Below are 71,700 nucleotides of genomic sequence, written 5' to 3' on the forward strand. Positions count from 1 at the left end.
CCTAGCCTCCTAGCTGGTCTCCTAGCTTCTGTCCTTAACTCTATTATGGTTCATTCCCCTCACTGTATCCCAAATGATCCTTTTAGAATATGTCATCCCAAATTCATACCCTCTAGTAGCTTCCCATTTCACCCAAAGTAGGAGTCAAACTCCCACTAATAAAAGACAAACACTCAACTTCCTTGTTTACTCCCCTATTACTCCTTCTGACTAGTCACACCACTTTCCTTGAGATTCCTAGCGTAGTACCTCTGCACTTCCATGTTCCCTTTGCTTGGGATGGACCTTCCTCAAATATTCTCTTGTTTTTTCCCCCACACTCTTTTCAAGTCCTTGGCAAAATGTACTTTCCCTGACCCCTCAATTTAAAATTGGAACAACCTCCCCCCCCCAGATCACAATCTCTATCTTGGCTTTCCTTATTTTTCTTCATAGCACCTACACAATCTGATATACCACATATTTTATTTATGTATTTGTCCCCCATCCAGCAAGCTCCACAAAAGCAGAGAATTTTTTTCTTTCATTCACTGCAGTTTTCAGGGCCTTGAGCAAAGCCTGGTATGTGATAGGTAACCAATAAATACTTCTGGAATTTACTGCATGAAGAAGATTATGATAGAGGGTAGAGAGACACCTGCTTTTAAAAGAGCTTAGTGGCAAGCAAAAAAAAAAAAAGTTCACCTTGTCTATAATGAGGTCCACTGCAGCATTTCATCAGAGAAGTGACTGGGATTGGATCTATACAATGAAAGATCACTCTAGCTGTTGGGTGAAGCAAAGACTTGAGGGGGTAGGATTGGAGGTTGAGGGAAGAGTTGAGGGGTTGTTGGCAGAAATTCAAACAGGAAAAATTGAGAGCCTGAGCAAAGACAGTGTCTGTGAACAAAAAGAAAAGGAAGCAAATTTGGGTTCTATAGGGGTGACCAATGTGATACATGGGGTTGGAGCCCATCAGAAGACACCTCTCTGCTCTCCTCGGATTTCATCCCCCAGGACTCCTTGACTAGGCCATCGTGGATCACCTCTATCGATCTCTGGCTATCTTTTGAAAGCCTGGAGATAGAATTCTCATCTCAGATCATATCTTGATCTAATCCCTGGTAAGGTCTCTCTTGTCCAATAATGTCCAGCTCCTGAACCATCAAAAACATAGGGGACTGAGCTTTAGGAGGAACTCCTGACTCTTTATTCCCCATTTTCACACCCTCTTTGTCCTATTAAGAGGCCTCAAGAAAGTAAGAATGAATAAGAAACTTAATACCATGTTTACCTTTTCCTTCATCCTGACCTGCCCTAATCCAACTTGTTCTCCCACTATTGAAACAAATACTTTTAACAGAGAGATAAGGGCCAGGGGATCCCCAGTCAGGTGTCTGCCCCCAAGGCCCAGCTCAGGGAAGCAGATTCTACAGCAGGCAATTGTCCATTTGATATTAGGATTATAGCAACCAAAATTCCCTTCTTGGCACACTTCTTCAGGAGGTGCTGACTCTCTAGGATGTCCAGGTCTAACCTTTGCAGCCTGCAGATGTTTAACCAAAGTAGAAAGCTGTAGTCCTCTAGAATCCATTCTCCAAACCCAGCCTGTATCCTTGTCAAGCCTGACGCCAGGCTTTGGTAAGTTACACAGGGCTGGTGACCAATGTAGAGAGGGTAATGTCACTCAGGTTTCAAGTCTTGACATTCACACTGCAAGCTGTTTCATATTGACTAAAGATAATTCTGGACCCCCCATGTGAAAAGGATCCCAAGGAAAGCCTGACTATTCTTTTTTTTTTTTTAAGAGGGTGGGGAGGGGGAAAGGGAGAAAGAGAATCTTTTTTTTTTTTTTTAAGATTTTATTTATTTATCTGACAGAGACAGAGATAGCCAGAGAGGCCACACAAGCAAGGTAAGTGTGAAAGGGAGAAGCAGGCTTCCAGCTAAGCAGGGAGCCCAGTGCAGAGCTGCATCAGGACCCTGGGAGCACGACCTGAGTCGAAGGCAGATGTTTAATGGCAGAGCCACCCAGGCGCCCCAAGAGAGAGAATCTTAAGCAGATCCCATGCCCAGCACAGAGCCTGACACGGAGCTCAATGTCACAACCCTGAGATCATGACCTGAGCCGAAATCAAGAGTGGGACACTTAACCAACTGAGTCACCCAGGTACTCCTAACTGTTCTTTTAATGTCAGTGTACAGGAAAGACATGTAGCCAAGTGTAGCAGTGAAGAAACTCCAGTCCTTGTACACAGGAAGCAATGGTCTCAGTAAAGGTAGGCGTGGGTATATAACCAGCAGAAAGATTCTTTTTGACCCTGAAAAAATCAGACTCTGGCCCAGTGGCTGACTCCTTACCATGAGGGATGGTCTCCAGGCTCTAAAGATGGCAAAAGTCCAAGGGGGAGGGATGGAGCACAAAGCTCTGCTGAACAGTGGTCCCTGAGAGTCAACCCTCTTGAAATCATGCTTTGAGAAGCACTTAAAGTACATACAGCCCTTTGTCAGGATTCTTCAGTAGGGACCCCTTGCAACTGGATATGATTTTGCGTTTGTATGATGATCAAGTGTACATTTTCTTTCTTTTTTTTTTTTAAGATTTTATTTATTTGACAGAGAGAAATCACAAGTAGGCAGAGAGGCAGGCAGAGAGAGAGGGGGGAGAAAGCAGGTTCCCTGCGGAGCAGAGAGCCGGACGTGGGGCTCGATCCCAGAACCCTGGGATCATGACCTGAGCCGAAGGCAGAGGCTTTAACCCACTGAGCCACCCAAGCGCTCCAAGTGTACATTTTCTAGAGAGATGGTCTTTATCTTTCATCAAATTTTCTGAGACTCAAAAAGAGACTGGATCTATACAACCTTAACCCAGCTCTCTAATCTGGTACATTAGCTACATTTCAAGTGTCCAATAGCCTCATGTCTTAGTGGCTGTTGTATTAGACAATGCAGATACGTAACAGTTTTTCATCACAGAAAAGTGCTGTGGATGGTGTGGACTTAAAGGAATGGTCTTTTCCTTGTGACTGTTCCACAAGAAGGCCTGGATGTCAAACACTGGCGTTCAAATTTCTTCCTGGTGCTGTGGAATACTAGAGAGTCTTAGAAGCCGCATATCTGAATGTGCTGACTGCCAACCGGGGGCTAGTAACCAAAGGAGGTTTTTCTTTAGCTGCTAGGCACTCTACCAGCACAAATTCTTCTCAAGGAATAGACAGTAGGTGACATGAATTATTTAGGGATTTTGGTATATCTGAGTGATCACTATATTTGGGAAGGCTTCAGAAAAGCATGGAAAGAAAGTAGAAAGGGCTGGGTTAAATTACTGGTGTTCATCAATGACTGACAAAGACCCAGTTTCTCTCTTTTTTCTTTTTACACGAGGCTAGTAGAATCCCCCATAAGGTCTGCAAGGCCGGAGGATTCCATGGTGATACACGGAACTGAATGAGTTCTTTCTTCTTTATGAATGTTAAATTTCTATTCCTATAACTGTAGAAAGAGTTCTCCCTGAATGAACCATCAACTACTCTTAGGAGGACAGCAAAAGGGACTTGACTCACTAGTCCTGTCCATGATCACAGAGAGAGGCAGCACTGCCGATGAGTGGAGGTTGGGTCCATACTTTTCCACTATAAGCCATATAATTGTGAATATTCTGTTTAGCTTCTACAAGCCTCTATTCTATCATCTGGAAAATACGGAAATTACCTCTTAAGGCAACAGCAAAGAGGACAATGCAATGACCCCAATAAGCACACAGTACAGTGCTTGACTTGTCCCCAGCTCCGAACAAGCAGGAGCTATCCTATCGTTTTCTTTTATAGTCTTTGTGTCTCCTAATTCCTTCCTGGGAATGCCGTCTGTTTGGGATACCCTAGGTTTTTTATTACTGTTTCCTTATGACTGCTTTCAGCCCAAACTTTCTGAAAGTTCTTCTGAACTAATCTATGAGTCACAAAATAAAGAGGCTAAGGTCTGTGTTATTACCTGCAAGGAAAGAGGCGGGGCAGCTACTTGTACAGAGAATTATGCTAAGTGTTTCATTAATCATTAAGGTCGCATATTTACCACAGTGTTCTATGTCACAGGGAAACTGGGAACAATCTCGGTGTCTGACGAGTAAGCACTAGAACGTTGGCATACGACAAATCCTTTCAAAGTAATGTTTTCCATAAATATTTGTTAACATGGGTAAATGCTTATTACATAGTATGAGGTGAAAAATATCAAAGCCAAACACCCCCCATGTCTTAGCATCCCCTAGAGACACTTGTGTAAATGTGTGCCCAGAGATAGGTCAAGAATATTTAACCACAGCTCCAAACTACAAACACTTCAGATGTCAGTTAATAAGACTGTGGACAAATTGTGGTATATTCACGATATGTTTCAAGGATAACCAGAACAAATTAAAAAGCCTCTATAACTATATGTAGCATCATGATGAGTTTTACAAGGATAATACGAAACCAAAAAAGCAAAAATCAAAAAAGCACATGTGCTATGATTCTACTTACATAAAGCTCAAATTGGGGAAATTTTAATTGTCTTGATTAAGATGACCAGACTGCAGAGGGCTCCCGGCTGGCTCAGTTGGTGGAGCGTACAACTCTTGATCTAGGGCTTGTAAGTTTGAGCCCCACGGTGGATGCAGAGATTACTTAAAAACAAAAAAAATTTTTTTTTTAAGATTTTATTTATTTATTTGACAGAGAGAGATCACAAGTAGGCAGACAGGCAGGCAGAGAAGGGGGGGGGGGAAGCAGGCTCCCTGCCAAGCAGAGAGCCTGATGCGGGGCTTGATCCCAGGACCCTGAGATCATGACCTGAGCTGAAGGCAGAGGTTTAACACACTGAGCCACCCAGGCACCCCCCAAAATAAAAAAATTTAAAAAAAAAGATGACAAAGCATAAGAAAAAGCAATGAACCACTTATCATGACAGCGATCACCTCTGAGTAACAAGGGCAGGAGGAGGTTGTGGGAGGGGAGGGATACGGTCAAACAGCTCTGATAATGAATGTCCTGGTTTCTTTTTTTAAGAGGCAGTTCCTTTATGTTACTTGTTACATTGTACCTTCCTGCCCTTATTCTAATTTTGTAATTCCAGATGTTTTAAAATAAAGACAAAGGGAAAACAAGTATAAATCTTTGTTTTCCAGGGTGTTCTCAATAATACAGATTTCTGCATGTCTGGGGAAAAAAGATCAAGAGTGATTTTCTCTGGGCAGCAAAATCTAAAGGGATTTATATTGTCTTCCTTACACATTTTGTAGTTTCCAAATTTTTAACGAACAAGTATTCACTTTTTTTTTTTTTAAAGATTTTATTTATTTGTCAGAGACAGAGGGAGAGCGAGCGAGCGAGCACAGGCAGATAAAGAGGCAGGCAGAGTCAGAGGGAGAAGCAGGCTCCCTGCCGAGCAAGGAGCCGGATGTGGGACTCGATCCCAGAACCCTGGGATCCTGACCTGAGCCGAAGGCAGCTGCTTAACCAACTGAGCCACCCAGGCGTCCCACGTATTCACTTTTATAAAAAGAATAAAAGCAAAAAAAAAAAAAAAAAGAATAAAAGCAGAACCACCAACTGCTCGGTTCTGGCTCTTCAATGTACAGCATGGAGTCAGTTTGAGGAAATCTGTCTCTTCTTCCTGCTGGGGAGTGATTGGGAGAGTGGGAGGGCCACACAGTTGAAATCCCACCACTATAGGTCTGGTCATTTGTGCCAGTGTTGAAGCCTGAGGAGGCTCAGCTGAGGGAAACCAGGAAAGATGCTTTCTAGATTATCCTAGAACTCCTACAGCTCTGCCTGCTCTCTCTTTCAAACCTAGAAAGTGGGCCAGCGAGTGAGCAAGAAGAAAGAGGTACTATGATTAACTATCACTCTTTCTCAACATTTATTTTTTTATGTCAGTGATAGCGCAGCGGGGAGGAGCAGAGGAAAAGGGTAAGAGAAACCCAAGCAGACTTTCTGCTGAGCGGGGAGCTGGACTTGGGATGCATCTGACCCTGAGGTCAGACCTGAGCTGAAACCAAGAGCTGAAATGTCTAACCGACTGCGCCTCCCAGGCGGTTCTTAACTGCCACTTTTTAATTCATTATTGTCATAATATTGTATTAGGGGTATGACATGCATTAATCCTGCCCTAACATTCACAAGAATTTTATAAAGTAGGTATATATTTTACAGTGACAGTCCGGGGCTCGGAGAGGTAGGAAGGACTTGCTTGCCCAGATGTCTGAATGCAAAGTCAGTGGCTTTTACACTTGGCTGCAATTTACATTTACTTGAGGATTCTCCTCTGTTGTTTACACTCACAACGATCATGTGAAGTAGCTCAGAATAGTTGTGTGATATGCCAAAGGCCACGCAGCTAGTAAGAAGCTACAAGTTTTAATGACTTGTTTCTTTTATTCTTGTGGAGGTAATTATGTTTCTTGCACTAAATGCCAATAGATTTTTGCCCTCCCATACATTTAGTTATTTCATGTAGCTAATTATCTAGTTAAAATCTGTAAGAAGGGTCGAAGATTTTAAACAGGACACAGAGGCCAAAAAAAAAAATCACGTTATCTCCCTAAATCCAGTGGCGTGAGCAGGCAGGTACAATTCAGAAATAGCATTCAGCTTTTCTCTTTTTTGCAACAGAGATAAGATTAAGGGAAGAACAAGGCTTAAGATCTTGTGGGTATTTGGTTTGTAATTGTCTCTGATTTCCCTATCGACCTCATCTCCCAGGTCTCCTCCTTCTTTTACTGCCCTGTCCTAAGGGAGTTAACCTTTTCAGCTGCCTTCCAGGAGCCTACCTTCCAGCATCAGCTCCCGTCTAGGAGAGGACGCTTCCTCCTTTGCTTCTCCCGGTGTGCCGGGAACAGACTCTCCCAGCGCCTGAGTCTCTCCGTATTGAAGCTGCTAATACCAAGGCTACTCGGGAGTGAGCGCTTTCTCAACACCGTCTTGGAAGGTGGGTCACTCTGGCACAAGGGAGAAGGCAGTGGAATTTGTTCTGAGTAAGGATGGTTATGCAAAATGCAAGGAGGAAGAGGAAGCCGATAGGGGAGTTGGTGAGTCAGAGGAGAAAAGCACAACTTGGCTAGCAGTGAGCCTCCCTCAAGGAGTGGAGAAGTCTAAGCTATTATCAAGGTAAGAAGAGAGTTTTCTCTATACACCACTCTGCAGCGGGGCCATTGTCCCAGGGCTCCTGGGACGGAGTATCAGAAAACCTCCCCCAGCTGAGCTAAGGATTTTAAAGGCAATGGAGGAGAAGGGGGGCTGAGGAGGACGGCTAAATCAGAGTCACCTGGAGAATCTTCCTGAAAAAGCACAAGCTGCTTGCCAGTAGCTCCCTCGTCCCCACCCAGCACCATCTCTCACAGGATCTGGAAAAGCAGAGAATGCCAGTAGGGCTATCCTGATAGATGTTCTGTAGATGGTCTCCTGGTGCATCTAACTTAACTCCGATCCCGGCTTCTGAGTTCAAGTTTCTATACTTCCTGGAGCTTCTCTGCTCGGGTGCTAGAGAATGGCAGACGGGAGGGAGCTGTAGGTTTTCTTTAGCTCAGGCAGGGTGTGATGGGATCATTGAATGCTCTCATCCCTGACACTCAGCGGACCTGGGGTCTGACTCAGGTAGGGCTATTGCCACCGCTGAGTCCATCACTTAGGGTTCAGTTTACTCTGAAAAACGAGTGTGTGGATTATCCGTGTCATGATCAGCTGTTGTGGTTGTGGCTGAACAGGCTTTCAAAGTTGCGGAGCGTTACTCGGACGTGAAAGATTAAGTTACGAGGCAGACACATCAGCTGAAGTAGAAGAGACTTTTGTCCCGTCGGGCCTCAGACCAGTCTAGGGCTTCTAATTGGAAGTGAAATACATTTATATGCGCAAAATAAAACTATCTTGCCTACCTTCCTCACCCGCAGCACGCTCAAGCACTAAAAACTGCTCTGCAGATGATGTTACTTGGTCATCATTCGGTTAATGCTGCAGGCGCTGTTTCTGGCACCCTGGAGACAGTGGGGACTGGAGATGGAGCAGTGGTGGTGGCCCGGGGCCAACCCTCCTGGCGCTTTCGGTCTAGTCAGCGTTTGTGACCACAGGGTCACCTTTACCCAGGTGCTTATCCCTGTGGTTTTTCTGGGTCTGTAGGTGTTACGTCTGGATTTCAGTTTCTCCAATCCAACTCTGAATTCTCGGTTTGTGAAAATATCTTCTGCCATCTGTAATTTGGGGTTATGGGAGCACAATCTCCCTGGGGGATCTAAGTTAGGAATGTGCCAGGGGCTGGAATCCAGGGCTCTTTAAATTGCTGCCTGTTATTTTTCCCCTCAGAATTCCTCGTTTTCTTTCTTTCTTTCTCTCTGTCGCAGGGAGAGTGTCAGGCAGGGGGAGAGGGAGAAGAAGGCTCCCTGCTCCCTCCCAATGTGGGACTCGATCCCAGGACCCTGAGATCATGACCTGAGCTGAAGGCAGAGGCTCAAACGACTGAGTCACCCAGGCGCACCCTCCCGCCCCCGCTCACTTTGTTTCTAAAAGAACTACACAGCACCCATTTGGGGGTCATCCAGGCTCCCGGGTGAGGTCATGTTGATGATAGTGTTTTTTAAGAATATACCACTCACCCCTCATTGGCACAACCTGTTTTTAAAATATTGGCTGGGGGGGCAATGATGACAGGATGTGGTGAGGTTTTTCTCTGTTGTTTTTTTTTTTCTTTTCCTGACTTAGCTAGTTAGACAAGAGAAGTAGTCTGTCTGAGTGGTCTTGTGCCTTGCAATACGCTTTTATTTCTTTTCTTTTTTCTTTTTTAAGATTTAGTTCTTTTTAAAGATTAATTAATTATTTAGGAAGAGGGTGAGAGAGGGAGAGAAGCAGACTCCCCGCTGAGCAGGGCTGATTTCACAACCCTGTGATCACAACCTGAGCCGAAATCAAGGGTCAGATGCTCAACCGACTGAGCACCCAGATGGCCTGCTTCTGTTTCTTATTAGTTTTAAAAAAAATAGTGTTCATGGCCTTTTATTTGTAGCTTTCCTTAATACATACTCACTGTAGAATGCCCCCCCCCTTTTTTTGGAGTAAGGTTAGCTGTGCCATACCATCAAATCTCTGCCTTTAACTTTAATATTTCTCTCCACTTGAGATAGTTTTGGTCAATATTCAACAGAATCACCTAAATTTTAGTAACTGATACTACAGAGACACACATGTGCATTTTTAAAAGTTTCCGCTTCTCAAAGGATCTCATTCAGTTATCTGCTTTCCAGCCATTATTCCTCTTCCCCCTGTTCAACTACTGATTTAGTCAACAAGTATTTAAAGAGCCTTAATCACTTACAAGATAAGACATAGTATTTTCCCTTAAGTTACAGCAGCCCAGAGGTAGAAATAAATTCTTCTATGGCTATTTACTATAGAATGAGAGATGGATGCTACTCGAAAGTTTAGAGAACTCAATCTTGGGAGGAAGGGCTTCTAAATAACAGGAAAGAACTGAAAGTCAAGTCTGGCGCCTAAAGTGCTGAAAAGCAGGGGACTGACAGGGGATCAAAGTCCAGACCATGAAGGCCCCAGGCTATAAGTCTTGGGGATTTTGATTTAATCCTGTGTGTGCTGGAAAGTTACGGAAGGATGTCAAGGAGGGGACTGATAGACTTGTGCTTTAGAAAAGACAGATTTTGGCAGCAGAGGTTGATGGGGAATTTGAGAGACAGAAGAAAAAGGCTACTTACTGTCAAAGGCCAGGCCAGAGATGAGCACAGTGGGGATTCTGACAGCAGGGAGGGAGGGGTTCAGGCTTGCAATGCAACATCCAGGAAAGAACACCTGGGAAGGTGGACCAGGGACTCGGAAATGGAGTCGTGACACACACTTCTCACAAACGCTTACCAACTCCAAGGACTATAGAGGAGGTTAGTGCAGGACAAGGGGAGAGGTGGAAGTTAGATTAGAGGAGACTGCCATAAAAAACCCAATTTGCCCTTTCTTCATGGAGCCACATTTGCTCGCTTCTCCCAGGTCCTCAAGAATATCCATCTCTACGGCTGATTACAATCTCTGCAGACATGAGCTTTGCCTGTGGTATTTCTTGGCTGTCCTGGCTAGCCCCATCATGGGTTGCCTAGATCCAGGAAGTACCTAGATCCCAGTGACAAGAGATGGGACTCACTTTTCAAAAGCATATTTTCTTCCTGGCCAGGGTGAATGCTCATGGTAAGAATAAGCAGAGAAAGAAATCAAAGGGTTTCCATGGGAATTCCTGAGAACTGTGAACAACTAAAGCCTGAGGATAACTGGGGACAGGGTCAAGAGGCGTGGCTCCAGCTCTGGGAGAGAACAGGCCTGAAGCCAGGAGCTACTTGTAGGCAGGGAGGACTTACAGCCATTAATCCTGCTCAGGACACTGAGCCAGGATTAGGGAGAGAGTATAATTCTGAAAGATCTATATTCCTAATCCTTAAGAAATGTTAGTTTCTTTGTGAGTTGATTACAGGCCCTGCATATAAAATTCTACCATGCTTTCCTTATAAATGTGCACAGGTCAAGTCCTTCTCTTCTTTACTTTTCTCTCTCTCTTGCTCTGTTGTTTCCTATCTTTGTTCCAAAATTTTCCAGATGATCACAGTACCTTTGGGAGAGGATCTCTTGCTAAAGTCATTTCCTAAGTCTTTGGGAGGTAGGGGTAGAGGAGGCCAGTCTTGGGCTGTTATTAATAATGTCCTGGTTTCTAATCATTTCCTCTTGGGCTTGAGTCTGAAAGACCTAAGAGCATATCTTAGCTTCTCCTGTTCTAACCTTCAGGGCAAAGGAAGGAATTACCACTCACTGACATTTCCCTGGCATATAGCAAAGTAATCTTGGCAATGAAGGAGAGATGACCCTCACTGGATCCTTTTGGCGATAAGGAGGAAATACACTGTTGTAATGAATGCAAGAGAAGAGTTTCTATGGCACAAGGTTTGGCTTGGGTCAGTACATACTTCCCAGAAGGTTCAGGGGACTTCCAAGGGAAGCATGTTGCATCTCTTCAGGAAGCAACCTATAAACTTGCTTTTATATTTATATATTCCTCCTTGAAAATCTACACCCTAGAATTTCTGCAGCTCTGGATATAATGAATGGTTTGTGACAAGTATGAAGACCACCTGGGTGACAGATAGCAAAGCTACACGCAGGTGTATTTTTTGACTTGGCAATTCCCCTTCTGGGGATTTAGTTTACATAAATGTGTAATGATGTATAAGCATCAGGTCATTACCGACGTTTCTGAATGGCCAAAGAGCTGGAAATAAGCCAGAAGCCAAGCAGTGAGGCAACTAAATAAACTGTGGTGTATCTGCATGATAGAACTCTATGTGGTGGTAAAATGGAGTGAGGAAGTGCTTTATGTGCTAGCATGGAAAGCTCGCCAAGACACATTATAAAGTTAAAAAAAAGCAAGGTGTGTATAGCTTGCTACGTTTTCTGTTATAAAGAGGGGGAAAATTAAGACTGCACGTACATTTGAATTTTCTTGGGTGTGTATAAAGCAAATGAAAAGACACATAAAAAAACCCAGTTGTACCTGGGGGCAAGGTGGGAAACGGACAGATGGGGGACATGGACTGGAGTAGACTTTCTCTGTACAGTAACGACCAAACACCAGCGAGCAGATTCATCCTAGCTGTGAGTACAGTGGAGGTTACTGATTCAACAACTGGCAAAATTCTTAGGTGTTCTTTCCCCCAGAAAAATACTGTGACCCGTCATTAAGGTATGTCATTAACCCTGTTTACAAACAGCTCTAGAAGTTTTCTAATTTACAGCTATAATCTTCATCCACAGACATAACTGCTTGTCATAGTACTCCACCCTCCGCAGCCCGCCGACACCTGTTAAAGACTTGCAGTATGACAGGCTAGAGACTCAGGCTGGTACGTGCTCCTGTTAGGTCGGTCCTGCATGCAGGCAGGATTGTAGGAAGCCTTACTTTATTTTTTAAAAAGATTTTATTTATTTGACACAGAGAGAGAACACAAGCAGGGGGAGTGGCAGGCAGAGGGAGAGGGAGAAGCAGGATTACTAAGCCCAAGGCAGATATGTTTAACTGACTGAGCTGCCCAGGCACCCCTAATGTATTTTGTTTTTTAAAGCTGGAAGGAAGAGTATCTTGGGTGTATAAGAATTAGCACCCTGTGGGTGCCTGGCTGGCTCAGTCGTGGACGTCAGAGTACAGGACTTTTGATTGCAGGATTGTGAGTTTGAGGCCCATATTTGGTATGCAGATTATGTAAAAATAAGATGTTTTTTAAAAAAACTAGCACCTTGCTACTATTAATATTTTATACTGTGTGAAAAAGCTATTCTATTCTATCTCTCAGTAGTTGTTTGTGCTACAAAGTCATCCAAAATGATCCAGATTCATCTTAACCCTTAAAGAACCCTTAACCTTAAACCATTAAAAAAAAGCCCTCAGAATAACATTCTAGCATGGCACTGGGAACCATGGTCTTTTCAGCCTTGATTATAAAGGGAGTAAGTTGAGGGCTGCCACCAGTCTGTATTGAGTCTTGGTGTGAATTATTAAGTAGAATTCATTTCTCTAGATATATTTTTTAAAGATTTTATGTATTTATATGTTTATTTATTTAATTGATTTATTTCGAGGGAATGCACAAGCAGCGGGGAGAGGGAGAGAGAGAATCCCAAGCAGACTCCCTACTGAGCATGGAACCCAACATGGGGCTCAATGAAGAGTTGACCGCTTAACTGACTAAGCACCGAGGCGCCCGTCTCTAGATGTTTAACATCTAACAACTGGAAAATCATCCTAATGTTCTTATTATGTTGGACCAAAATACTTTACTGTCTCCTACGAGAACATTTTTTAATAAGAAATATCTTAAAATTTTGAGGAGATGGCATTCTCTAGGGTTGTGCAGTACATAACCTGGCCATCTGTACTGAGATGCCCTGATTGGATTGCGTCAAGCAGTTAAGCATTCCCCCAAGCAGCGGCACAGTGGCTAACAGGTCGCAGGTAACTGTAGCTCTTAGCTTGGCTTGCCACACTGCCACCGAGTCAGCTATTGAGGAGACAACAATTCAAGCTAAATAGATTCAGACAGTTTCCGAGCTATGCAGATGTCAGCACTGGGCCGGTTCCTCCTGTTCCTAAACCCACAGGATGATGCCAAACCAGAGGGGACCAGAGGACAGGTGCCATGGGCAATTGGCTCTGCCACTGAGGAGACAGCTCCAAACTCGAGCCAAACAGTTTTACAGCCTGCAACCATATCCTTCAGGGGACTGAAGCCTGTGCTTGGTTGAGATGAAGGAAGGTAATGAGAAATGGCCTATGGCAATCTCCCTCAAGACAGGAGAGGTAGGTGAACGGTGGCCGTGAGGTCAGTCCTCTCAAGTCAGCTTATCTCCCTTCGTTTCAGAAGGAATCACAGAGCATTCAGCCAAAATTTGGTCAGACTGTGGTTAAGCTTTGCCTAAGTGGCCTGTGTAGAGGCAAGCATGTCACCGAGCTCTCAGAATGGAGCTATTCCTCTAGGTCGATGAAATATGGCTACGTTCAGGCACTTTTGGTAGCTCACTGGACAAGAAAGACCAGGAGAAAGGGAGTAAAGAGCCTAAAATAAATAGAACTTATTGACACACTAACTGCAAGGGATGGGAATTGATTCAAAGGATTTGCATAGTTGGCTGCCAGAAGTTTCCAGCGCTCTAGGTTGCTCCTTGCTGGGGGCCGGGGGGGACAAAATGGCTTTGTCATTTGAAAGGGACATGGAAGGGAATGGAAGAAAGGGAATGAAAGAAGAAAGGGAATGGAAGGCAGACACCAAAATGGAAGCCTAACACAGCCCTTCTGCTTGTTCCTTAAAGCTCTTCCACTTCACCATGATGATACCGCCCAAAAAAATGAGGCCACTGCTGTTTCTGATTTCCCAGATGGCCATCTTTGCCCTGTTGTTCCATCTGTATGGCCACAAACTCAACTCCCTGTCCACGAAGGAGGAGCCCAAGCCCATGCATGTGCTGGTCCTGTCTTCCTGGCGCTCTGGCTCTTCTTTTGTGGGACAGCTTTTTGCACAGCACCCGGATGTCTTCTACCTGATGGAGCCCGCCTGGCACATCTGGATGACCTTCACACACAGCACCGCCTGGAGGCTGCAAATGGCAGTGAGGGACCTGATCCGTGCTGTATTTCTGTGTGACATGAGTGTCTTTGATGCCTACATGAAACCCGGTCCTCGAAGACAGTCCAGCCTCTTCCAGTGGGAGAACAGCAGGGCCCTGTGCTCCCCGCCCGCCTGCAACGTCTTCTCCCGGGATATGATCATCCCCCAGGCTCACTGCAAGCTTCTGTGCAGTCAGCAGCCTTTTGAGGTGGTAGAGAAGGCCTGTCGCTCCTACAGTCACGTGGTGCTCAAGGAGGTACGCTTCTTCAACCTGAAGGTGCTCTACCCACTGCTGAGAGACCCCTCCCTCAATCTGCACATTGTGCACCTGGTACGGGACCCCCGGGCGGTGTTCCGTTCTCGAGAACGCACCACTGGGGAACTCAGGCTTGACAGCCGCACTGTGTTGGGGGAGCATTGGGAGAAACTCAAGGAGGAGGATCAGCCTTACTCTGTGATGCAGGTCATCTGCCAAAGCCAGCTGGAGATCTATAAGGCTGTGCAGTCCTTGCCCAAAGCCCTGAGGCAACGCTACATGCTCATACGCTATGAGGACCTGGTCCGGGACCCCACTGGCCAGACTGCCCAAATGTATAAATATGTGGGACTGAAATTCTTGCCTCACCTCCAGACCTGGGTGTACAACATCACTAGAGGCAAGGGCATGGGTAGTCACGCCTTCCACACTAATGCCAGGAATGCCCTCAACGTCTCCCAGGCCTGGCGCTGGACGTTGCCTTATAAGAAGGTTTCTCGACTTCAGAAAGTCTGCAATGATACCATGACTTTGCTGGGCTACCACCTTGTCAGATCGGAGCAAGAGCAGAAAAACCTGTCCCTGGACCTTCTGTCTGCATGGACTCCCTCCAAGTAAGTCTACCAAGAGGGCAGAAGAGGCTCTGTTCCCAGCAGGCACCAGCCTCAGGCGAGTTAACTGAAGGTTTCTAAGCCTTAACGACATCTCTGTCGTGTACGTGGAAGCTTGAGTCGCACCCACACGTGCTCAGGCTGAGAAATGTTCGTGTCTCTACTCCGGCCTAGAAGAGATTCGGCAGCATATTCCGCCCCTGACAAAGGAGTATCGCCTTTCTTCTCTTTTTGGCCTTCCTCTCCATGGATACCTCAAAGACCTGGTGGCCTGGAGTCCTATTCGGCACCACACAGATCAGTGGAGTAGATCCATAAACTTTTCTGTCCCCATCTCACCCAGTGGGAAAGGGAAGAGACAGGAAAACCAGGGAAATGGGTCTCCTGCCAAAGAGCCCACCAGCACATTCCACAGGGATGTGAACTCTGAGCCCACGGAACTCCTGGTGGATTCAAAAAGGGGACAGAGAACAGTATTGGCAGCTTACGGCGAGCCAGGCCGTCACAGCTATCCGTTATTGCAAATACAAAATAAGATCCCTGCACAACAGAGCGAGCTCTTAAATTCACGGGGGTGGCTGTGCCTGACGCAGACGTCATTTCCCCTCAGGGTTTGCCTAACCCGTGGAAGAGTTTGACTCATAAAGCTGCCATCCGTTCACGCTAAAATTCCAAACAGGATTCTGTTAGGAGTTCCCCTGGTTATGCTTTCTAATTACTTAGTAGTAAATGCTAACTAATTCTTATAGGATCCTAACCTGATAGCATAAGCATCTTTACAGATTTTTTACACATTTGCTATTAGATATTACCTACACATAAAAAAATTTCTAAGACAATATTTGGTGTTAGCTGTTAGACTGATCAATAACTGACCATCACACTGTGCTTTTAAGAATCTGTAGAAACTAGGCAACTAGCAACTAAGCCCTTTCTAGTGTGAGGTGTGAGTTGTGATAATAACTGTATATATCACCCTAGAGTCTGGGCAAAGGCTTCTTTTTTTTTTAAGATTATTTATTTATTTATTTATTTGTTCGACAGACTGAGATGACAAGTAGGCAGAGAGGCAGGCAGAGAGAGAGAGGAAAGCAGGCTCCCTGCCGAGCAGAGAGCCTGATGCGGGGTTCGATCCCAGGACCCTGGGACCATGACCTGAGCCGAAGGCAGAGGCTTTAACACACTGAGCCACCCAGCTGCCCCGCAAAGGGTTCTTTTAATGTTCTTTTAATGTGCTCCTCAGCCAGAGGACCTCAGGTCTAGTCCGGCTGGCACTGTGCAGCCCTTCCAGGTCACCTCTCCAAATGTCTTTGCAGCATAGGAAGTCTTTGCAGCACTCTAGGTCTAGTGATGCATCTGAATCTACGGTTAGAAATTGATTTTGCCATGCCCCACCTCAAGTCAGCTGGAGTTGGAGTCCGCCAGGGTGGGAGCTGGGCTTCTTTGTATTGATCAGGCGACCCTGGTGATCCTTTCATGGCCAGCCCGGCAATACCACACCCTCCACCGGGAAGCAGCACTGTCTGCCTTGCTTCTCCGAGACAAATGCCTTTTTGGCACATGCCAAGTACCCACGCGGCTGACCCCTGACACTAGCGCTGTCCTCAGGGTAGAAGGAATAGGAAGACAGTCTATATTTGTCTGGAACTCCAGGGACCTTTGAATCCAGGCTCGCCTAATATTTCACTTTGTCCAAACCTGAAGGATACCACCCCTTCCTCTTCCCTTTTGTGCCTACTCCCACTTTGGACGTGGTCCTCACCTCATAAAGTGCCCTCGGTGGCAGAGGGAATGCTCACGCTTGATTCTGCAGAGGAGCTCCTGGGCTCTGGCGCTACCTGAGATGCGTGGGTAGCCCCCTTTGCCAGCTGGATCTAGCAAAGTTCATTTATATGTGGCTCTAAAGGAGTGAATTTATTCTAACATATAAACCTAAGACACTCTAGATGCACCTCAAGAGCCTAGCTGGGATCTCCCAAGCAGTAGGTGATGGTGCAAAAAGGGTGAAGAAGTCCAGTGAGGGGGACAGACAGTGACAGACTCAACTTCTTCCGATTTTCCCTCTGAAATTCTGCCTCCACCTGAATTGTCTTAATGTTAGCAACTTCCTTAGGAAGCATCTCTACAGGATGCTGGAGTGCAGAGCTTCTTGCTTCTCCTTCTCCAAAGGAGTCATTACATGCTCATGAGCCCATGGGCTCCAGAGCCAAGCCTCCTGGGTGACGCTGCTATTACCAGCTGGGTGACCTCCAGCAAGTCCCCTAACATTTCCATGTCTCATTCCCTCAACTGTAGGGTGGGCAGAATGATGGCGGCCCTGACTTCCTGGAGTTACTGGGAGGGCTGATGAGTTAATAAATGGAACACGTGTAGCAAGCCTTTGGCACTAGCACTCACTAAGTGGTAGCTGTGACCATCTTGGTAACAAGGCTGGTTTTAGCGCTCCCGGGGACCATCTTCCATCATTTCTGGTAACATCTTCATCAAGGCGATGTCCAACAGGATCACAAGCCCTTTGTCGCGTTTCTGATCACACTGATAGGATCAGATTTATAGCTTTCTGATAGTCTGTATTATCTATATCAATTGTTCTCAACCCAAAGTGATTTTGTTCCCCAGGAGACATTGGTCAATGGCTAGAGACATTTTTGGTTGTCCCAACCGGTGGGGTGCGTGTTACTGGTGTGTAGCGGGGAGTGGCCTGGGATGCTGCTAACCCTTCTGCGATGTACAGGAAAGCCCCCACCCCGCCCCCAGCCAAAATTCTCTGGTCCAAAATGTCAGTAGCACAGCTGTTAAGAAACCCTACTCTGTGCTGGTCAGATGCTGAATACATGCAAGATGAAGAGCCCGTGATTCAAACGGATTTCTCTTCTCTCCTCATTCAGTCACATCCAGTCTTACTCAAACAGTACACCCCCAGGCCAAGCGTCCTGACTGGGGAGATATGGCAACCCCCAGGGCTCTGCCGGCACTCGCTCAAGTCATCTCAAAGGGAGTAAGTAGTGCTGCGGGTGTTTTAAAAACACAGAGCAGCATCACAGGGGTCTGATGAGAGGAAGTGAGCAAAGCCAGGCTTCCTGGGACCAGTTATGTACTGGCCATAACTGGTCTTGGCTTATATCCTCCCTAATTCCATCAGCTGTGGCCAGAAGACAAGAGCTTAATGGGGGCAAAACATGGTCATTTAGGGTCTGGGGGAAGATGTGCAAGACAATTGAAGCCAGAAGCAGACACTGTGCTAGACAAATGAGCTGTCTGACATGTCTGGGAACAGAAGAATCATTATAAATGTAAAAAATTCCACGGGCACTACAGGACTTAACACCATGGCTCCCCAATCTTTTTTTCATTATCACCCCCGCCAGCAGGCCTACTGTAGACATTTTTGTTCTGATCGTCCTCTACCATGAAATGTTAGTACCACAAATATATTGCATATTTTATACAGTTTTTGTGGCCCTCTAAAAGGCCACAAACCAGTGTAATACCTACATTTGTTGTCCCCCACAAACCACTTTTACCCCATCGGTGGCAACAGCAGCTCCACTGACAATGCACGACCCAGACCACTGTCCCTGACACTTCGCTCCCTCCCCAGCTCCTGTCCATTTTCCTCAACATGTCTTTTGTCACCCCCCTAAACTATGTTCCTTGCTCTCACCAATAAGATTTGTACCTTGCTCAACTGTAATTAAATGTGATGATGCAAAGTAACACCCATGAGAGCAGCTTGTAAGGACCTATGAAAGTGTTGCTGCTGCTTATTAGAATAAAGCTAATTCTACAGCTAACTCGCACTGCCGCCCTCCCTGCCAGCACCAGTCTTAGCTATTCGGGATGGCTGCTGGCCCTGTTTGCCTTGCCACGTTTCAAGATGGCTCTTAGAGTCCTGGAAGAACATACTGTTTGTTTTCAAGTTTATGACAAGAATGGAGAACAAGTGCAGCGGGCACACAGCGCTGCTGTTCATGAAGAATGAGGTGTGTTTCAGGAAAAGTAAGCTATTGTTCCACCCTAAATCAATATGGATTTAAATGGCTAATGACAGATAATGTAAACATGTTGGATGAATGGGATAAAGGCCCCCCAGTAGGGGCGAGGTGAACTCCTGATTAGCTGATGAAATGATGAGATAAACCGAACAGGAGATTTTAACAAATGCCGTACAGGAGCCCAGGTGAGTGCACACGCGCGCACACACACACACAGCATTCCGAGAGCAAATAAGCTTGAAAAAGTTGACAAAACTAAATTTAACCAGGTTTTCAAATGCAAGACCCTCAGAACTTCAAATATGTCCATGTGAATATTAAAAATGGAAAAGGGCATTTAGTGGTTCTCCCAAACTTCTTTGACCAAGGAAGCTTCTTTCCCCTCAGTATACCTAGTAACACCTTTCAGGGGAATGTTTCGAGAAAGGCCAGTCTGAGAAATGCTGAGCTGTCTTCAGCAACCCTGGCTGACCCCAACACTCTGGCTTCTTTTTGCCTCCTCCCGAGCCCGGGCCGGCAAATGCTGAACAGAGGAGATCACACGGGGTTAATTCACGGGGGCTTTATGATCACCCACATCAGTGTAGGATTGCCTCAACACTCACAACTCTTTCCCCCTCAACGTTAAGAACTTTTCCTAGTCCTATCCTGGCTGCATACCTCCCCCTCCTCCCCAGAGAAAAGAAAAGCCATCTGATACCCGACTTCTCCACTCCTCACTGTGAATGTCTGAAGCTCCCTAACATTCTGTCTCGCTCCTGATACTGTGTTACAAGATGGAGACTATTCTGTCTCCTGTGGAAGGCTAGCCTCCCCACTACCAGAGCTTTGGATTCTATCTCCTCACCTTTTCAAGCACTGTGTATTTTCAGTATTCACTCCCTCTCGACTCAACTTCTCCTCAACTGAATCCTCCTCTTTTTACCTCTGTACATACTCACATCTTGAAAAAAAATTTCTGTCCTTCCCATATCCGTACCCACCTACAGAACTTCTTCCATTTACACTGGGGTTAAACCCATCCTAGATCAAAACTATCCCAAGTCAAAAATGCAAGTAATACCCTTAACTGAGTATCACAGCTTAGCCTGGCCTACCTTAAACATTCTCAGAACATGTACATTAGCCTACAGTTGGGCAAATCATCTCCCAGAAAACCCATTTTATAATAAAGAATTGAGTATCTCCTGCTATTCATTTAACACTGTATTAGAGTGAAAACTGGGACAGTTGTATGGATACAGAATGGCTGTCTGTGTATTAGCTCTTGACGCCCGTGACGGTGTGGCTGACTAGGAGCCGCAGCTCGCCCCCCATCCAAGCTCACGACAGAACTGAACCACTTATCCCCAGCTTGGGAAATGGTAAGAATTCAAACTCTGATGTACGGTTTCTAGTGTATGCATATTGTTTTCACACCATGATAAAGTCATAAAGTCTTTAGCCTGAGCCATCAGAAGTCGGTGAGTCACCAGGCTACTAGCCTCTCCTTACCTCACAGCCAGACTGCTTTGACTAGTTGTCTATAATCAGTGGCTTTTTATTTTCTCATCTTTTACTTCCTCCTCTACCCACTTCAATCTGGATTTTTCCCCCTTCTCTAAACTGCTCTAGATAGTAAAATTCCGTATTATTCATTCACACAATGGACATTTTCCAATTCTCATTTCACCTGAACTCTCAGCAACATACTTGATCAAGAACTTCCTCCTTCTGGGACGCCTGGGTGGCGCAGTTGGTTGGACGACTGCCTTCGGCTCAGGGCGTGATCCTGGAGTCCTGGGATCGAGTCCCACATCAGGCTCCCAGCTCCATGGGGAGTCTGCTTCGCTCTCTGACTTTCTCCTCTCTCGTGCTCTCTCTCAAATAAATAAATAAAATCTTTAAAAAAAAAAAAAAAAAAACTTCCTCCTTCTTGAGACACTGTATCCTAGTTTTCCTCCTATTTCTCTAGCCACTTCTCAATTTTTTATAGAATTATTCTCTTCTACCCTGCTATTAAATGTTGGCATTACTTAAGGCACAACATAGATCCTCTTCTTTTCCCACTCTATGCTTTCTCTCTAGACTATCTCATTTATGCCCATAAATGTTTTCAAAATCACCTACATGTAGATGATCCACAAATCTGTATTTTTTTTTAAGATTTTATTTATTTATTTGACAGAGACACAGCAAGAGAGGGAACACAAGCAGGGGGAGTGTGAGAGGGAAAAGCAGGCTTCCCGCTAAGCAGGAAGCCAGATGCAGGGCTCAATCCCAGGACCCTGGGATCATGACTTGAGCCGAAGGCAGATTCTTAATGACTAAGCCACCCAAGACCCCCCAAAATCTGTATCTTTGATGTATATCTTCTCTGAGCTCCAGATCTGTAAATCCAATCACTGACTGACATCCCTTGAACATCTCAAAAGATATATCAGACTCAATTATGTCCAAACAGCACATCATGATCTTCCCCTCCTCCACCCAAGACCCGCCAAACATCTTCATCCCTCTTGGTCTCTTCCCCAACTTTTCAACCTGTTGCCAAATCAAAACACTGGACTTTGCCCTTGACTTTTCCACCGATCAATCATCAGCAACTGTCGATTCTATCCCATCAACATTTCTTAAGTACGTGTTTTCCCTTTTCCTTGTTCCTCCAAATCTTCACCCTGTTTTGTTCATGCCATCACCTTCTCCTGAAGCATTGACCAGTCTTCCTGCCTCCAAGCTTCCCACTTCAATACAATCTACACTGTACTGAAAATTCAGAAAGTCTAAATTTCTTAATACAGTTTAAAAGATTTTTCCTTATTTATTTGACAGACAGATCACAAGTAGTCAGAGAGGCAGGCAGAGAGAGAGCGGAGGAAGCAGGCTCCCCACTGAGCGGAGAGCTCAATGCGGGGCTCGATCCCAGGACCCTGAGACCATGACCTGAGCCAAAGGCAGAGGCTTTACCCCACTGAGCCACCCAGGCGCCTGCCCCCCAACACAAATTTCTTAATACAGTTTAGATAGCCTTTCATGCTCGGGCTCTCGCATCCTTCCCTTGTCACTCCCTCTTAGACTGTACCTTCCTACCATCTCAAATTTGTGGTTCTGCCAGTGTGCCACATACATGTCTAGATCTTAGATCATCCTATTTCTCCCACCTAGAATATGCTGTTCTGTCCCATCCCCAACTTCTCTGCTCATTTTTTTTTAAATTCCTTCTCAACTAAAACATCTCCTCTGGGAGTTTTTCCCAGCTTGACCCTTAGGCCTCTGTTCAGCGTCACCTGTACTGGCTTTCTACTATCACAGCACTTAATACCATATAACAAAACCATCCAGTGTTTGCATCTTTGAGCTCTTTGAAGGCAGAAACTATCTTGTTCACTGTGTCATAACTGATGTCTGGCACAGTTCCCTGCCTCAGTTCCTGACACTCGTTAAATGTTTAACAAATGAAATCTTGACCTTATTTGTATTATAGGTAAAGAGCTCATTCTTTATGTAATACTTAAAAAAAAAAAAGGCTAATCACAGAACCGTCTACTATGAGAAACACAGTGACATGTTTAAAGATTCAGATAAGGGGCACCTGGGTGGCTCAGTCAGTTAAATGTCTGCATTCAGCTCAGGTCGTGATCCCAGGGTCCTGGGATTCAGCCCTGCACTGGGTTCTCTGCCTATGGAGAGCCTTCTCCTCCTCCTTCTGCCCGCCACTCTGCCTGCTTGTGCTCTCCCTATTTATGCAGATAAAAAAGAATCAACATTTAAAAACTTCCTGTTTGAGAGAAATAAGGGAAGTTGAATCTCAAAGCCAGTAGCTCAGAAGTGCTGGGTCAAGTGGGGTGGCAGATGGGAGGTAGGGGATAAAGCAGAGATTCATAAATTAAGTTGACATATATTTCTAATAGTGATATCACTGTGGCAAGAGGAACTACAAATTATGCTGGTTTCTGAAGAGTTGCATGTGTTCACAGGGTATAGCATATGAACGAATCAAGTGCCACCTGGAAGCGTATGGCAAATACTTGCTTAGTGATTGCCTTCCAACTGGCTTTTAGCCAAATCTCCAAGCAGAAATTATAAAAAATTACAAAAATTATTTTAAAAAAGGAATTATTAAAAAAGAAGCTAAAATTACTAAAATTGAATAAACTATGACAGAATTTAAAAAAAGAAGGGGTACAATTACAGAAAATCAGAGACTTGAAAAATAGGAACCTATCTTTTTTTTCATTTATTTATTTTCAGCATAACATCATTATTTTTTCACCACACCCAGTGCTCCATGCAATCCGTGCCCTCTATAATACCCATCACCTGGTACCCCGACCTCCCCCCCCCCCCCGCCACTTCAAACCCCTCAGATTGTTTTTCAGAGTCCATAGTCTCTAATGATTCACCTCCCCTTCCAATTTCCCCCAACTCCCTTCTCCTCTCCATCTCCCCATGTCCTCCATGCTATTTGTTATGCTCCACAAATAAGTGAAACCATATGATAATTGACCCTCTCTGCTTGACTTATTTCACTCAGCATAATCTCTTCCAGTCCTATCTTGAACAAATATGTGATACTTGAAAATTTAGAGAAAATGGACTTTTCAGTTTATTTAGGTAGGAAGGGGCACAAGGAAAAGGAGAGAAAGAATCTTAAGCAGGCTCCACACCCAGCACAGAGCCCCACGAAGGTTCTCAACCTTGGCATCATGACCTGAGCCAAAAGCAAGAGTTGGACACTTAACCTTCTGAGCCACACAGTTGCCTGAGAAAATGGATATTTTAAAGAAAGATGTAGTTTATTAAATTGACTATGGAAGAAACAGAAAATATAAGTAGGCTTGTAACTTATAACCATGTAAGAAATTGAATCAGTGTCTTAACATCTACCACCCACTGTGGTTTGATTTCTCATGCAGCTTGACTTCTGAAAAAGAATAAATGCTGATTACACTTGCATTACCATTTCCAATCAGTGACAATTCAGTTTTTCATCAGAAATAAATAAAATGACATTCTGATGTCTAAATTGAATAAGAAGCAAAAAATCCTGACTCATGGGAGTTGAATCCCTACTGAGTCCTACAGGTGGTCATGGTTCTCTTTGTGTTTAAGTCTTACATCCTTTATTAAGGGAATTTCCTTAGAAAAAGAAAAAAAAGTTCTTTCAAAAATTTTCCTGAAAGGATGTGCAAAAAAAAAAATTAAAATAAGCTGAACAGATATCTAAGGGAAATGGAAATGAAAAAGAAAATATCAAGGCTTAAACCTTATTGCATTTAAATGTCCTTCTTAAGAAAACCCAGAAATTTGTGAATTTTCAAAAAAAAAAAAGATGCATAGAAGGAAACACCTTGAAAATTTTAAACCTAAGTTCTCATGAAGCTTATTTATCAAAATCTCAATTATAACTGAAGAGTCAAATTAATACATAAAAGAGTGATTTTAAAACCTAAATAGATGGTTCACTTTAATTCCATATGTAAATTAGAAATAACTGGAAAATTTATTAATAATTTTACTATGTGTTAAATTGAACCATATAAAATTGTATACAAACTGATATTTTACCATTTGAAGATACAAAAAAAATGGCAATTCTGTATGACCCAATGTGTTTATTAAAGGAGGGGGAAAAAAGGTGTCCAGACTATGCTGAACTATTTTTAGTTGTTTGGTTAAAATTTATTTGTTACTAATTATTATTTTTATTCTGTTTTAATACTCCCTGCAAATAAGCAAGAATTGGTGGAAATGGTTTATGAGAACAATTCAGGAGACATTTAAAGTGGACAGAATTCTATTTACTGGAATTTGGTTTATTTAAAATTGAGACAAAGATCACCATTACTCAAATCTTGCATTATTCAAATGTTACTCAAGACTGCAGTTGCAGAACACTGTACTGGGCAGGAATGTAGTTTGGTACCCAAAATTAAAGAACATATAATCAAGTAATATGAACTTCTACAAATGTATTAATTTGAAATCAAAGAAATGTCAATAATTAGAACTGGTTTTATGGAAGTAGATGAATTGACATTGGTATTGAAGGTCATCTGAGCTTTGGCAGATAGGTGAAAGCCATTAGCAAACATAAACACAGGCGAATAAATATGGCCAGTTTGAGATCAAAGAGCATCTATCTAAGACAAGTTGCTGGAGAGTATTGACAGAAAAGAGTGACCATGAAAGGAGGGGCCAGGTGGTTTTTTTCCAGTGCCTGACTGTCTAAAGATCTTTAGGAAGGTAATTATACCAAGAAAGTAATGTTTTAGGGAGACTAATCTGGTAATGGCAAGCAGGATAGCTTTCAACAGAAGAAGAGAGGAGCCAGTGAGATCAGTTAGGACAGTCCTGCCATGATCTGCATAAGAAGATAAAAAGTCGGGGCACCTGGGTGGCTCAGTGGGTTAAAGCCTCTGCTTTCGGCTCAGGTCATGATCCCAGGGTCCTGGGATGGAGCCCTGCATCGGGCTCTCTGCTCAGCAGGGAGCCTGCTTTCCTTCCTCTCTCTCTCTGCCTGCCTCTCTGCCTACTTGTGATCTCTGTCTGTCAAATAAATTTTAAAAAAAGATAAAAAGTCCAGGACTAGGGTGATAGATGGTAGTGTAAATAAAGGGGAAAAATGAAGCCAATAGACATTTTGAAAAGAAACCTGGCAGTGTTGGTGGCATAAGGGGTACAAACCAACATTGCAGGTTTCTCCCTTAGCGGATACCTTCACTAAGAAGTGGTATCTAACGTAAACATTTTTTGTTTTTATACAGCGCTATATGTATATTTGGTCCTCAGTACATAAATAAGTTCTCATCTTTATATCAGAGGCCAATCATTTGTGTTTTCAAGGCTTCAATACTTTCAGTACGTTCTATTAATGTCTGTTTTGGAATAAAACCCAAACTAGTCTTTTAAAAACATTAATAAATAAAATAAAATAAATAACTAAAATCGAGAATGAAAGCAGGGATATTACTACTGACTTTACAAAAATAAAAAAGATGATAAAGGAGTGCTATGAACAACTACATGCTAACAAATTAGATAACAGACAAAATGAACAAAATCCTAGAAAGATACAAACTACCAAAAACAACTCAAAAAGAAATAAAGTCTAGAAAGACTGATAACAAGTAAAGAGATTGAATTAGGGGTACCTGGGTGGTTCAGTGGGTTAAGCCTCTGCCTTTAGCTCAGGTCATGATCTCAGGGTCCTGGGTTCAAGCCCCGTATTGGGCTCTCTGCTCAACAGGGAGCCTGCTTCCTTCTCTCTCTCTGCCTGCCTCTCTGCCAACTTGTAATCTCTGTCAAATAAATAAATAAAATCCTTTTTAAAAAAAGAGATTGAATTAATAATTTAAAACTTTCCATAAAGAAAACCCCAAGCCCAAATAGCTTTACTTATAGATTCCACCAAAAATTTAAAGAATGAATATGAATCCTCTTGAACTCTTCCAAAATAAAGAGGAGGAGGAAATACCTCTCAACTTGTTATAGAAGGCCAGTGTTACTCTTGAGACAAAAACCAAAAAACATTTTACAAGAACCCCTATTTAACAATATCTCTTATAAATATAGGTGCAAAAGCCTCAACAAATACTAGTCAACTCAATCCAGCAACATGGTACACCAGAGTAAGTAGGAATTATCCCAGGAATACGAGGTTAACTTTACATCAGAAAATCAAATAATGCAATATATCATACTAATAGAATATAAAAACAAAAACCAGGGCACCTAGGTGGCTTGGCTGGTTAAGCATTTGACTCTTGATTGTGGCTCAGGCCACGATCTCAGGGTTGTAAGACTAAGTCCCAAGTTGGGCTCCATGCTGAGCATGGAACCTGCTTAAGATTTTCTCTCTCCCTTTCCCTCTGCCCCTTCCTGCCAGCTTGTGTGCACACTGGTGCACACTCTCTCTCTAAAAAACCAAAAACACCCACAAAAACCAAAAAAACTTTTGATAATCTCAATAGATGTAAAAAAAAAAAAGTACTTGATAAAATCCAAAAACCTTTCATAATTAAAATACTCAATAAACCAAAAATAGTAGGGAACTCCTCAAACTGGAAAAATGGCATCTGTTAAAAACCCACAGATAACAACATACTTAATGGTAAAAGAATGAATGCTCCCTCCACCCCCAAGATCAAGAACAAAACAAGAAAATTCATTTTCATCCTTTTATTTCGTAAGGTATTAGAGGTTCTATGAAGGTCAAGTGGGCAAGATATAAAAGGTATCCAGATTGGAAAGAAGACATAAAATGATCTCTATTTGCAGACAACATGATCTTATATATAGAAAATCCTAAGGAATCTACTAAAAATATTAGAATAAAGGAGTTTAGCAAGGTGGCAGGATACAAGATCAATAAACAAATACCAATTCTATTTCTGTATACTAGCAAACAATCCAAACCATCATCTGGCTTCTTTGCAGAAATTGACAAGCTGATCCAAAAATACTGTGGGAAAGAAGTCCCAATTTCACAACTTACTACAAAGCTCCAGTAATTAAGACAATATGGATGGCTCAGTCAGTTGAGCATGCAACCCTTTTTTTTTTGTTGTTGTTGTTGTTTTTGTTTTGTTTTGTTTTTAATCATGAAAAAACTGTATTTAGATTTAGCCAGCTGGACTCAGTTTAGATGATCCCAATTTTGTTGGCAACATCCAAAGCATCATAGTCAGGGGCCAGCCGAACGTATGCCTTCTTCTCTCCATCAGGCCTGATTAAGGTGTTGACCTTGGCTACATCAATGTCACAGAGCTTCTTCACAGCCTGTTTGATCTGGTGCTTGTTGGCCTTGACATCCACAATGAACACAAGTGTGTTGTTGTCTTCTATTTTCTTCATGGCTGACTCAGTAGTCAGGGGGAACTTGATGATGGCATAGTGGTCAAGCTTGTTTCTCCTGGGGGCGCTCTTTCGAGGATATTTGGGTTGCCTTCAGAGACGCAGAGTCTTGGGTCGTCGGAAGGTAGGTGATGTGCGGATCTTCTTTTTTTTGTGACTGTGGACGCCTTTCAGCACCGCTTTCTTGGCTTTCAAAGCCTTTGCTTTGGCTTCGGCTTTGGGAGGGGCAGGAGCTTCCTTCTTAGCTTTCGGCGCCATCTTCGTAAAAGGGCAGAGCATGCAACTCTTGATATCAGGGTTGTGAGTTTGAACCCCATGTTGGGTGTAAAGGTTATTTAAAAATAAACTCTTAGAGATGCCTTGGTGGCTCAGTTGGTTAAGCATCCAACTCTCAATTTTGGCGTAGATCATGGTCTCAGGGTCATGAGATTGAGCCCTGTGGAGGGCTTTGCACTGGGCATGGAGCCTGCTTAAGATTCTCTCCCTCTCTCCCTCTGCCCCCCCTCACCACTCCACTCACCCACGTGCACTCTCTCTAAAATAAATAAATAGATAGATAATAAAACCTTAAAAAATGACAATATAGTACTGGTGTAAAGATAAACAGATCAATGGAATAGAATAGAGAGTTCAAAAATGAACCTTTGCATTTATTGTCAAGTAATCTTTGACAATACTTTGACAAATAATCTTTGACAATCCAAGACCACTCAATAGGGAAAGAATAATCTTTTCAACAAATGGCACTGGGACAATTAGATCTCCATATGTACAAAAATGAAGTTAGACCCCCTACCTCACACCATATACAAAAATTAACTCAAATGAATCATAGGCCCATATATAAGAGTTATGTGGTCCATATACACTGTGGAGTATTATGCCTCCATCAGAACGGATGAATACCCAACTTTTGTAGCAACATGGACGGGACTGGCAGAAAGAGTCAATTATCATATGGTTTCACTTATTTATGGAGCATAACAAATAGCATGGAGGACAAGGGGAGTTAGAGAGGAGAAGGGAGTTGGGGGAAATTGGAAGGGGAGGTGAACCATGAGAGACCATGGACTCTGAAAAACAACCTGAGGGTTTTGGGAAGTTTTCAATTAGCAATAATCGCGCCTCGGATAAACCTCATTGGCTACGATACTGCCACTGTGCAAAGCTAACCTGAGGGTTTTGAAGGGGTGGGGGGTGGGAGGTTAGAGGAGCCAGATGGTGGGTATTAAGGAGGGCACATATTGCTTGGAGGTATGGGTGTGGTGCAAAAACAATGAATACTGTTACGCTGAAAATATTTTTTTTTTTAAAAAAGACTATATAGCCTTTAGAAGAAATCATAAATCTTCATGATCTTTGGTTAGGCAGTGGCTTCTTAGATATGACACCAAAAGCATAAGCAACTAAAGGAAAAAGAGATAAGTTGCACTTCATCAAAATGGAAAACTTTTTTGTTTCAAAGGACACCATCAAGAAAGTGAAAAGATAACCCACAGGATGGGAGAAAATATTTGCAAAGCATACAACTGATAAGGAACTTGGGTCTGGAATATACAAAGAACTGTTACACTTCAACAATAAAAAGAAAAATAATCCAATTTAAAAATGGGTAAAGGATGCAAACAGACATATCTCCAAAGAAAATATACAAGTGGCCAATATATACATGAAAAGATATGCAATATCATTAGTCATTAAGGAAACACAAATCAAAACCACAATTAAAGTGCTCGCTTTGGCAGCACATACACAAAACCACAATTACATGCCTACTATGATGGCTGACATAAAAAAGGCAAACAATGTTTTGCAGTTCCTCAAAAGGTTAAACATACGACCTAGCAATTCCACTTAGTTACGTGCTCAAGAAAAGTGAAAACATATACCCACACAAAAATTTGTACCTGAATGTTTATAACAACATTATTTTTTAAAAGAGTTTCTTTGTTTGCCAGAGAGAAAGAAAGGGAGCACAAACCAGGGGAGCAGCAGGCAGAGGGAGAGGGAGAAGCAGACCCCCTGCTGAGCAGGGAGCCTGATGCAGGACTTAATCCCAGAACCCTGGGATCGTGACCTGAGTGGAAGGCAAATGCCCCACAGACTGAGCCGCCCAAGCATCCCTATAGCAACATTATTGATCATATCCAAAAAGGGGAAACAACCCAGATATTCATCAACCAATGAATGGACAGAGAAAGTAGTATAATTTATATAGTGTAATATTCTGCCATAAAAAAGAATGAAGTACTGACATGTGCTACAACATGGATGAACCTTGAAAACACCATGCTATAGACATGAAAAAAGACCACAAAAGACCATAAATTGTATGATTCTGTTTCCATGAAATGTCCAGAATTAAAAAATTCATACAGACAGAAAACAGATTAATGGTTGCCTAAAACTGGGGGTGAGAATGGGATATAGAAGTAGAAAGTGAATTTTAATGGGTATAGGATTTCTTTTAGGGGTGATAAAAAGTGTTCTAAAATTGACAGTGGTAATGGCTGCATAATGTTTTGAACATACTAAAAACTACTAAATTGTATACTTTATCTTTTTAAAGACTATTTATTTGAGAAAAAGCACTCACAGGAGTTGGAGGCAGAGGGAGTCAGGGAGAGGGAGACGCATACTCCCTGCCTAGCAGGAAGCCCAACAAGGACAATAACACAAGCCGATCCCAGGATCCTGAGATCATAATCTGAGCCAAGGCAGATGCTTAATGCTTAACCAACTGAGCCACACAGGCGCCTCTGAACTGTATACTTTAAATGCATGCATTTAATGCATTCATTTAGGAATTACATCTCAATCAAGAAAGCCACTGAAACAAAGAGAAGAGAAACCTCCAGGGGTTTCCCAGACCGCACAGTCCTCCTCTCTCCATTCACTCACTTCTATTCATATTCTCTTCTTTCTACCAATTTTCTGGCCTTTGCACCTGTGGTTTCTGTATCTCAAGCCCATCTCCTTCTCATTATTTAGTCTCAATTCAAATCCATCCTCCTCAGAGACAATTTCCCACAAGTCTCTCTCCCTTCAAATGATGTCTTCTTTATTTTGGCAAGGGAAAAAAAATTAGTTGAAGTGACTCAGAGGTTAATGTGACTTGGGTATTTAGCTGATGTGTATCAGGCAATCCCTCAAAATGACAAAGCTCCCTGAGCTAAAGCAGGATGCGAGTTTTTATACATAGGGCACAGAAGAGAGTGGCCCATGGTTAGGATCTCATCCCAGCTGCAATTTTCTTTATCTGTAACTGCTGCAAAACTTTGCAGCTAGAATGGAAGGGTTATGTTGGGGTTTCCATGCCTCTTTCTCATGACTATTGGTGCAATCTTAACTTTGGTAGCTGTTGAAACAGTTCTTTTTTTTTTTTTAGATTTTATTTATTTATTTGACAGAGAGAGAGAGATAACAAGCAGGCAGAGAGGCAGGCAGAGAGAGAGAGGGGGAATCAGGCTCTCCCGCTGAGCAGAGAGCCCAATGTGGGGCTCAATCCCAGGACCCTGGGATCATGACCTGAGCCGAAGGCAGAGGCTTAACCCACTGACCCACCCAGGCACCCTGAAACAGTTCTTTTGAGAGCTATCTTTGTAAGCCCTGTGAGTCACGCTAGTTAAGGTCCAAGGGAAGGGGAGGTAGAAAGGGCAAACGGGGAAGGAGAGGAGAGAGAAAGAAAAAGGAAAGGAGGTAACGATCAAAACAAGGAAAACCAGGGTCTGTTTTAATTCTTTCATAATTCTTTATAATGCTTCTTAGTACGGTAATGGTGTCTTAGTTATTTGCATGTTTATCTTAGTTATTTGCATGGCCATCCTCTGACAGGACGTTTCCACCCCTTGTTTGTCCACATAGTAGATGCTCAATAATGATGGCTGACTGGACAAATTCCACATCATTCTGGTAAAACCAGAATGAAAGCGTGAGCAAACTCTTTGAGGCTTTCTAACCATGCATCTCGTTTCTCATGAACATAACTAACACCTAAGGCAGCTATGGGCTGCGTCTCCACTACCTGGGTGCTTATCAAAGTTAGGAATTCTTGGGCTGCACCCTCCACAGACTGGTTCATCTGTGCTTTTAACTACACATCTGCTTTGCCTAGAGAAACAAATGTATATAACAAAAGGTAAAAATCAAAGTCTGGTAACAGTCTGTGTAGTGCTTCCACTTGGGGACCTCTGTGTTAAGAAAAAGAAGAGAGATGGGACGCCTGGGTGGCGCAGTTGGTTGGACGACTGCCTTCGGCTCAGGGCGTGATCCTGGAGTCCCGGGATCGAGTCCCACATCGGGCTCCCAGCTCCATGGGGAGTCTGCTTCGCTCTCTGACCTTCTCCTCGCTCATGCTCTCTCTCACTGTCTCTCTCTCTCAAATAAATAAATAAAATCTTAAAAAAAAAAAAAAAAAGAAAAAGAAGAGAGGCTCAAAAAATAAAACTCAAAAGTAATTCCAGAGCTCTGAATATGGTTTGTTTTTAGGTAACATTGAGGGATTATTTTTCATTTCGTTAGATGTTACAATGTTATCATGGTTGTGTGGGATGTCTGTGTAAATCTATGTATGGGGGCGCCTGGGTGGCTCAGTGGGTTAAGCCTCTGCCTTCGGCTCAGGTCATGATACCAGGGTCCTGGGATGGAGCCCCACATCGGGCTCTCTGCTCAGCGGGGAGCCTGCTTGTGATCTCTGTCTGTCAAATAAATAATGTTAAAAAAATAAATCTATGTATTCATACATGTAAGTACGTGCATACATACATAGTCTCTGTTACTGATGTACTGTACTTCAGTACTTACGGATGAATTTATGTATCTTGGATTTGCTTTAAAATGTACCAGAAAAGAAAAGGAGGAAGCAAATTAGCAAAATGGTGATTATTTAGAGAACAGGATGGTGAATACACTGAGATTCATTATACTACCCTCCCCACTTCTCTGTATGTTTGGAAGTTTCATAATAAAATATTCTTTTAAAAATAGTCTCAACTTAGTGAAAGCTACAGTCCCCCCAAGAGCATTTGTGGTGGTGAAGTACAGTCAGAAATGTGTATTTGCTCCAAAGCCATCCAAAGTTGAAGGGGAATGGGCAAGAGGTAAGGTTTATGGGCCAGACCTTTTGGGTACATTTCTTCATATAATCCTCCCCTTCCCCCGCCCCCAATTCTGTTAGGTTAATGCCACCTTAACAGTGTGACTGAATTTAGCATCCCTAATCATGCGACAAACTGATATTGAATGCCTCCTGGTGGAGGCAATGGGATCTACAAATCATCACTGAAGTGGTCCTCCTGCCCAAAACTGTTCAACCCGAATCTAATCACAAAGTAGCAGTTAAGTGCTGAACATGGATGTTCTACCAGACAATGGGCCTGGACACTTCAAAATTGCCAATATCAAAAAAGACAAACTTTTTTTAAAGAAAAGTGTATTGAGGGCGCCTGGGTGGTTCAGTTGGTTAAGCAACTGCCTTCGGTACAGGTCATGGTCCTGGAGTCCCAGGAGGAGTATCGCATCGGGCTCCCTGCTGAGCAAGGTGGTCTGCTTCTCCCTCTGACTTTCCCCCTCTCATGTTCTCTCTCTCTCTCTCTCTCTCAAATAAATAAGTAAATAAAATCTTTAAAAAAAAGACAAGTGTATTGCATTAAAGAAGACTAAAGAGATAGGACATCACAATGCAATGGCTGAACTTTGATTGGATTTTAGATTCAACAAAGGCAGGCTGAAAAAAGACACTATGGGGACAATCAAAAACTTTCAAAAGTGGACAATGTATTAGATAATATTTTTAGCTACTGTAAATAGTGCTGCCAAGAGTATTTATAAACAAAGTTTTATTTACATTCCTTTTTGCAATTATTTTGGATATATATAAATCTCGAAGTAGAATTGCTAGTAGTTGTATGTTTATCTTTTCAAGGAATTAACAAATGGTTTTCCACAGCAACCACACCATTTTATATTCCCACCACCAACATACAAGAGTGGCTATTTCTCCACGGTCTTGCCAACACTTACTACTTTATTGTTTGTTTTTGTTAGGGTCATCTCAGTGGATGAGAAGTGATACTACACTGTGGTTTTAATTTGCATTTCCTTAATGACCAGTGATGATGTCGGACATCTTTTTATAAGCTTGCTGGCCCCTGCATGGTTTTTTTTGAGAAATGTCTCTTCAAGGGCATATGATTTTTTTTTTCAAGATTTTATTTTTAAGTAAACTATAACCAATGTGGGAACTCACAACTGTGAGATCAAGAGTCACATGCTCTATTGACTGAGCCAGCCGTGTTCCAAGGGTGGATGATTTTTAACTGTATCTTTAATGATGCATTTTAAATTAAAATAAAGGGATTAAATTTTGTGTTACTGTTTCTGAATAGAATTTTCTCTAATTACTGATGAAAATTAAAATATCAAAATGGGGGGGCACCTGGATGGCTCAGTCAGTTAGGTGCTGGACTCTTGATTTCAGCTCAGGTCAAGATCTTGGGATCATGAGATCGAGCCCCATGTCAGGCTCCATGCTGAGCACAGATGGAACCTGCTTGAAATTCTCCCTTCCTCTGCCCCTCCCCCCATTCACGTGCTCTCGCTCGCTCTCTCAAATAAATAAATAAAATCTTTAATAAAAAAATTCAAAATGCTATTTTATTGCATTGATTAAGCTAACTGTAGCTGCTTTAACAAATGAATCCCCAAATGTTTGATGACTCAGACACAAGTGAAGTTTCTTTCTTGTTCAAATAAAGCCCAACATGTTCAGTAAATGGCTTTCTCAAGAAGCAACGCAGACACTCAAGCTCCTTTTATATGTGCTCTGCCATCTTCAGCTCAAGGCTTCCAAGGAGTCATTGGTCCAGTATTTGTAAAAGGGTTGCTGACACAGGGCTGAGGGCCCAGTGAGGCTGGAGAACATGCACCAATGGCACCAACTTACCATATTTTTATTTTAAGTATAGAAGATGGAGAGGGCTCACAGATTAATCCCAGGTAGAGACTTTGCGTGGTAAATGCGATAGAAAATAAGAAGGGGAGAGGCTGAACTGGCTGGCAAGAATGTGAGTATTGCACCGTGGGGTACACACAAAAAGAAGCAGAAGAGTAACAGTGCGAGAGAGTGAATGGACTGAGGGGAAAGGTACAGAGAGATCAGAGGGCTGAACAAAGTCAAGGTGTAAACTCATGAGCAAGTTGGAGGGCAAGCAGATTGAGAGGAGTATACAATGCATCAAGGTTTAAGATTCTTAAAACTGTCTACTTCAGGATGACAATGAAAAAACAAAGGTGTGGCTCTGGGAGTGGGCGGCCAAAAGGGAGTAGGATTTATAGCAGCTCAAGTTTAAGACCAGCAGGAGGCCTTGAGGTTAGGGTGTTGGTTAGTCAGTCATCTGCAGAAATGCTGAAATGTCCCACAGGTCAAGGCCCTAAGTAAACAAAGGAGAGTGCACAGAAAAGGTATAAAGTAATGAAGCCTCTATTTTAAAGAAATATAGTTACCGCAGGACTCTCTCTGAGAAAGAGTTCGAACTGGTTCTAGGCATGACAGTGTCTCTGGGGGAACAGCCAAGTTACAGTTAAGACAAAGAGGAAAGGAACATTCTAAAGAATTTGGGAATGACAGGGAATTTTATCTGCATTGGAACTCAGATTCCTGGGGGAAAGAATCAGATTGGAGGGAGCTAGAAGCATGGGAATTTCTATCACCATATCAGAAACTAGATAATGTGAAACTGTTCGGCCTTCAAAACACCGAGATAGGCCAAGATGTGCCGGATAAAATCTAACAAACATTCTCAGATTCAGAGCTAAACTTGCAAGACAATAAGGCAATCTCCCAAGAAACACAAGTAAAGAGGGACTGAAAACTAGGACAGTAATAGTACCCTTAAGCTGGGCCTACCTCAGCAATCCACGAGTTTGAATTTTAACACTAGGAGGGGAACCCATAGGCCCATATAAGGCAGGGAGTTAAAATTGAGACTCTGCATGAAGTCAGGGCCCTCCCAAATGTTAACCTTGAATGAAAAGATGGATTTTTAAAAATCCTTCTTCGTCTGACTTCTAAAGAGAAAAACAAAACAAAACAAAACAAAACAAACGACTCTCCCCTGAGAATCTGTAACCATGGGCATTCCTTCACAGGGGTTTGGTGTTCAAATGTATTCCCGGACTATCTCAATAGTCTGGGACCTCAAGTGGAGAAATTACATGAAAAGGAGTTTCTGTCCAGGCATTCCAATACTGGAAAAGAGGGCACAATGGGTGTTAGAATACTTAGCAATCTGCCACTCCAGTCTATATTTTTGTTAAAGAGAAATATGATCAACACAACACTTTCAAGGATAATAAAGGATTAAATTAACATAAAATTGGGGGAAAACATCGACTTGAAATACAAGATCAAGAGAGAAAAGGAATAATGTAAAATTTCTAATACCATCCCTGTTGAAATGCATGTTCTACAGCTAAATTCCACTTAATGGACATTTGGGGTTTAGAGGAACCAGTTAAATGACACCACAAGGAAACAAGCACATTCAGAGCATGGGACAGTTCACAGGACAACAATTTCTGCAACACATCAGTGGCATGAAAAGATTGAGAGAGATTTAAGAGCCCTAAAACTAAAAGTAAGGCGCGCCTGGGTGGCTCAGTTGGTTAAAGGTCTGTCTTTGGCTCAGGTCATGATCCTGGGGTCTTGGGACAGAGTCCCACATCAGGCTCCCTGCTCTGTGGGAAGCCTGCTTCTTCCTCTCCCTCTGCCCCTCCACAACTGCTCCTTCTCACACACACTCTCTCTCTCTCTCTCCCTCTCCATTTCTCCCTCTCTCTCAAATAAATAAAATCTTTTTTTAAAAATTAGTATTTGAACCTTGTTTGGATCCTAATTTTGAATGTAACTGAAGAAATCTGATTATTTGGTTCAATGTGGCACCATGATTAAGCAATCCGGTTTTTAGACATGTATACTGGGTATACAGGAAAAATGACACATGCCTAGGATTTACTTTATAATCCAAAAAGGAAACAAGCAGGAAAGAAAAAAATATAGCAAAGCCTTGATAATGAACGATAGGTATATGGGTGTTAATTGTACTCTTGTTTCTGCTTTATGTATGTTTAAAAATTTCAAGGTCAAAATTCAAAATTATTTAGAGAACACATGAACAAAAATGCTTAAAGAGCACTAGTGTAGCATGTAAGTTACACTAGAAATTTCTTATTCTCCTCAATGTGGAAGCCCAACCGATGTTTTTCTGCTTCTATTATAAAATGCCAGAATGAACACAACCTAACTCTACACCTAAAGGAGCTGGAGAAAGAACAACAAATAAAGCCTAAACCCAGCAGGAGAAGAGAAATAATAAAGATCAGAGCAGAAATCAATGAAATAGAAACCAAAAAACAGTAGAACAAATAAACGAAACTGGGAGTTGGTTCTTTGAAAGAATTAATAACATTGATAAACCCCTGGCCAGACTTATCAAAAAGAAAAGAGAAAGGACCCAAGAAAATAAAATCATGAATGAAAGAGAAGAGATCACAACCAACACCAAAGAAATACAAACAATTATAAGAACATATTATGAGCAACTCTATCCCAGCAAATTTGACAATCTGGAAGAAATAGATGCATTTCTAGAAACATATAAACTACCACAACTGAACCAGGAAGAAATAGAAAACCTGAACAGACCCATAACCAGTAGGGGATTGAAATAGTCATCAAAAATCTCCAAACAAACAAGAGCCCAGAGCCAGACAGCTTCCCAGGGGAATTCTACCAAACATTTAAAGAAGAATAAATTCCTATTCTCCTGAAACTGTTCCAAAAAATAGAAATGGAAGGAAAACTTCCAAACTCATTGTATGAGGCCAGCATCACCTTGATCCCAAAACCAGACAAGGATCCCATCAAAAAAGAGAATTACAGACCAATATCCTTGATGAACACAGATGTGAAAATTCTCACCAAAATACTAGCCAATAGGATCCAACAGTACATTAAAAGGATTATTCACCATGACCAAGTGGGATTTATTCCAGGGCTGCAAGGTTGGTTCAACATCCACAAATCAATCAATGTGATACAATACATTAATAAAACAAAGAATAAGAACCATATGATATTCTCAATAGATGCTGAAAAAGCACTTGACAAAGTATAGCATCCCTTCCTGATCAAAACTCTTCAAAGTATAGGGATAGAGGACACATACCTCGATATCATCAAAGCCATCTATGAAAATCCCACAGCGAATATCATTCTCAATGGAGAAAAACTGAGAGCTTTTCCATTAAGGTCAGGAACACGGCAGGGATGTCCATTATCACCACTGCTATTCAACATAGTACTATAAGTCCTAGCCTCAGCAATCAGATAACAAAAAGAAATCAAAGGCATCCAAATCGGCAAAGAAGAAGTCAAACTATCACTCTTTGCAGATAATATGGTACTTTATGTGGAAAACCAAAAGACTCCACTCCAAATCTGCTAGAACTTGTACAGGAATTCAGTAAAGTGTCAGGATATAAAATCAATGCACAGAAATCAGTTGCATTTCTAAGCACCAACAAGAAGACAGAAGAAAGAGAAATTAAGGATTCAATCCCATTTACAATTGCACTCAAAACCATAGGATACCTAGGAATAAACCTAACCAAAGAGGCAAAGAATCTACAATCAGAAACTATTATAAAGTACTCATGAAAGAAATTGAGGAAGACACAAAGAAATGGAAAAATGTTCCATGCTCATGGATTGGAAGAACAAATATTGTGAAAATGTCTATGCTACCTAAAGCAATCTACACATTTAATGCAATCCCTATCAAAATCCCATCATTTTTTTTCAAAGAAATGGAACTTATAATCCTAAAATTTATATGGAACCAGAAAAGACCTCGAATAGACAGAGGAATGTTGAAAAAGAAAGCCAAAGTTGGTGGCACACAATTCCAGACTTCAAGCTTCTATTACAAAGCTGTCATCATCAAGATAGTATGGTACTGGCACAAAAACAGACACATAGATCAATGGAACAGAATAGAGAGCCCAGAAATAGACCCTCAACTCTATGGTCAACTAATCTTCGACAAAGCAGAAAAGAATGTCCAATGGAAAAAAGACAGTCTCTTCAACAAATGGTGTTGGGAATATTGGACAGCCACATGCAAAAAAATGAAACTGGACCATTGTCCTTACACCAGACATGAAAACAGACTCAAAATGGATGAAGGACCTCGATGTGAGAAAGGAATCCATCAAAATCCTGGAGGAGAATACATGCAGCAACTTCTTCCTAGGAACATCTCCAAAGGCAAGGGAAGCAAGGGCAAAATGAACTACTGGGATTTCATCAAGATCAAAAGCTTTTGTATAGGGGCGCCTGGGTGGCTCAGTGAGTTAAGCCGCTGCCTTCGGCTCAGGTCATGATCTCAGGGTCCTGGGATCGGGCCCCACATCAGGCTTTCTGCTCAGCAGGGAGCCTGCTTCCTCCTCTCTCTCTGCCTGCCTCTCTGCTTACTTGTGATCTCTGTCTGTCAAATAAATAAATAAAATCTTTAAAAAAAAAAAAAGCTTTTGTATAGTAAAGGAAACAATTAACAAAACCAAAAAACAACTGACAGAATGGGAGAACATATTTTCAAACAACATTATCAGATAAAGGGCTAGTACCCAAGATCTATAAAGAACTTAGTAAACTCAATACTCAAAGAACAAATAATCCAATCAAGAAATGGGCAGAGGACATGAACAGACTTTTCTGCAAAGAAGACATCCAGATGGCCAACAGACACATGAAAAAGTGCTCCACATCACTACACATCGGGGAAATACAAATCAAAACCCCAATGAGATACCACCTCACACCAGTCAGAATGGCTAAAATTAACAAGTCAGGGAATGACAGATGCTGGCGAGGGTGCGGAGAAAGGGGAACCCTCCTTCACTGTTGGTAGGAATGCAAGCTGGTACAGCCACTCTGAAAAACAGCCTGGAGGTTCCTCAGAAAGTTGAAAATAGAGCTACCCTGTGACCCAGCAATTGCACTACCAGGTATTTACCCTAGAGACACAAAGGTAGTGATCCAAAGGGGCATGTGCACCCGAATGTTTATAGCAGCAATGTCTACAATAGCCAAACTATGGAAAGAACCTAGATGTCCATCAACAGATGAGGATAAAGAAGATGTGGTATATAAATACAATGGAATACTATGCAGCCATCAAAAGAAATGAAATCATGCCATTTGCAACAACGTGGATGGAACTATAGGGTATTATGCCCAGTGAAATAAGTCAATCAGAGAAAGACAATTATATGATCTCCCTGATGTGAGGAAGTTGAGAGGCAATATGGGAGGTTTGGAGGGTAGGAAAGGAATAAATGAAACAAGATGGGATCGGGAGGGAGAAAAACCATAAGAGACTCTTAATCTCACAAAACAAACTGAGGGGGGTTGGGGGAGGGGAGTAGGGAGAGGGTGGTTGGATTATGGACATTGGGAAAGGTATGTGATACGGAGTGCTGTGTGGAGGCCAAGAAAATTAATGTCATCCCACCTTGAGTTTAGCATTAGCACAAGTATAGCCATCTTAGCTTTGGTAGCCATCTCAAGCCCCTGTGACCAAGGGCTGAACTTTCCCCCACCCTGCTTTAGTTCCAGAGACCCCCCACCCTGCTTTAGTAACAGGAATACCTAACCCTGTGAACACTTCCAGGAAAAACCTCTACACCTAACCCTGTAAACAGCCCAGCAACAGCTAATCAGCCGAAGGCAGAAAAGTCTGAAACTCCCCCCCCCACCTCCCCACCCCCGGCCCCAAGCCTCTTGTAATGACCCATTAAAAACCCCTGCCTTAACTAGCCTCGGGGTCCAAGTCCCTACTCTGCTGTGTTTTGTATACTTGGGCCCAAGTTTAAGCTTGTTGAATAAACCCTCGTGAGATTGCATCGGTACTTGGCTCCTTGTTGATGTCTTGGACACGAAACTCCAGCGCTACACTGTGAAGTGTAAACCTGATGATTGGACCTGTACCCCTGGGGCTAATAACATATTATATGTTAATTTAAAAATTTAAAAAACAAAATAAAATAAAATGCCAGAATGAGGAAAAACGCTGAGTACCCTGAGATGAATCCGCAATGATGAAGTCACCTCACTAGTTTCAGTCCCCAAGAAAAATTGTAAAACTAAGTAATCTCTAGTGCGGATTCCCTAATAAAAAATGGTGTCACCCCTTTTAGAATACTAATGTCTAAAAAAATGTCACAATCTTTGTGGGTATGGCTAGCATGAGAAAAAGTTACTATTTTCCACCATTAACAGATACATGAAACTGGTAATTTTATTCTTACCTTTCTTTTAAAAACCTGAGATTCCTTGAAATGCCAGACAAATACTTGATCTTCCTGAAATCTGACTCCCTTGCACCTTTAAAAAAGAAAAACAGCCTACTGAAATACAATTCATACTATAAAATTCACCCACCTAAGGGTAGAATTTAATGGTTTTTAGCATATTCAAATTTGTGCAACCATCAACACAATCAATTTGAGAACATTTTCATCACCTCCCCCCAAAAATCCTGTACCTGTAAGCAGTCACTCTCCACCTTCCACCCGCCAAATATACCCTAACCCTCACCTCCAGGCAATCACTAATTTATTTTCTGTCTCTATCAACCTGGCTAATTTAGACATTTGACATATATAGAATCACACAGAATATATACTTTTTTTTTTTACTCAATTCTTTCACTTAGTGCAGTATTTTCAAAGCTCATTGTAGCATGCATCAGTACTACATTCCTTTTTTTTTAAAAGATTTTATTTATTTATTTGACAGAGAGAAATCACAAGTAGACAGAGCGGCAGGCAGAGAGAGACAGAGAGAGAGAGAGAGAGAAGCAGGCTCCCTGCTGAGCAGAGAGCCCGATGCGGGACTTGATCCCAGGACCCTGAGATCATGACCTGAGCTGAAGGCAGCGGCTTAACCCACTGAGCCACCCAGGCTCCCCTTTTTTTTTTTTTTTAAAGATTTTATTTATTTATTTGACAGAGAGAAATCACAAGTAGACAGAGAGGCAGGCAGAGAGAGAGAGAGAGAGAGAGAGAGAGAAGCAGGCTCCCTGCTGAGCAGAGAGCCCGATGCTACATTCCTTTTTTTACTGCCAAATAATAGTCCACGGTATGGCTATGTCACACTTTTTTTTTTAAAAGGTTTTATTTATTTCTCTGACAGGCAGAGATCACAAGTAGGCAGAGAGAGAGGGGGAAGCAGGCTCCCCACCTAGGAGAGAGCCTAATGTGGGGCTCGATCCCAGGACGCTGGGATCATGACCTGAGCCGAAGGCAGAGGCTTTAACCCACTGAGCCACCCAGGTTCCCCTATGTCACACTTTATTCATCCATTCATCAGCTGATGGGTATTTGGGTTGTTGGCTATCTTTTAGCTATTAATGAATAATGCTGCTATAGACATTCTTATAAAAGTTTTACGTGGACATAGTTTTCATTTCTCTTGTTTTCTTTACTCTAGGAGCAGAAGTGATGATCATATCTTAACTATATGTTTAGCCTTTTGAGAAACTACCAAACTTCTTTCCAAAATGGCTGAACATTTTACATTCCTACCAGCAGTGGATAAACATTCCAATTTCTCCACATCCTTATCAACTCTTGACTGCTTTCTTTTTTTTTAATATTTTATTTTTTTATTATTTTACAAGTAGGCAGAGAGGCAGGCAGAGAATGAGAGAGAGAGAGAGAGAGAGGAGGAAGCAGGCTACCTGCTGAGCAGAGAACTCGATGCGGGGCTACATCCCAGGACCCTGAGATCATGACCTGAGCTGAAGGCAGAGGCTTTAACCCACTGAGCCACCCAGGCGCCCACTTGTCTGCTTTCTTAATTGTAGCCATCATCAAGGATGCCTGGCTGGCTCAGTTGGTAAAGCAAGCAACTCTTTTTTTTTTTTTTTTAAGATTTTACTTATTTATTTGATAGAGATCACAGGTAGGCAGAGAGGCAGGCAGAGAGAGAGAAGGGGAAACAGGCTCCCCATTGAGCAGAGAACTCGATGCGGGGCTACATCCCAGGACCCTGAGATCATGACCTGAGCCAAAGGCAGAGGCTAATCCACTGGGCCCACCCAGGTACCCTGAGCAATCAACTCTTAAGCTCATGAGTTTGAGCCCCACCTCAGGCAGAGACATTACTTTAAAAGTAAAAAAAAAAAGTAAATAGCCATCATAGTAAGTGTGAAGTGATATCCCATTGTGATTTGGAATAGCATTTTCCTAAAGGCAATGATGTTGAGCAACTGTTTGAGTGCTTATTGACCATTTCCTTGTTATCTCTTTGAAAGTAAACTTTCTAAATGTCTTTGTCTCTGGGTCTTCCTTCTGCCCTACTAATATTTTCAGTTAAGCTCAATATCTACTTGTAGTTCACATAACAAGAAAATTAAAAAGTAATGGCAATACACTGGTCTTTGCATTTTCTCATTCATTCATTCATTCATTCATCCATTCATCCAATATCGTTTGAGAACTGATTATGTAACAGAGGCTGTTCTGGGCACTGAGCATATACAAGAAAATAAAACACACAAAAAAGTCCTTGTCTTTGTGAAGCTTACATTTTTGTGTCTTTCAATTTTTTTTCAGCTTTATTGAGATATAATTGGCATACAGCACTATATAAAAGTTTAAGGAGTACATCGTAACAACTTGACTGAGATATATTGTGAAATGATTTGTAAGGGGCTTCTGGGTGGTTCAGTTGGTTAAGTGACTGCCTTCAGCTCAGGTCAGGATCCTGGGGTCCCAGGATCAAGTCCAATATCAGGATCCCTGCTCAGCAGGGAGTCTGCTGCTCCCTCTGACCCTAACCCCCATCCCCACCCATCCTGCTCTCTCTCTCATTCTCTTTCAAATAAATAAAAGCTTGGACACCTGGGTGGCTCAGTCAGTTAAGCCGCTGCTGCCTTCGGCTCAGATCATGATCCCAGCGTCCTGGAATTGAGTCCCACATCCAGCTCCTTGCTCTGCCTCTGCCTGCCACTCTGCCTGCTTGTGCATACTCTCTCTCTCTGACAAATAAATGTATAAATAAAATCTTTTTTTAAAAAATGTAAAAAAAATAAAAGCTTTACAAAAAATGATTTGTGCAACAAAACATCCATCATCAGATACAACAAAAAAGAAAAAAATTGGTTTTTTTCCGTGATAAGAACTCTTAGGATCTATTTTATTAGATACAAAGAAAACATGGCATAAAATTTACCAGCTTAATGATTTCTAAGTGGAAGTGTACAGTTTAGTAACGTTCAGTATATTCACACTGTTGTAAAACAAATCTCCAGAACTTGGTTCATGTTGCAAATAGGAAACTCTATACCCACTAAACCAGAAATCTCTTTTTCTCCCTCCCCCCGAGGCCTGGTAACCACCATTCTACTTTCTGTTTCAATGAAATTCACTACTTTAGGTACCTGGTAGAAGTGGAATCATATTATTTGTCATTTTGTGACTGGCTTATTTCATTAATATAATATTCTCCAGGTTTAACCATGTTATAGCATTTCCTTCCTTTTTAAGCCTGAATAGTATTCTGTTGTATGTATATACCACATTTCGTTTATCCATTCATCCATCAACGAACATCTTTGGATTGCTTCCACCCCTTGACTCTTGTGACTACTACTACTATGAATACAGATTTACAATATCTCTTTGACACCCTGCTTTCAATTCTTTTGGATATATGCCCGCAAGTAGCGTTGCTAGATTATATGGTAGTTCAATTTTTTAATTTTTTGAGGAACTGCAATGTTTTCCATTGTGGATACATCATTTGACATTCCCACTAAGAGTGAACAACAATTCCAATTTCTTCACATCCTTTCCAGAACTTTTTTTTCTTTTTCTTTCTTTCTCCTTTCCTTCCTTTCCATCCTACCTGCCTTTCTTTTTTCTTTGTAATCATCCTAAAGGACAAGAATATCTCATTGTAGTTTTGTTTTTCTTTTTTCTGATGATTAGTGATGTTGAGCATCTTTTCACCTTTCGTTTCCTTGGTTAGGTTTATTCCCAAGTATTTTATTCTTTTTGATGCTATTGTAAGTGAAATTAGTTTCTTAATGTCCTTTTCAAATTGTTGATGGTATATAGAAACACAACTGATTTTTGTGCATTGATTTTGTATCCTGCAACTTTGCTGAATTCAGTTGTTAGTTCAAGTAGGTTTTTTTCATTTTTGCTTTTTTTAATTTTTTTTTTTAAGATTTTATTTATTTATTTGACAGAGAGAAATCATAGGTAGATGGAGAGGCAGGCAGAGAGAGAGAGAGGGAAGCAGGCTCCCTGCTGAGCAGAGAGCCCGATGCGGGACTCGATCCCAGGACCCTGAGATCATGACCTGAGCCGAAGGCAGCGGCTTAACCCACTGAGCCACCCAGGCGCCCCTTAATTTTAATTTTTAATTGAAGTATGGGTGATATGTTCTAACAGTTTTTTTTCTTCCTAGTAGTTTTCTTGGGGGAATATTTAGGGTTTTCTACCTATAAGATCATGTCATCTAATAATAGACATAATTTTACTGCTTCCTTTCTAATTTGGTTGCCTTTTCTTTTCCTTGCATATTTGCTCTGGCTAGGACTTCCAACATAATGGTGAATAGAACTGTAGAACTGGCCAGAGTGGGAATTCTTGGAAGAGCTTTCAGACTTTCACTATTACGTTAGCTGCAGGATTTTCTAGAGTGGCTTTTATTATGTTGATGTCATGTCCTCCTATTTCTAGCTTGCGTGTTTTTATCATGAAAGAGTGTAGAATCTTGTCAAATGCTTTGTCTGCATCGACAGAGATGCTCGTGTTGTTTTCATATGTTGAACCATTCTTGGATTCCTGGAATAAAGCCCACTTGGTCATGGTGTATACTCCTTTTAATGTGCTGTTCAGTTTGGACTGCTAGTACCACCTTCACCTTCTCTGTATTGTGCCAATTTTAGGATACATGCTGCCAGCGTAAGGACTTCTGTGGCTTTTTAAAATGTGGCATGATGTACTCTGAATTGCATAATGTACTTTACATTTCAGTGCAATTACTGAATTACTCGTTACCAAATGAGTAAATGCCTCAAAGAGCAAGAATTCTTTTCCATGCTTGAAACGCTGATAGAAAATTAGGAGACACTTACTAGTTCATCTCATTGCTTCCTTTGCAGAAATGGCATCACCTCCTACATAATATACTTCAGCTGGAATGTCGGAAAGCGACTGCTTCTTTGGAAGGTGCTCTGTAACAATGCGACCCATAGATATCATCCCGATTTGCAGGTTCTAGGAAACCCCATGAAACTTGCTTACAAAAAATATACCCAAATGGGTTAAAATACTCAGAGTATGAAAGAGATGTGCCGGGAATTCCGTTCTTCTCGAACTACGAAATCAGTAATTCAACCTTTAAGGTGCTTAAAACACAGCCCCTCCCGATGGTAATGTGCGGAGTGTGTGGAGCAGAGCGGTGGACTCACTTTTTTCTGCCTGAGTAGAGATCCGAACAGAAACGCCAGATACTTGGGACCACGAGGGACACAATTCTTTGGAGTCAAGTTTCAGGGACACAACTGTTGTCAGCTAAGAACAGCTACGGGGAATTTCTGCTTCTGTATCACAACTCATCAGACTTGTTGGGATTGGCCCAGAGGGAGGAAAAGAAAAACGTACATTTCACGTATTTAACAGGTGTTTACAATACCTAGGGATGTGTCAACTTCCAGGAAGTCTCCTGCCAAATGTGGCCCAGACAGGGGACAAACGAAGAAGAGAATCTCTCCACAGGGCGCGGGTCCCAGACAGAAGCTGCAGGAGGAAACACTGAAGCCCCCAAACGAGAAAAAGCCAGCGCCAGCTAAAGTCCTCTCAGGTTCTACGCCTGCGCCCTGAGCGACGCTATGGTGCCCGCGATGGCGCATGCTCCCTGCGCTGCACGGCGCCCCGCACGTGCATCGGCGCCTGCGCAGCGAGGGTTTCTCCTCACCTGAATCCACTCCTGCCGGGTTAGGGCGTTGTTGGTTTTTAGGGTGTGGGGTCGGGAGTGTTGTGGGACCAGCTGTGTGGTACTTGCCAGTTACCCAGTAGGCGGTGTTCTGGCCTAGCATGAAAGGTGAATTCACAGACTTTTTTAATGCAGTGTTTTTTGAGACGCTCCGACGCCTCCGTCTCTCCTGCTGGGGCCCTCCGAGAGCGCTCTGGAAAGCTGTTCAGGGGGGAATTTTAATCTTGTTTGGAAGCAGCCCCGCCCAGGACTTCTTTTTATCTAAACATCCAGGAGGTGTCGGGCACCTCAGAAATACCCCTTATTTGTCTTCCATAGGAAGCTGAATTATAAAGTTGGGTAAAATTTGAAGAAAGGGAAGAAGAAAGGAAAACTTAGCGCGCGCGCGCACACACACACACACACACACACACACAAGTTTACCTATACACAGAATAATCTCAAAGAATGGACCAGCAACTGCTAACTGATTACCTCAGGGGACAAGAGACTGGGTGGGTGAAGGACACCGGCAAGAGAAATGTTTTTGGTTTTTTGTTTGTTTGCATCCTCTGAAATTGCTCAGTGTGCATGTATTATTTTTTTTAATGTTTGAGTATTTCCTTGACTCCTCTATCAAAATATAGACACTAAGTTGGAAGTTTAAGACGTCTGAGTAGAAATCAGTAAGCTGGTTAGAATTATATGCACATGTTAAGATAAAACGTCTTATGTAAACCAAGTCTTCCTGTATAGTTCTGGACAGAGATCTTTTGGGGGTTGGGGCCAGGGGGGTATAGGAAAAGAGGAACCGGGTACTTTAGGAAAATTATTAGCATTGGTGGCATACAGGAAACATATCTTTATCATCTCAATTGTTTTATGTTCCCTTTGGATTTGACAAATTTAAAAGGTAAATTCTAGTGGGAACTCACTAAATACGGACTTTTGATGTTTATTTTTGTAAAGGAAATTGAACGGGTGTGACTGGCAGGGTTGAGACCTGAAGTTCCTCTTCTAGATAAGGAAAATTTCTCTTAGTGAGTAATCTCCAGACTGATTATAGTAGACCCCTGCCCCCAACCTTGCAAGATAATTTCATGCTTCCTCCTTTAAGGGAGGTCTTGAGGAAAAAAAACTAGTCAATTGGGCATAAGAGAATTTGAAGGCAAGAGGCCCATAACGAAAGACGTCTCATACCTCTCGTTCCCTGGGTCAATAACCCCTTCAGTTTCATTCATCAGTGAGTGGTTAGTGGATCTAGAGCATAGGAATTCGGCACCAGAGATTGGGAGTCCAAAAAAGTAGGAAGTGGGAAGTCAAAGGTCAGAGGTTTATAATGTTGCTTCTTGGTTTGCCTTGTTTTTAAGTAGGAAGCCAAAAGTTGAACTCCCAAATAAGATGTTTCAGGAATAGTGTTTCTTAAGTAATTCCCAATGTCAGAACATGGACAGAGAAATGAAGCCTAGAATGCATCAATCAGACTCATCAATGAACAGGACCTGGAAATAGGAATTCCCCACAGAGGAGAAGAACCACATCACAAAAGAGCATACTTAGTAAAATTTATTTTTTTAAAAAAAGAAAACAATAATTTATGCTCTTGACAAAATAAAGGATCTTGTCAATATAAATGTTTCTTAGAAAACATATGAAAAGATAATATAATATATATATCAATAAATCAATATTAACCTTACAGAAAAAGCAATGATTCCATAAAAATGATAAGTGAGGATCTTTCTGGCCCTTACACCACAGTATTTTGGGAAGGTCCTATGATTGCTCCTTTTTTTTTTTTTTCATATAGATGTGCCCTCATTTTAAGAAACCCTGATGTACACACATCTAAATTTAGAAAGTTCATTGATTACCTTTAAATCAATAATTCTACTTATTTACGTATGTATGTATGTAATACACTTCATGTGGGGCTGAAACTCATGATCCCAAGATCAGGAGTCACATGCTTTACCGACCAAGCCAGCCAGGTGCCCTGTACAATCAATAATTCTTTTAAAAAATCAACAAGAAAGTTTCTGTAAGGGATCCTTCAAATTAGAAAATTTTCCTACTGTGTTTAAAATGTAATTAACGAAATATATGTGTCTCCAACTTCTTTCGTTTATGGTTCTATTGCATAAAGCAAGGTATACCTGAAGTGAAGCAGTAACAGAGCTGGGCCTCAGACCTGACTGGAAAGAGTGTGCTCTTACTTACAGCATGAGGAAATGTTTGGGGGCACAAATTCTCTCAATCTTTTATTTCTCTCATCATGAGCTTTTTTTTACTTTTCTAGTCTCTACCACTTTCTGGTAAATTTTGCTCACCTAGTACTCTCAGGGAAAAAGGAGGAAGTCATACAGGAGGGGGCAGATTCCTGAATTAGTGAGTCACTCCAGCAGAGCAAAGTGAGAGGAGATTCTGGGATTCGGTGTGTGTACATGGACATAGTTGGGGGGAAAGCAGGAGCAATTCTGAACCCTTGATCTGCTTTTGAGGTCCCTCTACCAGTTAGGGCATCTGATTCCTCTTTAGGAATAGCAACGCCCAGTCCAGCCCTCCCTGGATGGGACACATACTCAAGAGAATGGACTTGGGCCTATTTGTCACACTCCTCCTGGCTCCCTTCAGCACAATGGTAGTGCAGCTCACAAAACTCCTGGATCCGGCTACAGGCCTCCAGCATCATCACTTTGGGGACCGTGATTACCACTCGGAAGAAATTCGGGTACTCGAAGCACTGCAGAAATAAGAGCCTGTTATTTTTGTAGCAATTGAATCTGGTACTGAACCTCCCTAAAATGATCAAGGTCCTAATCAGCAGGAAGCAGTGACGTCATTGACTCAGAGCTGTCGGTTTGCTCAGTTCCACCATGGAAGGTGAAATGAAATGGGATCACTTATGTCAGGGGGTTTTAAAATGGACCCAGGAGGTTATTAAGGAGATGGACTTTAGGCACCTCTTCACTGGTGAATCCATGAACTTTTGAACTGGGCCAAACCACCAATCTTACAAGGACTCAGCCAGAATCCTTCTTGACTCCTTCCTGCAACTTGCTGTAGTAAGAGTCTTTGCTCAGTGATAGCCTTAGTAACAAATTATATTCAGCCCAGATTAGTTTTCTGCCACCAATCAAAATTCTATAAACAATAAATACAAGCATTTCCTTTTGTCTTTAAAAACCCTTGACTTTTGTTCCGGGGGGATGGGGAGGGTGGGGAGTGGAAGGACACTATTTGGATTGCTGTCTAAATCTTTGCTCCCCGAATTCCAATTCTGAGGCACCAAATAAATGTTTTTGTTTTATTTTGGTTCTGCTTCTTTTCTCAGTTGACACCATCATTGAGGTGCTAAGTCTATAACAGTTAATTCGTCTTGAAAGGGACTTGTGAGACAGGCTTGTCTCCCCTCACCTAAAATGTTCCACCACAACTTTTCTCCCCAGTACGGATGGGATAATGATGGAGGAGAAACACATCTTAAAATCGAGGCCATGAGACACATCAGTTTAAATCTTATCAAATGAGAATACACTTTGTTGGGGCAAAAAAAAAAAAATCAGGTTAAAGACCAGCTCAGGGAGAGCTCCTGAGGCTCTAGAAACAGTTGAGAATGTCCTGAGAGAGACGCAGCACTCACCGTTGCTGGGAGGCAGTGGACTGATTGCTCAGCAACTAACCGCTCCGTGAACTCCACATCATTCTCAAATTCTGGGAAATGTTCCATCTCAATTCCAACCTATACCAATAACAGGGAGAGGCAAATTTATCAGAAGGAGGGAAAACAGACCAACTTCCTATGCTAGAAATTAAGGTAGGGACTGCTCTACAAAGTATCTTGGAACTCCACTACTGAAAACTAAGAGTTCTAACACTTATGAGGTCATGGGATTTTTCTTTTTTTTTTTTTTAAAGATTTTATTTATTTATTTGACAGATAGAGATCACAAGTAGGCAGAGAGGCAGGCAGAGAGAGAGAGGAGGAAGCAGGCTCCCTGCCGAGCAGAGAGCCCCATGCGGGACTCGATCCCAGGACCCTGAGATCATGACCTGAGCCGAAGGCAGCGGCTTAACACACTGAGCCACCCAGGCGCCCCTAAGAAATCATTTTAAAGGGTGTTTTGTTGTTGTTGTTGTTGTTTAACACAGGTTAAATCATGTTAGTGGGCAATTCAGAATAAGGAATTCCTAAACTGCCTGGCCTGGAAGCTCAGTTGGTTGTCTCTGTGAGTGCTGCAGACTGGCTTGTTTGCCCTATACCAACTACCCGCCACCCACATACTTACCATGAGGTACATGGCCCCAGAAGGGCGGACTGGCTGGAGTCCTGGGATGGCAGCCAATGCCCCATAGCAAAGATCAGCATTGGACTGTAACAGGAGGCAGGAAGATGTCAAGGGACAAAATTTAAGTGAAAGAAAACCAAGTCATTAAAAGTAGAACCCACACCGAAGGCAAGGAACCTAAGTTTGCTCTCCTGGCATAAAGGGTCAACAAGAAAAAGTCTTATCCCTGGAAGCTTTCAACCAGGAGCTGAGTGAAGTACCAGAAATGAGATGTCAGGTGGCCGGTTACACTGATGCCACCTCCTGATTTGGAAGCCCCGTCATGGAACACTGCTCCAGAAATGAAGTCCCATTATCCCTAATTCCTCTGGTGACTTTCCCTGACTGCCAGAGTGGAAGGTCACAGGCTGCGCTTACCTTCAGGAGGCTCAGGGTGTTGTGGTAGAACTCCTGAGGGGTGCGATGCAGGATGCTTTTCAGAGCTCCCTGGACAATGGTGCAGGGTCCCAGGATCCGCTGACTCAGCTTCACCAGCCCATCTCGGATCTAAAGTGCCCCGGCAAACAGATTATTTAGCCTTCCTCAAGCATTCCAGCTTTGGGGATTCTTGTTCTGACCATTCTTTTCATCAGGCTTTACATCTCTGAAGAAGCGATGGTGCCTAGTGGCATTCTTGGATTAGACCGCTTGGGTTTTAGCCCAGCTCTGTCACATACCTCCTCCACACATCTCCTCTCCTGTATGACTCTGGGCAAATGATACAATGTCTTAGTGCCTCACTTTTCTCAGCCATAAAAGGTAGATGATACTAATCCTGGCCTCACTGGGTTGCTGGGAGGATTAAATTAAGATGATGTATTTTGAACACTGGCACATCGTAAGTCTGCAAATAACACCAGGGATCATTGCCGCTATTGTTTCCTTTTTTGCGGTCTGAAAACTAGAAGCAGATGGAACTTCTTCACAGAGCCAGGTACAGGAAAACTGAGTTTTGGAAAGGAATAACTAGTACTCTCTTTACCAGCATTTTTCCAGGCACTCAGAACTACAGGACCAAGGAGAAAGGAAAAAAAAAAAAAACCCAAAACAGAACAACAACAAAAAAAATCACCTCCTAACCACTATGCGTGCAAAGTAAATATATACATATATACTAAATTAGAAGTACCATTTCACCAAATTGTTCTTACCTCGTTGCCAAAAATGTCTCTTCGGTCATGAATGAGGATCCAACCCAACCTCCAGCCAGGAACCAGCCAGCGCTTGGCCAGACCTCCACAGGACAGGATGGGCACGTTGCTGCTGAGGGTGGCCAGAGGCTCAAATGTGGAATCCGAAAACACCTGAGGAGAGTAGATGCTTGTTAGAGTTGTCTCCTGGCTTACTTTCCTCCAGATCCCATGCCCCCCACCCTTTACTTTGTATAACTAGGGGCGGGGCCTTGGATTCCTGGGCTCATCCTACCCAAAGCATGAATGAGAGCCCAAGAGGCTTCAAAGGAGACTGTCCCAAGATATTTAACCTGGTATCTGGTCTGGATTAAAGGAAGCCTACAATGAGGACACTGATCCCAGCCCAGGAATATGTATATGTATAACTCAATGAAGCTTGCTCTAGGGAATGAATGCCTGTTGGAATTAGAAATCTAAAAGTAAAATTGGGGCCCACAACTGTTTGTCTGAAATTCCTGGGCCCATATTTGTTGCAGAACGCAGAATTTTTTGGATTTTGGAGACGTTATGTAGCACATGTATCATATATTACGTAACACCCCGAAGACGGTCGGAAACCGCACTCCTAATCAAGCAGATTAACATTTCTGTCCCTTTCCCTACATTTTTGACAAATATATAGATCTGTAAGTGAGATACATCAAAAATCTTCAAATATCTTTGTATCAGGTCAAGTCAGGTCTTTCCACCAAATGAATTTCAAAAATCTTCAGATTTTCAGCTTTTTGGACTTTGGAAAATTGGCTAAGGTGTTGTAGATCTATATGTATGCTTTTTTAAAGTGGGGGGAGGAGGAGTAGAGGGAGAGGGAAAGAGACCACCTCAAGCGGACTCCACACCCAATGTGGAGCCTGACAGAGGACTCCATCTCACAAAACTGAGATCACGACTTGAGCTAAAATCAAGAGTCAGATGCTTAACCGACGGAGCTACCCAGACACCCCAATCTATGTATACTTTTAAGAGTGCAGGGATACTGATTTGCTGTACTGAAATGATTAGCAATTATAGAATTACTTCTGGTTATTCTAGATGCTAAAGGTCCCATGAAATAATTTGGAATTGAGATTACTGTAGTGATATATCCTGCCTAAGACTTACCATGTCGCCATAGATCTCATCAGCTAAGATGGGTACACACTGCCTTGCAGCCACTGAAAAGAAGAGAAATGGGCTGAAATCATTTACTGTGAATTGCCTTAGCAATTAATATTCACCTGTACTTGTTTTATTTTGCATTCCATGTTTGTGTGTTTTGTTTTCCTCTTTAAGAACTATATACACTTCTTATACTCTTCGAGGGTACAGAGCCTAAATTTTCCATTTAATCAACTCTTCTTCCCTCTCTTCTGCATAGGGGAATGGTGCAGGGGCAAGTGTTGCCTTCTTCCCCTTGTAGACAAGCCCTACCTTTCCAGTGGCATGTTATTCACTGGGAAACCCCGTGGAGCTCCCCCATTTCCATCCTCAGCTTAGAATGGACTCTTTTCTCAGTCCAGGAAACAGATAAAGGATTCCATACCCATATCTGCTCCTGTCAAATGAAGTCTGATGGACTTACCAGCCAGAATTTTCTGGAGATGACTTCTACTGAACACTGACCCACAGGGGTTTGATGGGTTGTTAACGATGAGACAAGCTGTCTTTTCATCAATTAAAGATTCCAGTTGTTTCAAGTCGATTTCCCAAGACTTCTCTGGCTAGAGAGGAAGAAAGGGTAAGACCAAGATGATTCTGAAAAATTCAGGGGTAATATTCACCTAACACTGTCTTCTAAATAAAATGTGTTTGTGGCCTCCACCACCCATTTCTAGATCTTTCTGTGCTAAGATAATTGTCATATATTATTATGACATAATAATTGAGCACTTGGGTCTAAAATTAAAAAGTTGTTTACCAATAAATTGTAGAGTTTGACCTCAATTCCCATCGATTCAGCCAAAGTCCTGTAGAGAGAGAAACCAGGTCTCGGAACTAGGATGTTTTGTCCTGGGTTGGCCAACACAGCTAAACAAAGTTCAATAGCCTGACTGCAGCCACTAGTCAGAATGACATCCTGAAAAGAAATAAAAGGCTCACTTTGTTAGGAGTTCCAACAGCAATAGAAGAAAAGAGATTATCCAATGGGTGAGTGGCAAGCAAGAATAAACTTACTTTTACAAGTTCTAAGTGAAGTAGTAAAGGACTATACTAAGCCAAAATTAAAAGAAATTAATGTTTATGTATATCCATATCTAAATGTTGAAAATGTTGACCACTTAAAAGACGTAAATTACTTGGGGGCACCTGGGTGGCTCTGTTGTTTAAGCATCTGGCTCTTGATTTCAGCTCAGGTCATGATCTCAGGGTCATGGGATCCAGCCCAAAAGTCAGGCTCCACACTCAGCAGTCTGCTTGAGATTATCTCTTTCCCTCTTCTTCTGCCCTTTCCTGCTCTTTCTCTCTCTCTCTCTAAACTAAATAAATAAATCTTAAAAAAAAAAAAAAGGAAGTAAGTGACTTTAAAAAGGACATAGCAGCTGTGACTCAGAGATTTCTATGAGAGATCATTTTGACCTTGGACTTTTTCACTTGGCTAGTTATTTTGACCAGAAATTTAAAGCCTGACTCTTCTCTGAAATATAGACTGAGGGCACCTCTTATGTTAGGAAATATCAACCACACAGAATAGACAATAGAAGGAGAGGGACATTTAAACTTGGCACAGCCATCAATTTGATATGCCATAGTACCTTGATCTTCCCAAATGAGTGGACTTCAGGTGAATGAGGGAAGTTACAAACTTAAGAAAAGATCCTATTGGTAAAATTTTTAAAAATGTTACTTATTTGGTGTTCATGAATTATTGTTTTTTTTAAAGATTTTATTTATTTATTTGACAGAGAGAGGTCACATGTAGGCAGAGAAGGCAGGCAGAGAGAGAGGAAGGGAAGCAGGCCCCCTGCTGAGCAGATAGCTCGATGCGGAACTCGATCCCAGGACCCTGAGATCATGACCTGAGCCGAAGGCAGTGGCTTAACCCACTGAGCCACCCAGGTGCCCGAATTATTGTTTTTTAATGAACTTTTGTGAAGAATCAAATGTAGGGGGACCTCGGAGTCCTTTGAGACTCCTTAAGACAGGAGACCACATAAGTTGTATGCAACATCATCATCATATTGTAATGACATTAAATTTAATCATGGGTTAAATATAATCATGATTAAATATAGTCATGGCACAGTCAGTTAAGCATCTGCCTTTGGCTCAGTTCATGATCTCAGGGTCCTGGGATCAAGCCCAGCATCAGGCTCCCTGCTCAGCAAGAAGTCTGCTTCTCCCTCTCCCTCTGCCTGCCACTCCCCCTGTTTGTGCTTGCTCGCTCTCTCTCTCTCTCTTTCTCTCTCTTTCTCTTTTTCTCTCAGACAAATAAATAAAGAAAATATTTAAATATATATGTATATAACCATGGATTGGCAGCTTCACTATATGAGAAGTCCTCCAATTGCCAAAGGGAAATTCTCCACATCTTTTCCCCCCTGAAACCCTCATTCCTTGTGGGACAGAAACAAGGAAGAAGATACATATTGTCCAATACTGCAGTAGTGCTTCAGAGCTGATACGTTGTCTAAGACTTACCTTAGCTTCCAGGGGTGCCTCTGGCCGGTGGTAGTAAGAAGCAATCTCCTCCCGACTGGATAAGTAGCCTGAAAGTGTAAAAGGGAGAAGCTGACCACTATGCCTGAGAGCCAAGAGGGCTTCCTGCGACCTTCTGCTCCTGCTTAGAGTACGTGCTATTCAGGTTAGCTCTCAGCCACCACAGAGAAAGGAGATTGACTTTATGTTTTATATAATAAGCTGAAATGTATGGGGGCTCCTGGGTGGCTCAGTCAGTTAAGCATCTGCCTTCGTCTCAGGTCATGATCCCAAAGTCCTGGGACTGAGCACACATCAGCCTTCCTGCTCAGCGGGGAATCTGCTTCTCTCTCTCCCTCTGCCCTGCTCCTGTTCTCTCTCTGTCTCAGTGTCTCTCTCTCTCTCAAATAAATAAATAAAATCTTAAGAAAAAAAAAAGCTCAAATGTATGATTAATAACAAGGAGAACTCTCCAAACCATAAAATACTCTGCACCATCTTGGTTACTGTGATTATGTTTTATTTTTCATAAAAAAAAGAAAGCAGGATTCAGATTATTTCTAAATCCCTTCAAGGCACTATATTTTTTGAAAAGTTATAATCAATGCATTCAATACACTGGGTCCCTTTTAAGTTTTTTAGATCATATGATATACCTATTTGTGGTTTTGCACAATATTTTTCTTTTACATTCTATTCTTGAACAATATTTCCAAATGTTGGCTTACAAACATGAAGTAGAGTTACCATGATATAAATTATCTTTTACAAAATTGCTTTCCATAAAGATTCCACCTCCAATCAGAAAGTCCAGATGCACTATTTCATAATGTTCCACTTAATAAAAATAAAAGTCCTGAAGTTATACAAATCAGCACTTCCTTAAGTATTCATAAGGAAGAGCATTTTCTTATATATACATTATGATCTGTATTTCTTTTGGCATGAAATGTTCATATCCTTTGAATATCTGTCACATGAATAATTGGTTCTGGTTTTTCAGGTTGAATCAGTTCCCTAGTACTTTGGGTATAAAAGTTATAAACTTGTTTTATAATCACATTTTAGTATGGTTTTTTTTTTAGATTTTATTTATTTATTTGACAGAGAGAGAGAGTGATCACAAGTAGGCAGAGAGGCAGGCAGAGAGAGCAGGGAAGCAGGCTCCCTGCTGAGCAGAGAGCCCGATGCGGGACTCGATCCCAGGACCCTGAGATCACGACCTGAGCCAAAGGCAGGGGTTTAACTGACTGAGCCACCCAGGCTCCCCTTTTTTTAAAATTTTTGTTGTATGAAACTTTAAAAAGCGTAAAAAACAAACCTAAAAGTTTTGTCCCTCAGACCTCTCTGAAGTATTTTTAAAATTCTATTTTATGGGGCACCTTGGTGGCTCAGTGGGTTAAAGCCTCTGCCTTCAGCTCAAGTCATGGGATCAAGCCCTGCATTGGGCTCTCTGCTCAGCAAGGAGTCTGCTTCCTTCTCTCTCTGCCTGCCTCTCTGTCTACTTGTGATCTCTCTGTCAAATAAATAAATAAAATCTTTAAAAACAAATAAATAAAATAAAATAAAATTCTATTTTAGTGGGGCACGGGGTTGGCTCAGTCGGTTAAGCCCCTGCCTTTGGCTCAGGTCATGATCCCAGGGCCCTAGGATTGAGCCCCACATCAGGCTGTCTGCTCAGCAAGGAGCCTGCTTCTCTCTGTCCTTCTACCCGCTGCTCCCCTGCTTCTGCTCTCTTTCTGTCAAATAAATAAAAATAAAATCTTTTAAAAAATTCTATTTTAGCATGAAACTGGATTTGTATTCTACATTAGAAATATGTAATTATGGCTTGGCTCTGTGACAACATGGATGGACCCTAGAGGGTATTAGGTCAAGTGAAATAAGGCAGGCTGAGAAAGACAAATTCACTTACATGTCAAATCGAAAAAGCAAACAAATGAACGAACAAACAAACAAAAAACCTAAATCAGACCTATAAATGCAGAGAACGAACTGATGACTGCCAGAGGGAGACGGGCTGGAGGATGGGCAAAAATGGACAAGGGGATCCAGTTATGAAATGAGTAAGTTACGAGGATCAAAGGCACAGCACAGGGAATACAGTCAATGATACTGTAATGCGGTATATGGAGACAGATGGTCGCTACGCTGTGGTGAGCACGGCATGACATACAGAGATGTTGAATCATTAGGTTGAACACCTGAAACTAAGGTAATATTGTATGTCAACTGTATTCAAACAAAAAATAAAAATAATTTTAGAAAAGAATATGTTGCTAGGTGCACATAATAGAGAGATGGGCAACACTGAAATAAAGCCAAAGGAACACTGATTTTATTACAATGCTTGATGGGGAAATGTTTAATAGATGGAGACAGTTAAACATAAATAAGAATAGGAATGGTTAAAATGGGTGAAGAGGTCAACTGTATGGTGATGAACAGTAACCAGACTTGTGATGGTGATCACTTTGTAGTATATAAAGTTATTTTATTATATAGCTGTACATCTGAAACTTATATTTTAAAACCACCTACATAGGAATATTTCTTTCTGTCAGAAAGAACCTTCTCATCTTCAGGAGGAAAACCCCTTCTTTATATTCTAGTTTGTTTTTATCTCTTTCACCGGACGTTTAAAACAGCACTTGAATGTGGTTAGAACTCAAGTTAAAATAATTGTCATATGTATGGAGAAGGGGAAATAAAGCCAAGAAGCTATTTACATATGCATTAAGTAAATTAATTTAGGACCTGGAGGGTTCAGTAAGCAAGCAGCTGCAATGACACCCCAGGCCTTCCTATTAGAATTAGCAATGATACGATAGGAGTTCTGAGAAAGAAGGAAGCTTAGAGAGGAAGGCTCCGCGTGCCAGAGGAAGCGAGGAAAGAAGCTGGACTTTGCTGGCTGTGTTTAAGCATTCTGAGATCGCCTTCCCCAAATCCAAATGACCACTGCATTTTAGCCCTTCCTTGGGAACTATGCATCAAGGAAGCAAGGAGAACCGCTAGAAATTTATTCCTAATAGAAGGGCACTAAAGATTTGGAAGCCACTGGTAAGAGTCTCAAGAGAAGCTTACCAATGGAGGGGGCATAGCCGTTATATTTCCCCGAGTCCAGGGCATCTTTCATGGCTTGGGTAACTTCGGGGTCTGTAGGCAGGTTTCCAAACACAGTAGGGTCACCTTTTCATGGGAGAAAAGAAAGAGCCACCAAGATGTTACTTTTCCATGCCCAGTGCTCAGACTCCCCCTCTACTCCCATCTTCTCCAACCAGCTGTAAGGTTGGCGGTAAGAACAATAGTGATCGCCCCTCACCCAAGAGCCCCCAACTCACCAATCGACAGAGCAATCATGGTTTTGTCTGGATTTGGCTTCACCTTCATGCTGTCCACGATGGCCCGGATGGGATTGAAAGTTTTGTTGGACATGTCTGAAGGCTTCACAGACCATCTGGCCTTCCTGCCTTTCCTTTTTTCTGGTAAGGAGCTTCTCCCACCAATGTTGACATGCATATCCAGAACGGAGGGGAGGCTGCTGTTGCCATTCATCTGAATCACATACGGGTCCATCACTCGTGGAGCCTATGGGAAAAAGGAGGTCCCTGTGACTCTACCAACAGAGCACCATCCTGAGGGGCCATATTTGGACCTACAAATCAGAGTGATTTCATTAAGCATCTCTTTTCAAACTGCCTTCTTTTGCCAAATTTCTCATGCTTTCTTGTGAATGAGGGGAATTTTAAGACCTGCTGAGATAGAAGACAAAGCAAGAACCCACTGTATAACATTAGCAGAGACTGTTCCATTGAATACTTATCTACTGTGAGATTTGCTGTATGCAACCCTAATGCCTGTAAAATTTTAACAGCTCTCGGTGCAACTGAAAGGAAATGACATGAAAACGGTGAAACCGTCAAAGATTATGTGTGCCTCCTTTCCAAGCAAAGCCTACCCAAGAATCTCCCTAATGCTTCAACAGACCACGTCTTGCCCTCTGCAGAGAAGAACCAGGAAAAACAATTCCACGTGGTTAGAAATTTAGCATTAATCTTGTCATCAGTAAAAATAAAGTCCTGTCCCATAAGCATCTTACTGCCCTGTGGAAAAAGAAGTCAATACACCATAGAGGGGAAAAAAAGCTTACATCCCAATTACCACCACCAGATTAGCTGAGGCTTGAGATTTTACCTTCCAGCTAAAGGAGAAACAGTCTCTAAGTAGAGAAACCTGGAAGCTCTCTTAGTGTCCTTCTTTCACAGGGTACAGTGACAACGGCCTCAGGTGCAGTTCTTTACTCCTGAAATAGTCTGCACATATGGGCGTTGGGCCCAGAACTTTTGCGCTATTGGTTAGGGTGAGATCTAGGTGGCCAGCCCTCCCTCCACTCCCCTCCTCATTTCTGAGGCTTCTCACCTCTAACCCTTCCCCCACCCCACCAGCAAATCAGGAGTTTGTCCTCACTTCACACATCTGGAATGCTCTGTGTTAACTCTTTCTGGACACTTTGTGAGACGTCTCAGAGGACTGTCAGAGGATCAGTTATGATTACAGTCGGCAATTTTTATTAAATCTCTTTTGATCCAAAACAACCCAGTAACAAGTTAACAGCACAGAAACGTGTAAGGTAAAAAGTGAGGGTCCTTCCTTGTACCCTGGTCTCTGTATGCTCTATTCTTGCTTCCAGGGGTAGGGAGTGGTAATGATTTGGCCATTTCTATCATTCACCAAGATGGATTCATAGGTAGGTATGCAGATGACAAAATACATAGATACAAGATAGATACACAGATACATAATTTCATAGGTTTTCAAAACACTGAAGGGATCAGGTTTACAATTTGTTCTGCAACCTGTTTCTTTACTTCCTACATCTTGTCTTCCTTTCCTGGTCCAGGAGGTTCTACTTCAAGTCACAACAAACTGTGCAGTTGAAGCCAAGTAAGTCCCACTCAATAAATAGCTTAAACGACAAAAGGGTTCAAGGCAATTAAAACCTGAGCAATGTCATCTTGTCCTCTGAATTCTCCCTCATGTACTGGTTAAGAAGTTACTGGAAGGGGCGCCTGGGTGGCTCAGTGGGTAAAAGCTCTGCCTTCGGCTCAGGTAATGATCTCAGGTCCTGGGATCGAGCCCCGCATCAGGCTCTCTGCTCCGCAGGGATCCTGCTTCCTCCCCCATCTCTCTCTGCCTACTTGTGATTTCTCTCTCTCTGTCAAATAAAATCTTTAAAAAAAAAACAAAAGAAGTTACTGGAAGAAAAAGATGTCAGTTGAGGTCTAAACAAAACAACTTCCCTAAACACACACAGCGGAAATCTCAGCATTCTGGCAAGCCTATGGAAAATACTGTCCATTCAAGGGTTAAGAGAAGCCTGGGGACTCCATGGCTCGGCTCCTATCTGTTTATTTATTGGAAGACAAAGAGTTGTTACATAAGTTCTTTCTTCTCCATTTACTTTTGGGTGATTCCAGTCTCCAGGGGAGTTGAATAACCTTTTATTTTTCTGGACCTTTCTTCTCTTAGTGCTTTGAAGAACTTATCTAACACATTCCCTTCCCCAGACCAAAGAAGCAAGCATTCACTACCTCATCTTACGAGGGGAGCAGCAGAAGCATAAAGCAAGGACAGGAAGCCTACCAGGTCAAAGAGAATTTTAGTTCTAAAGCTGGAAGCCAGGCACCCTGCGCTAGAGACCTATTGCTGCTCTGTTTCAAAAATGCAAACACACAGCCTGTTCTTGTGACATCCAAAGACACAGAGAAGGAAAGACCTGTCAGTTCTGTAATTTGGCACCCTATAGCAAAAAGCAAAGCCTACTTTGTTTTACTAAATGGTGGTTAAATATGGCACAGATAGATGTATACTTCACAGGATGGACAAGGGCTCGACTTTGCATACTTGCCAACACAATGAGAACACAGCATTGTTCCCAAAGCACACAGATTTTGTCAAGGGAGAAGACCTTTCTCTCCTAAATGCTTTTATTCCTCAACCACCTCTATTTGAAATACATACATGAGAACCAGAGAACATAAGAAAAAATTAAAAGCATTTATAATCCCATCACCAGTCCTAACACATTAGTCTTATTCCTCCCTGCCAAAGTTGGGAATTGTGTTCTATATCTTTTTTTTTTTTTTTTGAAATTGAGATAAAATTTGGGTAACAAAACATTCACTGGTATCTTCATTTCAGATTAAGATTCAGTGATTTCTGGTACACATTGTACATCACCACCATCTAACTCCAAAACATTCTCTTTTACTCTTACTTCTTCAGTAGTTAAAACCCTCATATAGTAAATTCAAATAGAGATGTTTATAAACTAATCCCTGAACACCTTTCCCCACAACCCCACTCCATAATGATGGCTGCTTTAGTCATTTCTTGCATATATTTATTGTTTTCTGTTTCTTTTCTTTTCTTTATAATTGAGAAAGAGAGAGGGTGAGAGAGACCGTGAGCACAGCTGGGAGGAATGACAGAGGGAGAGGGAGAAGCAGGCTCCCTGCTGAGCAAGGAGCACCACGTGGGGCTCCATCCTAGGACGCTGAGATCGTGACCTGAGCTAAAGGCAGATGCTTACCCCACTCAGCCACAAGCCACCCGTGTTTTTGGCTTCTATACAATACTTATGTAGCTGGTTTTAAAGTTGTTTGAAAATCTGGATACTACATATTTGTTCTGCAGCTGCTCTGTCCCTTATTGCAGCCACTAGTCAAAAGTAGCTACTGAGGGGCGCCTGGATGGCTCAAGTGGGTTGAGCCGCTGCCTTCGGCTTGGGTCGTGATCTCAGGGTCCTGGGATCGAGTCCCGCATCGGGCTCTCTGCTCAGCGGGGAGCCTGCTTCCCTCTCTCTCTCTCTCTGCCTGCCTCTCCGTCTACTTGTGATTTCTCTCTGTCAAATAAATAAATAAAATCTTAAAAAAAAAAAAGCAGCTACTGAGTACTTAAAAGGTGGTGTTGGTATAAAATACACATCAGGTCTTGAAGACATATAAAAATAATGCAAAATATTTCATCAATAATTTTATATTGATTACATGCTTAAATATTTTGGATACATTGGGTCAAATAAAGTACACTATTAAAATTAATTTCGAGTCGCGCAGCGGAAGCGTGCTGGGCCCATAAAATGAATTTCACCTACTTCTTTTTACATTTTAAAGTACTTCTACCTGAAAATTTGAAATTACTATGTGGTTTGCATTGTGTCTATTGAATAAGGCTGTTCTTTTTTTTCATAAATCATTAAATTTTTTAAAGTTTTATTTATCTTTTTAAATTCAACTAGCCAAGGTACAGTACATATCATTAGTTTTTGATATAATGTTCAATGATTCATTAGTTGAATAATGCTGTTCTATAGCTTGCCTTTTAAAAAATTTTTTTTAAGACTTTATTTATTTATTTGACAGAGAGAAATCACAAGTAGATGGAGAGGCAGGCAGAGAGAGAGAGAGAGGGAAGCAGGCTCCCTGCTGAGCAGAGAGCCCGATGCGGGACTCGATCCCAGGACCCTGAGATCATGACCTGAGCCGAAGGCAGCGGCTTAACCCACTGAGCCACCCAGGCGCCCCCCTTTTAAAAAATCTTAACATGTTGTTGGGGTGCCTGGGTGGCTCAGTGGGTTAAAGCCTCTGCCTTCGGCTCGAGTCATGATCCCTGGATCCTGGGATAGAGCCCCACGTCTGGATCTCTGCTCAGCAGGGAGCCTGCTTCCTCTCCTCTCTCTCTCTGCCTGCTTCTCCGCCTGCTTGTGATATCTGTCTGTCAAATAAATAAATAAAATCTTTAAAAAAAAATCTTAACATGTCGTCTTGACATCCTTTCCATTTTCATACATGGAGATCAATTTCATTCCTTTTAATGGCTATAAAGTATTCATTTAATAATTCTACTCTTGTTGATATGGGACAGATTCTCATTTTTTTCTCTTAAAATAAAGCATATTAAACACACTCATTAATAATGATTGAGAATTTTAGTAAGTATCCTATAATGTATACTTTATAATGTATAATGTGTGGGATAGTTTCCTAGAGGCAGAATCACATTTTGAATACTGATAGACCTGCCAAACTGACAGCTGATGGGCTACAGAAAGAAGAGACAATATAGATATGTTATCTTGACAACCTGCCACTCAAGAATTAGACTCTCAATGATCTCAGCTACACATGAGACTCCGGTTCAACTCCCCCTCCCACACAACCACACACTCTATGGGCTTGGTGTTCGGTCCTTACCGGGAAGTTAACACAGGAGCTCCAGATTACTCAGATAATCAATTCTGGGGTAGCAGCAGTATCAACCCACCTATGTCTCTGGTGTTCCATTCCTTCTCATTGTTTGGCCTCTGGGGTATTCCCTTTTTGTATCTTTGGAGCTCAGTCAGACATTTTGTTATATATTTTTAAAAACATTTTATTTATGTATTTGAGAGAGAGACAGTGAGAAAGAGTGTGATCAAGGAGAAGGTCAGAGGGAGAAGCAGACTCCCCGTGGAGCTGGGAGCCCAGTGCAGAACTTGATCCCAGGACTCCAGGATCATGATCTGAGCTGAAGGCAGTTGCTTAACCAACTGAGCCACCCAGGTGCTTTTTTGTTATATTTTATCCAACATTTCTAGATATATATTTTTAGATTAAACTGTAGTTGATATATAATGTTACTTTAGTTTCAGTATACAGCATGGTGATAGGACAATTCTACATATTATGTTGTACCCATCACAAGTGTAGCTACCATCTGTCACCGTAGGACACTACTACAGTATCATTGATGGTATGTATCCTATGCTGTACCTTCATTCTCATGACCTACTCATTTTATAACTAGAAGTCTATACCTCCCACTCCCCTTCACTCATTCTGCCCATCTTCCAATTCTCTTCTCCTCTGGCAACCATCAGTTTGTTCTCTACTTATAGGACTGATTCTGCTTTTTTGTTGTTTGTCCATTCATTTGTTTTTTAGATTCCACATTTAAGTGAAATCATATGGCATTTTTCTTTCTCCAGGTGACTTGTTTCATAAACACAATACCCTCTAGGTCTACCCATGTTGTCCCAGATGTTAAGATCTCATGTTTTATGGCTAAGTAATATTCCATTGTGTATGTGAGTTGTGTATGTGTATCAAACCTTCTTTAACCATTTATCTATCAATGGACTTGGGTGGCTACCATATCCTGGGTGTTATAAATAATGATGTAATAAACATAGGGGTGCATATATTTTTTTGAATTAGTGTTTTGGTTTTCTTTGCATAAATACCCAGTAGTGGAATTACTGGATATTTCTATCTTCATTTTTTTGAGAAAATTCCATACTGTTTTCCACAGTGGCTGCCCCAATTTGCATTTCCACCAACAGTATATGAGGGCTCCATTCTCTTCACATCCTCACCAACGCTCGTAATTTCTTGCTTTTTTTTTATACTAGCCATTCCAGCAACTGTAAGGTAATAGCTCAATGTAGTTCTTTGATTTGCATTTCCCTTATTAATGATGTTATGCATCTTTTCATACGTCTGTTGGCCATCTGCAGGTCTCTTTGGGAAAATATCTATTCAGGTCATGTTCCCATTCTTTAATCAGATGATTTGGGAGTTCTTTTGGTATTCAGTTGTATAAGTTCTTTATATATTGTATATCAACCCCTTATCATATATATCATTTGCAAATATCTTTTCCCATTGAGTAGGTTGCCTTTTCATTTTGTCGATAGTTTACATCACTGTGCACAAGCTATTTATTTCAGTGTAGGCCCAATAGTTTATTTTTGCTTTTGTTTCCCTTGCCTGAGGAGACATGCCTAGAAAAGTGTTTCTATTGCTGATGTTAAAGAGATTATTGCCTATGTTTTCTTCCAGGAGTTTGATGGCTTCGGGTGTCACATTTAGGTCTTTAATCCATTTTCAGTTATTTTTGTGTATGATGTACGAAGGTGGTCCAGTTTCATTCTTTTACATGTAGATGACCAGTATCCTCAGCATGATTTATTAAAGAGGCTGTCTTACCCCATTGTATATTCTTGTCTCCTTTGTCATAGATTAACCATATAAATGTAGGTTATTTCTGGGATCTCTACTCTGTTCTCCCGATCCATGTGTCTGTTTCTGTGCCAGTACCATACTGTTTTGATTATTATAGCTTTGTAGTATCTTGAAATCCAGGATAATGACACTTCTGCTTTTGTTCTTCTTTCTCAAGATTGCTTTTGCTATTCAGGGTCTTCTGTGTTTCCATACAGGTTTTAGAATCATTTCTTCTAGTTCCATGAAAAATACAACTGATGTTTTCATAGGGATTGCAATGGATCTGTAAATTACTTTGGGTAGTATGGATATTTTAACAATACGAATTCTTCTTATCCATGAGCATGGTATGTCTTTCTATTTGGTTGTATCATCTCAGTTTCTTTCAAAAATGTTTTGTAGTTTCCAGAGTACAGGTCTTTCATGTCCTTGGTTAAGTTTATCCTAAGTATTTTATTCTTTCGGTACAATTGTAAATGAAATTATTTTCTTAATTTCTCTTTCAGCTATTTCATTATTAGGGTATAGAAATGCAAAAGATATCTGAATATTTTGCATCTTGCAACTTTACTCAGCTTATTACTTCTAATAGCTCTGTGTGTGTGTGTGTGTGTGTGTGAGTGTAATCTTACAGTTTTCTATGTATAATATGTCGTCTGCAAATAAGGACGTTTTAACTTCTTCCTTACCCATTTGAATGCTTTTTATTTATTTTTCTAGTCTGATTGCTGTGGCTAGGACTTTCAGTACTAAGTTGAATTAAAGCAGTGAGAGTGGACATCCTTGTTTTGTTTCTGAGCTAAGAGCAAAATCTGTTTTTCACTTCTGAGTATATTAGCTGTGGGTTTGTCATATATTGCCTTTATTAAGTTGAGGTATGTTTACTCTAAGCTCACTTTCTTGGAAGTTTTAATCATGAATGAATGTTGAATTTTGTCAAATGCTTTTTCTGCATTTATTGAGATGATCGTGTGATTTTTATCCCTCATTTTGTTAATGTGGTGTATCACATTGTTTTCTGGATATTGAGCCCTCCTCTCATCTCCAGAATAAGTCATACTGAATGGTCCTTTTAATGTATTGTTGAATGTCATTTACCAGTATTTTGTTGAGGATTTTTGCATCTATGGTCACCAGGAATATTGCCTTACAATTTTTTTTTTTTTGTTTGGGCTTTTTTTTCCCACTGTCTTTGTCTGGTTTTGGTATCAGGGTAATGCTGGTCTAATAGAATATATTTGGAAGCTTTCCTTCCGATTTTTTTTGAGTAGTTTGAGGAGAATAGGTATTAACTCTTCTTTAAGGTTTGGTAGAATTCAAATGTGAATCCATCTGGTCTTGGACTTTTGTTTGTTAGGAGTTTTCTGATTACCAATTCCATTTCATTATTAATAACTGGTCTGTTTTTCCGATTCAGTTTTGGAAGGTTGTATATTTCTTGGTATTTTTTCATTCTTCTAGGTAATTTATGATTCAATCTGTTGGCATATGGTTTTTCATAGTAGTCTCATATAATCCTTTGCATTTATATGGTGTCAACTATTCTCCTATTTCTTTTTTTTAAAATTTATTTTTATCTTTTTATTAACACATAATGTATTATTTGTTTCTGGGGTTCAGGTCTGCGATTCATGAGTCTTGCACAATTCACAGAAAAATATGGAACACTTCATGAATTTCAATGTCATCCTTGCACAGGGCCCATACTAATCTCTGTATCATTCCAGTTTTAGTATAAGTGCTTCCAAAGAGAACACTATTCTCTTTCACCTATGATTTTATTTATTTGAGTCCTCTTTTATTTTTCTTTGATGGGTCTGGCTAAGGTTTATCAATTTTGTTTATCTTTTCAAAGAATCAGCTCTTGGTTAAATTTCTTTTCAGCATAACAGTATTCATTGTTTTTGCACCACACCCAGTGCGCCATACGTGCCCTCCCTAATACCCACCACCTGGTTCCCCCAACCTCCCACCCCCCCGCCCCTTCAAGACCCTCAGGTTGTTTTTCAGAGTTCATCGTCTCTCATGGTTCACCTCCCCTTCCAATTTCCCCCAACTCCCTTCTCCTCTCCATCTCCCCATGTCCTCCATGTTATTTGTTATGCTCCACAAATAAGTGAAACCATATGTTAACTGACTCTCTCTGCTTCATTTATTTCACTCAGCATAATCTCTTCCAGTCCTGTCCATGTTGCTACAAAAGTTGCGTATTCATCCTTTCTGATAGAGGCATAATACTCCATAGTGTATATGGACCACATCTTCCTTATCCATTTGTCCGTTGAAGGGCATCTTGGTTCTTTCCACAGTTTGGCAACCGTGGCCATTGCTGCTGTAAACATTGGGGTACAGATGGCCCTTCTTTTCACTATATCTGTATCTTTGGGGTAAATACCCAGTAGAGCAGTTGCAGGGTCATAGGGAAGCTCTATTTTTAATTTCTTAAGGAATCTCCACACTGTTCTCCAAAGTGGCTGCACCAACTTGCATTCCCACCAACAGTGTAAAAGGGTTCCCCTTTCTCCACATCCTCTCCAATACATGCTGTTTCCTGTCTTGCTAATTTTGGCCATTCTAACTGGTGTATGGTGGTATCTCAATGTGATTTTGATTTGAATCTCCCTGATGGCTAGTGATGATGAACATTTTTTCATGTGTCTGATAGCCATTTGTATGTCTTCATTGGAGAAGTATCTGTTCATATCTTCTGCCCATTTTTTGATATGATTATCTGTTTTGTGTGTGTTGAGTTTGAGGAGTTCTTTATAGATCCTGGATATCAACCTTTTGTCTGTACTGTCATTTGCAAAGTCAATGTACATTAATCAGTGGCTAACAATTACACTAACAATGAAATAAAAAAAATACACTAACAATGAAAATACAGAAAGGGAAATTAGAGAATCGATTCCATTTACTATAGCACCAAGAACCATAAGATACCTGGGAATAAACCTAACCAAAGAGGTAAAGGATCGGTACTCGAGGAACTACAGAACACTCATGAAAGATATTGAAGAAGACACAAAAAGATGGAAGACCGTTCCATGCTCTTGGATCAAAAGAATAAACACTGTTAAAATGTCTATACTGCCTAGAGCAATCTATACTTTTAATGCCATTCTGATCAAAATTCCACCGGTATTTTTCAAAGAGCTGGAGCAAATAATCCTAAAATCTGTATGGAATCAGAAAAGACCCCGAATCGCTAAGGAAATGTTGAAAAACAAAAATAAAACTGGCGGCCTCACGTTACCTGATTTCAAGCTTTACTACAAAGCTGTGATCACCAAGACAGCATGGTACTGGCATAAAAACAGACACATAGACCAGTGGAACAGAGTAGAGAGCCCAGATATGGACAAAACAGGAAAAAATATACAGTGGAAAAAAGACAGTCTCTTCAATGAATGGTGCTGGGAAAACTGGACAGCTATATGTAGAAGAATGAAACTCGACCATTCTCTTACACCATACACAAAGATAAACTCGAAATGGATAAAAGACCTCAACGTGAGGCAGGAATCCATCAGAATCCTAGAGGAGAACATAGGCAGTAACCTCTTCAATATCAGCCACAGCAACTTCTTTCAAGATAGTCTCCAAAGGCAAAGGAAACAAAAGGGAAAATGAACTTTGGGGACTTCATCAAGATCAAAAGCTTCTGCACAGCAAAGGAAACAGTCAACAAAACAAAGAGGCAACCCACGGAATGGGAGAAGATATTTGCAAATGACAGTACAGACAAAAGGTTGATATCACTCATCTTTTCTATTTCTATTTCTCATTTAGTTCTACTCTGATCTTTATTATTTCCTTCCTTCTGTTAACCTTTTTCTTCTTTTTCTAGTTTCTTTAAGTATAAGGTTAGATTATTTGAAATTTTTCTTGATTCTTTTTTTTTTTAAAGATTTTATTTATTTATTTGACAGAGAGAGATCACAAGTAGATGGAGAGGCAGGCAGAGAGAGAGAGAGAGAAAGGGAAGCAGGCTCCATGCCAAGCAGAGAGCCCGATGTGGGGCTCGATCCCAGGACCCTGAGATCATGACCTGAGCTGAAGGCAGAGGCTTAACCCACTGAGCCACCCAGGCACCCCGAAATTTTTCTTGATTCTTGAGGTAGGCCTATATCACTATAAACTTCCCTCCTAGAACTGCTTTCACTGCATCCCAAAGATTTTGGACCACTGTGTTTTCAATTTCATTTGTCTCCAAGTATTTTTTCTTTTCGTCTTTGATTTCTTTGTTGACCTACTTGTTTAGGACCATGTCATTTATATTCCAAATATTCGTTTTTTCCAGTTTTATTATAGTAATTGATTTCTAGTGTTGTACCATGAAAGCTGCTTGCTATGGTTTCAATCTCCTTAAATTTACTGAGACTCATTTTGTGGTCTGACATGTGATCTATTCTGAAGAATGTTCCATGTGCATTGGAACAGAATGTATATTCTGTTATTTAGAGGGGATGTTTTATATATGTATGTCCAGTCTATCTGGTCTAATGTGTCATTCAAAGACTCTTTTTTTTTTTTCCAAAGACTTTATTTGACAGACAGAGATCACAAGTAGGCAGAAAAGCAGGCAGAGAGAGAGGAGGAAGCAGGCTCCCTGCTGAGCAGAGAGCCTGATGCAGGGCTCAATCCCAGGACACTGGGATCATGACCTAAGCCAAAGGCAGAAGCTTTAACCCACTGAGCCACCCAGACACCCCTCAAGGACATTCTTTTCTTTTTTTAAAAAAAAAGATTTTATTTATTTATTTGATAGACAGAGATGACAAGTAGGCAGAGAGGCAGGCAGAGAGACAGGCAGAGAGACAGGAGGAAGCAGGCTCTCTACGGAGCAGAGAGCCCGATGCGGGGCTCAATCCCAGGACCCTGGGATCATGACCTGAGCCGAAGGCAGAGGCTTTAACCCACTGAGCCACCCAGGTGCCCCCCTCAAGGACATTCTTGATTGATTTTCTGATGGGTGATGTAAATAGGGTTCTACATTTGTTTCTGTTTTAAGATTTATTTATTTATTTTAGAGAGAGGGGGAAGGGGTAGAGAGAGAGGGAGAGAGAAACCTAAGTTTCATGTGCTCAGCATGGAACCTGACAGAGGGCTCGATCCCACCACCCCAAGACCAGACCCAAGCCAAAACCAAGAGTCCCATGCTCAACCGACTGTGCCATCCAGGGGCCCCTAGATTTGTTTTTAAGTTCAAGTACAGTTGTCACACAAGGTTACATTAGTTTCAGGTGTACAACATAATGATTCCACAAGTCCTAGATATTTTTGTAACTGAAGATTCTCTAGGTCATTCTGACCTTAATATTGCCAGAAGTGGAATTCTGTCTCCTAGTTATTTTGAAATTGTCACTTTCATTTTGTACCTAATTCCCGTATCTTTCTGAACCTTTGATGGAATGTTCCATTCTAGAACAAACATTTTTACAGCTCCTGATGTGCACTGCCAGCTTGCTTTCAGAAGGGCCAATTACCTCCCTGTTGGTAACTGTTTGCAAATCCTGGGAGTTGTTTTCTAAAGAAATCTTTGCCAAATAGATTGCCAGGTGGATAAAGAAAATGGCTTCAAGGTGTTGCTGTTATTTCTGTCCCTTTTTATTTTGATG

General features: G+C 41.7%; 2 protein-coding genes, 1 non-coding gene and 2 pseudogenes across 4 annotated transcripts; 1 reads left to right on the forward strand and 4 right to left on the reverse strand.

Moving 5' to 3' along the window:
• Positions 1-6,714: 6,714 nt before the first annotated feature.
• CHST4 (carbohydrate sulfotransferase 4) lies at positions 6,715-15,857 on the forward strand. Of its 2 annotated transcripts, none has more exons than XM_044255790.1 (2): positions 6,715-6,945; positions 13,854-15,857. In XM_044255790.1, the coding sequence occupies exon 2, from the start codon at positions 13,869-13,871 to the stop codon at positions 15,021-15,023; it is 1,155 nt and encodes a 384-aa protein (XP_044111725.1). In that variant the 5' UTR covers positions 6,715-6,945; positions 13,854-13,868; the 3' UTR covers positions 15,024-15,857. The 2 variants fall into 2 exon arrangements, with proteins under 2 accessions (XP_044111725.1, XP_044111726.1); XM_044255791.1 differs by lacking the exon at positions 6,715-6,945 and adding an exon at positions 6,952-7,124.
• An 11,776-nt stretch (positions 15,858-27,633) lies between these two features.
• On the reverse strand, positions 27,634-28,112 carry LOC122913750 (annotated as a pseudogene).
• Positions 28,113-28,907: 795 nt separating this feature from the next.
• Positions 28,908-29,016, reverse strand: LOC122914692 (annotated as a pseudogene).
• Positions 29,017-48,873: 19,857 nt separating this feature from the next.
• On the reverse strand, positions 48,874-60,299 carry TAT (tyrosine aminotransferase). The gene is made up of 12 exons (XM_044260388.1): positions 60,228-60,299; positions 59,375-59,621; positions 59,118-59,222; positions 56,037-56,104; positions 54,316-54,474; positions 53,980-54,118; positions 53,520-53,572; positions 52,377-52,529; positions 51,604-51,732; positions 51,187-51,270; positions 50,541-50,639; positions 48,874-49,640 (listed from the first exon to the last, which is right to left on the reverse strand). The coding sequence occupies exons 2-12, from the start codon at positions 59,607-59,609 to the stop codon at positions 49,500-49,502; spliced, it is 1,365 nt and encodes a 454-aa protein (XP_044116323.1). The 5' UTR covers positions 59,610-59,621; positions 60,228-60,299; the 3' UTR covers positions 48,874-49,499.
• A 7,433-nt stretch (positions 60,300-67,732) lies between these two features.
• LOC122914794 lies at positions 67,733-67,836 on the reverse strand. The gene has a single exon (XR_006385871.1). It is a non-coding gene; the product is annotated as a U6 spliceosomal RNA (small nuclear RNA).
• Positions 67,837-71,700: the final 3,864 nt, after the last annotated feature.

Source organism: Neovison vison, chromosome 7 (genome assembly GCF_020171115.1).
Source record: "Neovison vison isolate M4711 chromosome 7, ASM_NN_V1, whole genome shotgun sequence".
In the NCBI taxonomy this organism is placed as follows: domain Eukaryota; kingdom Metazoa; phylum Chordata; class Mammalia; order Carnivora; family Mustelidae; genus Neogale; species Neogale vison.

What these genes read in the sequence shown, in the direction of transcription:
- CHST4 (XM_044255790.1), top strand. Translation starts at nt 13,869, where the DNA reads ATGATGATACCGCCCAAAAAAATGAGGCCACTGCTGTTTCTGATTTCC.
- TAT (XM_044260388.1), bottom strand. Translation starts at nt 59,609, where the DNA reads ATGGACCCGTATGTGATTCAGATGAATGGCAACAGCAGCCTCCCCTCC. An exon ending in AGGCACCCCTGGAAGCTAAG is followed by an intron (nt 54,475 to 56,036) that starts GTAAGTCTTAGA and finishes ATTTCTTTTCAG; the next exon opens with GATGTCATTCTGACTAGTGG. An exon ending in TCTCCAGAAAATTCTGGCTG is followed by an intron (nt 53,573 to 53,979) that starts GTAAGTCCATCA and finishes TCTTCTTTTCAG; the next exon opens with TGGCTGCAAGGCAGTGTGTA.